Source organism: Nicotiana attenuata, unplaced genomic scaffold (genome assembly GCF_001879085.1).
Source record: "Nicotiana attenuata strain UT unplaced genomic scaffold, NIATTr2, whole genome shotgun sequence".
Lineage (NCBI taxonomy): Eukaryota > Viridiplantae > Streptophyta > Magnoliopsida > Solanales > Solanaceae > Nicotiana > Nicotiana attenuata.
Genome location: NW_017671459.1, coordinates 187,547 through 259,635, shown reverse-complemented (window position 1 = coordinate 259,635; position 72,089 = coordinate 187,547). Strand labels below are relative to the sequence as shown.

Here is a 72,089-nt window from a genome sequence, read left to right as displayed (position 1 = left end):
GTATTAAATTGCAAACCTAGCTTCAGAACTACTTTCGCATAAGTTAGATAATAATTAATTAATTTTTGTTTTTATTCACATATGAACTTAATTTTTTAAGGAGCGAAAAAAGGAGAGAAATATAAATATTATTTGGCCAAATTCAACCTAAATTGAGCGAAAGTAGAAGAGATAAATAGAGAGGAAGGAATAAAATTGAGATGAATGGGACAGTAAGAACAGGAAAGGAAGTGTAACGTGGAAGATGGTACTAAAATTTATAGGCTACAAAAAAAAATGAGAAAAAAATCAGATCACGTTGACTAAAAAATGTATAAGTGTTGATATGAAATTACTGATGTTGCTCAAAAGAGGAACGAACCCGTGCCCTTGGAGAATAAAAGTGACTCCGGAACCAATGCACCTAGCGATCGTTCATGTTAATGGGTGCTAATGTACCAATTATGTTAAATTTGTAAGGAATCTCTACATAATTATTAGAGTTTCAACTTAAGTTGGTGGGTGCTCAAGCACCCATAGTCATACACGTGGATCCGCCCATGGTCTCCTACAGATTTTAATTAGGGGCGGAGCCACAATACATGTTACGGGTTCGGCCGAATCCAGTAACTTTGATCCAAATTCTATATTTGTTTTGAGAAATCTATTAAATATGTACAAATTCTTAATTTAGAATCCAGTAACTTAACATAATAAGAATTTCGAACCCAGTAACTTTAAATGTTGGCTCCACTTAACTCAAAAATGAATACGATCAAAACAAATAAAATTATCAAAACACTAGAATTTGCACTATCTATATATATGCTTTTATTTTTACTTATAAGTTAAATAAATATTTTTAAATTATGTCTTGTGTTAAAAGTCTATTATCATCATATAAATTTGATAATTGTAGTAGGAGCTACACCTGCGAGGCACGTGACATAGAGACTAATTCTAAAATATGGGTATAGGTTGAATGGGGCGACCAAATAGGGCGCCCCGTGCAATTTTTATGTCAAATTGGGCCTTTATTTGCAACTGGACCAGTAAGTTCAGTTTATTTCAAAAAAAAAAAAAAACAAGCTAGATTTAACTTATATTCTAGAAGAAAATTGAAAGAAAAAAAAGGACTTGCAACTAGAAAATTTGCTAAAAGAAAGCTTATGTAGGCATATACATTTTATTAAAATTAAATCCATAAAATAATTTGGGCTATATTTTAAATTCAAGATATATTGGTCCAAATAAATATTATGGGCTAATATAATTGAATTAGTTATATAAGTCCAATACATATGGGTGAAATAAATAAGTCTTAATCCATTGGCTAGCCCATTTAATTGGGCTAAAGTAATGAGTCCACTTCATTAAGCCCAAGATGTCATCTTTCTAGAGGCCCAGTTTGGCGCCACATGTCAAATGACGTGGCGCGCCAAGTCAAACGGAAGAACCAATAGGATTATGCCACAAGGCATGCCAAGTCACACTAAAAGGCCAATGAAATCGCGCCACGTGTGCAAGTGAGATGTTCTGGCCAATCAAATACGGCCATGTCACACTTCAATTTGATTGGTCGGAAAGAGTTTGTTCTTATCACAACTCCTCCCTTCCACAACTATAAATAGGGGTCTTCATAACCTAGAAAAAAGACCAGAAGTTATAACAAGAAGCAAGAGAGAGCTCGTGGATCAAACGCCGCAAATTTCTCAACAAGTTTCAAACTTCAAGCAATCAAGTTCAAGTTCAAGAAATCAAGTTCAAGCTCAAGAACGAAGAACAATTCAAGTATTCAAGATCAAGAACGAAGTCAAATCAAATACAGGGCGTTCAAGATCAAGGCTACTTGTTCGTGATACAATTCGTGGCAACAATCAAAGTGTTCGCGACGGATAAATCAAATTCAAACTCAAGATCAAGCTCAAAGGCCCTTGAATTTATACTGGAAAAGTAGAATGAGAGGAATCATAGAGATTGTATACTCAAATATTCGAAATAAAATACTACGATTGTTGCGATATTTTTCGGTCTTGATTTTATTTTCTCGATGCAATTTATTGTCTACAAATTTTGGCACGCCCAGTGGGACAATCTCTACCTCTCATCTCAACTTTTCAATCACCAAGGTCCAAGAACATTGAAATGGCTTCAAAGAAAGTCAACTCCGGTTCAACTTCCACCAAGGCTGCTAACTCCAGGTTCTATGCTGGTGTGGAATGCATCCTCGATGTTACCTTTGGAAGCTTCGGACCAGTTACGAGGAGCAAAGCGAGCTCTTTAGGAAAACAAGCACTCCAAGTGCCGTCCGCATCAACCCCTATTTTCGGATCTTCATCCTCAAAAGGAGCAAGATCTTCCACAAACGCACCTGAAGGAGGAAGCGATGTTGCTGAAAAGATCAAGAAAACTCTTGCTCTGCTTGACCTCTCCGGATCCAAGCACTCCGTTATGAAGGAAGATGATGATGCTTCAAGTGATGGATCCTCCCCACTTACACCACATAGCGTGAACCAATCAAGGATCAATCTGTGTGAAAATCCATGCTACTCTCCATCATCCACAACAATCATGCAAGCCATGGTGACAAACACCTCATCTGTGGAGGAGCAGTTGGCAAACTTGACGGAAGCAATCACTGGCTTGACCAAATGCATGCAAAATCAAGACGCTAGAATTGACAAGCTAACAGACAGGGTGGGAATCTTGATGGAAGAAGAATCCACCCACGCACCTGGCAAGCTCCCAGAAGTTCCAGAGAGTGAGTCTCCCCAAAGACAAGTAGCATCCGCTAAGGCTATTCCTATCTCATTTGAAGGGATGATTCCAATCGATCAACTGAAGGAGTTCATTGAAGGAACCATTAAGAACAAGTATAAAGTCTTTGCCAAGTCCTCCCTTACATATTAAAAACCGTACACTGCAAGGGTCGATATGTTGAAGATGCCTGCTGGTTATCAACCTCCAAAGTTTCAACAGTTTGATGGTAAAGGTAACCCAAAGCAATATGTCGCACTTCGTGGAGACGTGCAACAATGTTGGGACTTATGGAGATTACCTCATCAAACAGTTTGTCCGCTCGCTAAAAGAAAATGCTTTTGACTGGTACACAGACCTCGAGGCTGGATCTATTAATAGCTGGGATCAACTAGAGCAAGAGTTCCTCAATCGCTTTTATAGCACGAGACGTACTGTGAGTAATATAGAACTTACAAATACCCGTCAACGAAAGGGTGAACCAGTTATCGACTTAATCAATCATTGGATGAATGCAAGCCTCAACTGTAAAGATAGGCTTAGTGAAGCTTCAGGCATAGAGATGTGCATCCAAGGCATGCATTGGGGATTGCGCTACATCTTGCAAGGTATCAAGCCTAGCACATTTGAAGAACTTGCAACTCGTGCCCATGACATGGAATTGAGCATGGCCTCTGCTGGAAATGAAAGGCTGCCCATCTATGAACCTCACAAAGGGAACGACAAGCAAGAAGTCAGGAAGTGGGGCAAGTTCGTACCCAAGTCTGAAAGCAAAGAAGCTATGAATGTCAACATGCCACCTATGAAGTTCATGACGAAGGTGAGCAAGAAGCAGAGTATGAAATCCACTTCTTTTCAAGATAAGCCAAGTGGAAAGTTGACTCTAAAAGAAATGCAAGAGAAAGAGTACCCATTTCTGGATTTTGATGTGCCAGCCATTTTCGAAGAACTCCTCGAGTTAAATCTCATTGAGCTTCCGGAGATGAAGCGACCAAATGAAGCTGGGAAAATGAATGACCCAAATTACTGCAAATACCATCGACTTGTGAGCCACCCTCTGGAGAAGTGCTTTGTCTTCAAGGACAAAGTCATGGACTTGGCTCGCGAAAAGAATATCGTGCTTGAAGATGAGAAAGCAAGCGCGAACCAAGTCTCTATCACCTTTGGCTCATTCAATCTAGATGAGTTATGCAGTTTAAAAGGAATAAAAAATGAAGAATCACTGGAGAACAACAAAGTTGAAGACGATCAACTGATGATGATGAAGGTTGGACGTTGGTGACTCGTTGTAGGCGCCACAAAAGGAGCCCACAAAAAGAATCAGTAGAACAACCAACAATGAAGATGATGGTAAAAAGACCAATGAAAAAGAATCCAGTTAGGCGTTTAAAGAAAGCAAAAGTGGAGATGCACCACCCTCAAAATCCACGACATACAATGACCTTGGAGGATTTCTTGCCATCTTGGTTCCGCACGAAGATTTCCCGTGATGGTATTGAGGCCTCTTGTTGCAATGCTGATAAAGGGGAAGAAAAGAGTGATGACCTACCGTTGGTACCATCTTCGAAAAAGATCATCGAGTCCACTCCTCAAGAAGCTAATGTGTGTGACGAAAAAGTCACATTAACAAATGACGATCTTCTGCTAAGTGACACTCTTCATAACCGCCCATTGTACCTGGTTGGCTATATGCGTGATGAAAGGGTAAATCGAATTTGGTTGATGGAGGATCCTCAGTGAACATTTTGCCAATTTGCACTGTGAAAGAACTTGGTATTCCTATGAACGAACTCTCGAAAGTCGTGTGATGATCCAGGGATTCAACCAAGGGGGGCAAAGAGCCATAGGCGCGATTAGGCTGGAAATCACCATTGAAGATATGCAATCAAGTGCATGGCTACATGTGATCGATGCAAAACTTCATACAACGTCTTGCTTGGAAGGCCTTGGATACATGAGAACAAAGTGGTTCCATCTACCTACTATCAATGTTTGAAATACTACGAGGGTGAAGTTGAGAAGAAGATAGTTGCTGATGATGAGCCATTCACCGAGGCAGAGTCACACTTCGCCGATGCAAAGTTCTACTTGAAGAACCGCATTATGAAGGAGATAAAAGTTGATGATGGCATGAAAAGCAAGAATGACGAGCCCACAACTAAAAGAGCCGAAGTGACTACATGGCAAGAAAGTGAGTCCTGCGCTCCAATATGTCCCTAAAAGGAAGAAAGATGAAGGTGAATCATCTAATCTCCAAACCAAGACGCTAAAGGAGTTAGCTCTTCCGGTAAAATGAATTGAGGCAGTAAAGTTGTCCTCGAAACCGCTTGCAGGGTTTGTAGCCCAAAATCATTTGCAGAATGTGGCACTCCCTACAAAGTGAACAGATGAAGGTTTTGATCCTAACGCTTACAAGCTATTTGCAAAAGCTGGATACAATCCTAATGAGCCGTCAAAGTTAGGGAAGCTACCATCAGAAGTTGCAACGATAAAACCACGTGAAGGTTTGGGATACAATCAACCGTCACCAGTGCGCATCTCCATAAGAAGGGCGAGTAGCAATTATATCACTGTAGAAGATGAATCTGCCGCTTCTAACAAGCCTTCTGTCTTTGATCGACTTGGAAAATCACATGTGAGGACCTTCGTGTTTGAAAGATTGGGTCCATTAAAGAAGGGGAACAAGTTCCAGAGAAATTTTCAAACCATAGGAACACCCGCCTCGCCCAAAATCCAGAAAATCTCTAAGGATTTCCAAAGTTTGGTTCCTTCTAGAATGAGGCGACAAACAAAACTTGTGGTTTCATGTAAATAAGTACTGAAGGTACATCCATATACTGTGGTCTACACTAAGGAGCGTGATGAAGATGAAAAAGTGCGGGTTCTTCGTATAATGTTACTGTACAAGGCGAGAATGGTGTTCCATCTTCAATGGAGGATAATGCAGAATTGGAGGATGTTTCACCATGTTATCACATATCCTTCAACGATGGGGACCCTCAAGAAGATGAAGATGCGAAAGACGCTCCACCCAAACCCTAATTCATGCCTATAAATAAGGCCACATATGTCGTTGAAATGGGATCTCAGCAATTCCATAAACTCCCGGAATATGCACAAAGAGATCAAATATGAGATCTCTAAAATTCTATGAAACTCTTGGAATATTCATTAAGAGGTCAAAGACATGTCAAATATATCTTGCTTAAAATCCTACGTTTGAGAAATACGCAGCTAGGCCCTCGAATCACGTAGAATAAACCGAAGGGAAGAATCAAGGGATAAACAGAGTTGTAACCTACAACGTTTATCAATAAAATCCTTTTTTCTTTATAGTTGTTTGTGATTGCAGTTTTATTTTTCTCTGCATAAGTTTGTCTTGAAGAAGGAGTGAAGACGACGGTTGATGCCTTAAAAGAAGTTAACCTTGGCACCGATGAGGAACCAAGACCCACCTACCTAAGTGCTTTACTGGAAGTTGATGAAGAAAGCACTTATATTGAGTTACTCAAAGAGTTCAGGTATGTCTTTGCTTGGAGTTACAAAGAGATGCCTGGATTGGACCCGAAAGTAGCAGTCCATCACCTAGCAGTCAAAAATGGTGCTCGTCCTGTTAAGCAAGCTCAAAGGCGCTTTAGGCCGGACTTGGTTCCCTGATTGAAACTGAAGTTAACAAACTCATTGAAGCTGGATTTATTCGGGAAGTTAAATACCCAACATGGGTTTCACGTATTGTCCCTGTAAGGAAGAAGAATGGCCAGATTCGAGTATGCGTTGGCTTCAGGGATCTCAATAATGCGTGTCCCAAAGATGAATTCCCGCTTCCTATTCCAGAGCTGATGATCGATGCTACTACTGGTTACGAGGCAATGTCTTTCATGGATGGTTCGTCGGGCTATAATCAAATTTGCATGGCACCAAAAGATGAAGAGCTTATTGCATTCCGTACCCCCAAGGGTATTTATTTCTACAAGGTAATGCCTTTTGTCTTGAAGAATGCTGGTGCTACTTACCAAAGGGCTATGCAGAATATTTTTGATGATCTTCTCCACAAGAATGTCGAATGCTATGTTGACAACTTGGTGGTAAAATCAAGAGAGAAGAGCGACCACTTGAAAGACTTGAGAATGGTGTTTGAGTTGCTCCGGAGGTACCAACTTAGGATGAATCCATTGAAATGCGCCTTTGGAGTTACTTCCGGGAAGTTCCTTGGTTTCATTGTTCGACATCGAGGGATTGAAATTGATCAAGCCAAAATAGATGCAATCTTGAAAATGCCTGAGCCTCGGGATATTCACGAATTGAAAAGTCTGCAAGGAAAGTTAGCATACCTTAGGAGATTCATCTCAAACCTAGTTGGGAGGTGCCAACCATTCAGTCGCCTTATGAAGAAAGGTGTCCCTTTCAAATGGGACCAAGCGTGTAGCAACGCCTTTGAGAGAATTAAATCCTACTTGATGAAGCCTCCGGTTCTGGCAGCCCCTATACTTGGAAAGTCGCTGATACTATACATTTCAGCACAAGAAAGGTCTGTTGGAGCACTATTGGCCCAAGAAAATAGTGAAGGGAAAGAAAACTCCCTCTACTACTTGAGCAGGATGATGACACCAAATGAGCTGAATTATTCGCTAATTGAAAAGTTATGTTTGGTGCTAGTCTTCTCAATTCAAAAGTTGAAGCACTACTTTCAAGCTCATGTCGTTCGTTTGGTTTCTAGAGCAAATCCCATCAAGTTCGTGATGTCAAAACATGTCCTTAGTGATCGACTAGCAAGGTGGTACCTCCAGTTTCAACAATTTGAAATCGTGTACATCCCTCAAAAGGCCATGAAAGGACAAGCGTTAGTGGACTTCTTGTCGCGCCCCCTTTTTCCCTCCGCGGAGAGGAGTCCGGATTTCGACATTCATGGAGGTGTAATGACTCATTTCCTTTTGTGAATCGGGTATTACATTTTGAAGAGTCGCCACCTAACAATTTTAAAGGTGCGTTAGGGCACCTACAGGGTTCATCTACAATTGCATTTGATAACCAGAGATAGGGTAAGGGCTTGAAATTATCCTAAGGGGAAGGTATTAGGCACCCCTCAGGATCCATTAGTATGGTTCCCGTCCAGACAACTTTTTGTGAATATGTGCAATTAGAAAGTAGATAAGTAAGGATCACATAGCAGGGGATTTAGGTAGAAATACACAAGCGTTTGAAAAACGATTAATAAAAGCAAGGTTTAGAAAAGAGTTACAATCTAAGCATGCTTATGAGTGTAGATGGGTCCTAGGTTTGTCTGTAATATGGATCACATCAGTACAATGCCCGGTAATCACTCCTTAGAAAGGGGCTACACGTGGCATTAACGCAACGGTCATCATATCCATATCTACCCATTCCCGCCCGTGAAGGTAATTAAAGCGAGGTTTGGTCTCGATTCTTATTGCATGCTGTTACCCGTCCCTTCCTATCAGTCCCGGAGGTTAGGACTCCTATCCTATAAGAAGGAGGTTCTAGGCAGACCCTCAGGTCTAAAGGCAAAATACTAAGGCGACATACAAAACAGGTAGGACTGCATTTAAAGGGGGAAGACATAGAAAACGAATAGGAGGTTCAGATATACCTCCCCAGATAATGCACATAGACAACATGACTTATACACAATTAAGGTCTGAATTTAAAATCTTAAAGCAGGGTGTTTGAGTAATAACATCAGAACCAGATTTTTCACATGACTCAGAAAAGAAGTCCGAATCATGTTTGCTTACTGATTTTAACAGTTGATAGTTAAACAAAGGCAGTTCCAGTTAAGGGTATTACCTAAGGCTTGCCTAGGCGTAAAGCAATATGCAGTAGTTATTCAGAATTGTTGAGACAGTTGGAGATTATTTTACCCTAAGAGCATGTTGTTCTAGTTGCAGAGATTGTTATAAAACATCACAGTATGAAAATCATTACTTTACTACTTTTTTCATGAGTTGATAATTAACTAGGCATTTTTAAGCAAAATGCAAACATGATCCTAGAACATGTTTTATAATATGCACATGCACATGACAGAGTTCTTAAGGCATGGTTGCTAGATGAAAGAGTTGCAGAACAACTTCATGAGTAACAGTTTTTGTTTCATTTATTCGTCCTAGAAGCAGGATTTCTACGTGATGGATACGAAGCATGGGTTAATGAATGGGATGCTGAAGCAGGAAGCATGAATCCTAAGAACATGGTTCTAATGCATTGTATGAATTCTAAACATGATTTCTATTGCACAACTTGGAATCTAAACCTGATAACATGCTTTCTACCCTTTAACAACTATAGCATGCATATTCTCCCATCCCTTTTCACTAGCCACCCCAGTACTTGTTTACAAATTATTACAGACCATGTGATTGAATTACATAAACAGAAATGAAAAATAAGAGGTTACAACTATAGGAAGCCTGATTCTGACTTCCTCTCTGAGATACGTAATAAACCACCTCAAATGCTAATATTGTTCCAGCTTTCCCTCATATCTGGGTGTGCCAGAGTTCCCTAAGGACCTCAAGGAGTCCCGGGCAGTGCTCACACCCAGATTTTATGGCTAAGACAGAGTAAATTCAGTGCGGAAAAGGCCAGCTTTCATGCATCCAAGTTCAGAGGAGCTCAAGGGTCCCAAAGCAAGGCTCACACAAAAGGGGCGACGAACTAACTAACGTAAGTAGTAGTAGAGTAAGTGTCGTCGACATAGACTCAAATGAGCAGAGTTGGAAAACAATCTTGAAAACAGCACGTTTGAAATAAGTTTGTAAAAACAGCAGAAGGATTGCTTAGTGAAAAACATTTTTTTTGAAAGAGAAAGGGGATAGGGGCAACAGCAACACATACAGAATAGGTTCAAATAGCAGTGCAGTTTCAGGAGTTTCAACCAGGGAAGTAGGGGTTGGGGACACAGAGGGTCCAAATTAAAACACATAATTAGTCATGAATCAAGTACATTAGGAGACATGCTCGTTGAAGGACATAAGCAGGAACAAGTAAACATACTAATTACATTTGAACAAAAGAGGGCAGAATTTTAAGCATGCTGAGTAAAGCAGTAAACAAAAGTGCAACAGCATGAGTCATTAAGTCATTGCAGAAAGAGACAGTGATTGACAACAAGGGAACACATAGGTTTGAGTTTCAGAATTTAAACTAGGGACACACCAGTTGAAGAAACAAAATGCAGGAAAAGAAAAGTAAAGCAATCGGAATTCCACAGTCTAGCCTTGGCTTGCAGCCGGCCAGACAAAGTAGTAGCACAAGTAGTAGAGAAAGAAAGAGAGTTTGAATGTGTAAGTGTGTGTTTTGAACTCAGTTGTTCTTGTACTTTTCTAATGAAAACATTGGGGTATTTATAGCTTTAAAAACGAGTAGAGAATACGGTAACAAGTAAGGTTTTATCATAGACATGGAAATAATCACAATCAGAATCAATCAACACAAGTACTTCCCTTTAATCAAGGGATTGCTGCTCAACCGGATACTAACAGGGTTAATTAAGGAAAGAAATCGGTTTGAGAAAGATTGATTCTTGCCATATAAGGGGGTAGTAAAAGTATAGAGTAAATAATTGAGTCTAAGTACAATATATACTTAATTTTGGGAAAGGATTCAAGGTAAATCATCACAGTAATTAAAGGAAGGGAATCAATCAATTTAAACAAATGAGTAAAATTTAGGGTTTATAAGAAAACCTTGCGATTAAACCGTCACTTAAGGAAAGCAAGAAAAATTAAGAAGTGGTCACGATTCCGCACTTCAACATATAAATAGCAAGGAATGAGCAGGCGTATTAGACATGCAGGGTCAAACATGTTGACAAAAGAAGCAACAAAAACATATAGTAGTAGCAGGAGTAGGCTATTATTCGGTAGTAAAAGAAACCTACTCAGAGCACAGTAGTTAACAAAGTCAAGTGGTCACATAGAATCGGAAATGAAGAAACCATAGTAACAGGTAAAGGAGATCAACACACAGAAATAAGAAAAGTCTTTAAACTCATAGCAATAAGTGAAGATAAACATTTATAAGGAATTAGGGTTTTGACAGAGCTGAGTTGAAAAGGTAAGAACTCAGAATCAGATAAGTCAAACAAGAAAGAAAAAAAATATTCAAACACAAAGAACTTAATCGAACCAAACATGCGTATAAAATAAACAAAGAGAGTTTCAGCAATCCAGATAGAACCAAAACACTTAGGTTTTTTAACACGATGAACCAGGTAGCAGAAAACATGGACAAACTGTTTAAACATAGTAAAATCATAAAACACACTGAAAATCGGAGAAAAGTTTAGGAAACCCTAATTTGAAAATGAAGAGTTATTTTGAAAGAAAATCGAAAAACCTTTGAGAAAACACTAAGGAGTTCATAACATGCATAGATCTAAGACAGATCTGAAAGAAAAATCGGAAAGCTCTTAAAGCTAGGGTTTTAGAGAACCCAGAAAAGTGAGAAAGACTTCGAAAGGTTTCCGATCTAGTCGGAAAAGCCATAGATCTGACTTGAACAGTCATGGGTGGCCGAAAAAGACCAGAGATAGAGGTTGAGCATGGAATGGACCGGATCTCTTCGAGATATATCCATGGAATCACGAAAATAGGTAAGCAGTAGACATAGGAGAAGAGTACAAGCCTCAAACCGCCATGGGAGTCCATGGATTAGGTGGGGATTGAAGGGAATTAGGGTAGATTTGGGTGGTGGTGGCTAGGGTTTAGGTGATGTTGTAGAGAGAGTTTGAGAGGAATGGATTCAAGGGCGGCGGGTGGTGAGAAATGATTTAGGGTAAGGGGTCGTTTAGGGGTTAAAAATGGTAAGGGCAATGGTGGATGTTGATCTGAATGATCAATGCCCTAGATTATAAGGGGTAGGTGGGGATCCGGGTTTGGGTAGGATTTAATTGGGTAAGGGTCGAGTTTAAATTAAAATTGGGCTGGGGAATTGGGGTTCAGTTTAGGCTAAAATTGAAATACAAATGGGCTGTTATTTAAATAGCCAATATTCCCCTTTTTAAATTATAAGAAATAGTAAATGGCTTTTGAAGATTAATATAAAAAAGCTAAAATGATTTATAACATATAATTAACAATTTAAAAAATACAAGACCCCATTTATATGCAATTTAGCTTTAAAAATACTATATTGCTGTTATTTTATTATGATTCTATTGATGGTACTAATATATCGTCTCTTGTTGCTTTCTTGAGCCGAGGGTCTCCTGGAAACAGCCTCTCTGCCCCTCGGGGTAGGGGTAAGGTCTGCATACATATTACCCTCCCTAGACGCCACTTGTGGGATTATACTAGGCCGTTGTTGTTGTTGTTGTTGTTTAGCTTTAAAAATGCTAAATAAAATTGTAAAAATTACCTCAGCCATATATTGGAATAAATATCAGAATCCAATATATGAATTACCAAAATAATAATTTTGGAAATAATTATTGTGGATTTTATGGATGAAAAAGGGAAATAAATAAATTTAAAAACCCTTAAAAATTATGAAAAAAATAATAAAAATGCTTGGACATGCTTATATATGCATATATATGCTATTTTGAAAGTATTTTTGCATATTGAAAATATATAGGGAAAAATTGGGTATCAACAGCTGCCCCTCTTTACCCAGGAATGATGAAAGAGTTTTCGGGTAAAAAAATGATGGCCAATTTTGACCGAGCAAAACGGTTTGAAGATATTTAGGCCGCACCCTGGCTTCTGAGCTGCCTACATATCCCTGGTTTTACAGCAATCAGGTCGTATGTAGTTTAGGACTCATCAGCGGAGTTTACCGATGAATCTATTTCAAGAACGGACGCATCATCTAGGGCTGGGTGAGCGGATGGTTTGCGGGAATGGTTAGGTTTGATATGGCTGCGGGCACTGGAGCGGAACTGCTTCCGCCGGGATGGCTGTTGCTCGCCGGTTTACCTACAAATAAACAACACAAGCATATATTGTGCGCAAATCTAAACATGATGTTGATTCCCGTTGGACCATGAATGTTGTGTTTGGACGGTTAAGAATGGCGTCCTCAGACCATGATGTCCTGGGCCATGAAGTGTATAATAAAGGATTCGCAGGCCATGAAATGATGTTCTCGGGCTCTGAGGATGGTGCCTCCGAACCATGACGCCTTTGAATAATGATATGCAAAAGTTTGAAAGAAATCTTCGGGCCATGACATGGTGTTCTCGGGCTATGAAGATGGTGCCTCCGAACGATGACGCCTTTGGATGAGTGAGCCATATTTCAGCCTATGTAGGATGCAGTAGCATGTGGCGATCTTTCAGCCGTGTAATGCAGTATGAGGAGATCTTTCAGCCGTGTAATGCAGTATGAAGCGATCTTTCAACCGTGCAGATGCAGTATGTGGCGATCTTTCAGCCGTGCAAATGTAGCCTTATGCATGTTGGAAGGCAGAATGGTAGCCTTATGCAATGCAGATGCAGATGGAGGTAGAGTTTAACCTCGGAAGGCAGAATAGTAGCCTTATGCAGATTGGAAGGCAGAATAGTAGCCTTATGCAATGCAGACGCTGTTGGAGGTAGAGCTTAACCTCGGAAGGCAAAATGGTAGCCTTATGCAAATTGGAAGGCAGAATGGTAGCCATATGCAAGAAATAAAATAATAAATGACAGTAGAGTTTTCTTAGCTGAGAGCAGATTGCAGCGTTGTGATTACTGGGAGCATTGTGACATACGGACCATTACGGGTGCGCGCTGACAGCAAATGTTGGAAAGTGCAACGGTTCGGTGAGTCGCATTCTTGAACAATGTTTGTTTCATGGGCGTACAATATGTTCAATGACTTCTTAATCCTAGTGCCTGCATCCAAAGAAAAATCGTGAGTTTTGTAAAGGGGGGAGGTTAGTTTGTATCCCCGCTGGCTTTGCTTGACTAATTCGGCATCGATCTGGTGATACCATATGTATCATTAGCGTAGCGTTGCTAAACAAAGCAGTTTCAATAATAATCATGCATGATTTTGTAAAAATATGGCATAAATTAAAAGTAGCTTTTAGATGAACCGACGACTCTGACGTAGTTCAGGTTATTGCAACCTCTCCTGCTACGGAATTTTGAGGGTCCTCCTCAAAATTCTGACCCAGTTTGATGGGTTGACGCTTCTGACTACTGCTCGTGCGGCGATCGGCTGAAACAACTTCGGAATTTTGAGGGTCCTCCTCAAAATTCTGCCCCAGTTTCCAATTTTAGGGGGAAATGAAAATTTTATTGAATTGTGACTGAACCCATAGGGCTGCCTACATATCCCTTCTTAAATGGGAATCAGGTCAGGCGTAGTTTAACGTACATCATACGAGGAAAGCATGCAGATTACACATAGTAACGCTTGACTGCATCTGAATTAATCGGCTTTGGCCAAACTTCTCCGTCCATTTCTGCAATTAGGAGGGCTCCTCCTGCCAGAACCCTATGAACCATGTATGGACCCTGACAGTTGGGAGAGAACTTCCCTTTGGCTTCATCTTGATGCGGAAAAATTTTCTTCAACACCAGTTGCCCCGGTGTGAATTGTCTTGGCTTGACTCTTTCGTTGAAGGCTCTGGACATTCTGTTCTGGTAAAGTTGGCCATGGCAGACTGCATTCATTCTCTTTCCGTCTATAAGAGCTAGTTTCTCATAACGACTCTTTACCCACTCTATGTCGTCGAGCTCAGCTTCCTGTATGATCCTTAGGGAAGGAATTTCTACCTCAGCGGGAATGACAGCCTCTGTACCATAAACCAGCATATAGGGGGTTGCCCCAGTTGATGTGCGGACTGTGGTGCGATATCCCAATAGAGCAAATGATAACTTCTCGTGCCACTATTTATGCTTTTCTATCATTTTCCTCAATATCTTCTTGATATTCTTGTTGGCGGCTTCTACGGCTCCATTCATTTGAGGCCTGTAGGCTGTGGAATTCTTGTGTTTGATTTTGAATGTTTTGCACATATCATTCATCAAGTCGCTGTTAAGGCTGGAGCCATTATCAGTAATGATTGACTCTGGAATTCCGAATCGACAAACAAGGCGGTTGTGGACAAAGTCTACCACGACTTTCTTGGTCATTGCTTTATAAGACGCCGCTTCAACCCATTTGGTGAAATAGTCGATGGCTACTAGGATGAACCTGTGTCCGTTGGAAGTGGCAGGCTCGATTGGTCCAATAACGTCCATTCCCCAAGTGGCGAACGGCCACGGTGAGCTTGTTGCATTAAGCTCGCTCGGAGGTACCTTTATCATATCTGCATGTATCTGACAACGGTGGCATTTCTGGACATACCGGATGCAGTCCGTTTCCATAGTCATCCAAAAGTAACCAGCTCGAAGTATCTTCTTTGCTAAAACAAAACCGTTCATATGTGGACCGCAAGTCCCATCATGAATTTTCTTTAGCAGCTTGGATGCTTCCTTTGTGTCAACACAACTTAATAGTCCCAAATCAGGAGTCTTCCTACACAGGATTCCCCCGCTGTGAAAGAATTTGTTGGACAATCTCCGAAGTGTGCGTTTATGAATAGGGGTAGCAAGCTCCGGGTACTCTCCTTTTGCCAAATATTCCTGGATATCATGAAACCAATGCTTTCCGTATACTTCCTCTTCAACATGGGCACAGTAAGCTGGCTGATTATGGATTTTCACTGGAATGAGATCAATGAAATTCTTGTCCGGATGCTGTATCATAGATGATAGGGTGGCCAATGCATCGGCGAACTCATTCTGGACTCTGGGAACATGCTGGAATTCCGTCTTCTTGAACCTATTTCTCAATTCTTGTACATGATGCAGATACGGGAGTATCTTGGAATTCTTGGTTTCCCATTCTCCTCGTACCTGGTGTATAAGCAAATCTGAATCTCCAATCACTAGCAACTCTTGCACGTTCATGTCAATGGCCATCTTGAGCCCTAAGATGCAGGCTTCATACTCAGCCATACTGTTGGTGCGCGGGAACCTGAGTTTGGTGGACACTGGACAATGCTGACCAGTTTATGATATTAGGACTGCTCATATGCCAACTCCTTTGAAGTTTGCCGCTCCATCGAAGAACATTCTCCAACCGTCATAGGATTCTGCAATGTCTTCTCCTATGAATGATACCTCTTCATCAGGAAAATACATTTTCAAAGGTTCGTATCCTCCGTCCGTGAGGTTTTCAGCAAGGTGGTCTGCTAGTGCCTGTCCCTTGACTGCTTTCTGAGTTATGTAAACAATGTCGAACTCACTCAACAGGAATTGCCACTTGGCTAGCTTGCCAGTGGGCATGGGCTTCTGAAAGATGTATTTCAAGGGATCCATTCTTGATATTAGATATGTAGTATAGGCACAAAAGTAATGTCTCAGCTTCTGAGCTACCCAAGTCAAAGCATAACAGGTGCATTCCAATAGAGAATATCGGGCCTCGTACGGGGTGAACTTCTTGCTGAGATAATAAATGGCTTGTTCCTTTCTCCCTGTTTTATCATGCTACTCCAGAACGCAACCGAAAGCTCCATCTAACACTACAAGGTAGTGTAATAGGGGTCTACCTAGCTCGGGAGGGACTAACACTGGTGGTGTTGACAGGTGCTCCTTGATTTTGTCGAAGGCCTTTTGGCAGTCATCAGTCCATTTGGTAGCAGCATCCTTCTTCAATATCTTAAAGATTGACTCACAGATAACTGTGGACTGTGCTATTAATCGGCTGATGTAGTTAAGCCTTCCCAAGAAACTCATCACATCTTTCTTATTCTTTGGCGGTGGTAGTTCTTGAATGGCTTTGACTTTTTATTGATCCAGTTCTATTCCTCAACGGCTCACGATAAACCCAAGCAACTTCCCAGCAGGAACCCCAAATGCACACTTTACAGGGTTTAGTTTCAGGTTGTACCTCTGCAATCTATTGAAGAACTTCCTCAGATCTTCCATGTGGTCAGTAGCCTTCTTGGACTTGATAATAACATCGTCCACATACACCTCTATCTCCTTGTGTATCATGTCATGGAAAATGGTAGTCATGGCCCTCATGTAGGTGGACCCTACATTCTTCAGGCCTAATGGCATCATCATGTAACAGTACACTCCCCACCGCGTAATGAAAGCCATTTTCTCATCATCTTCCTCATCCATCAAGATCTGACGATAACCAACGAAGCAATCTACGAATGACTATAACTCATGCTTGGCGCAATTGTCGATCAGGATGTGTATATTTGGCAAAGGGAAGTCGTCTATCGGACTGGCCCAGTTGAGATCCTGGTAGTCGACACAGACTTTGACCTTCCTATACTTCTTCGGCACTGGCACAATGTTGGCTAACCATGTCGGGTATTCCACTACCCTGAGAACCTTAGCTTTGATCTGCTAGTTGACTTCTTCCTTGATTTTCAAACTCATATCAGGCTTGAACTTTCTGAGCTTCTGCTTCACCGGTGGACACATAGGATCGGTTGGCAGTTTGTGAGCTACAATAGACGTACTCGGACCAGTCATGTCAACATACGACCAGGCGAATATGTCCTCATATTCTTTCAGAAACTCTGTATACTTTTCCTTTTCTGACAGCGATAGGTGAATGCTGATTCGTGTTTCCTTGATGTTTTCTGAATCTCCTAGGTGACAATTTCAGTCTCGTCCAGGTTGGACTTTGGTATGTTCTCAAAGTTCTTAGGTTCTTTGATAATTTCCTCCGGTATCTCATCTTCTTCTGAATCAATATCTGTTTGTTGCGTTGTCTCATTGCATGTCACAGTCATTGGTTCACCAAAATAGGTAATAGTAATGTTGTATTGGTAAAGTAAGGAGAGATAGCAATAAATATTAAATCATAAGAAAAATCAAACATGCTTTTGATAAATTGAATAATTGTTTTGAACATTGAAGGTCTTATTGCGAAGATTGAAAAATGTGAAAAGAAAATCATTTAGTAAATAAAACAGTGAATAGTGCTTGTTTTAGCCTTGCTACCCCGAGGCTCGTCGGGCTCTGGTTGTCCTGATGGTCCAGTTCTGGAGATATGCCCCTCTGCTCACAGCCTGTATGGAAGGGCCTTCCTCCCCCTCCTCATCGAGAATGACACAACAGTCCATATCATTGTCTTCTAAAAACAAGTTCTTCATTGCTACAAATGGTTCTTCTTCATCTGACTCATAAATAACGTCAGCCTGTTGGAAAGTCTGCTCTAGATGGGTATTGGCTGCTCTAGTGGATAGTAAGGACCGCGCCATGGTAGCGACCAGTTGTTGAATTCTTCCCAGGTGTAGTCATATCCCAAATCAAAGGTAGTGCCATGTTTCTTGAGTTTTATGGGTTTAGAGATTCCTTGGAGATTCTTGCCGAGCCCTTTGCCAGGTTTGTACCCACTCCAATTCAGTATACTCTCAATTTTGTTATCCCACCATTTGTCTTTGTCGACAGCATTGACCCGCTGGATGTGGTGGTACCGATTGCCGGAATGGTGTGGCGACTGTATATAGGGTTGCTACCGTTGCCGTGAATGATCACTTCCTGGTGATTCCATTCGAACTTTACTACTTGATGCAGCATTGACGCTACGGCCCCAGCAGCATGGATCCATGGTCGTCCCAGCAGCAAGTTGTAAGATGCTGGTACATCTATTACCTGGAAATCGACATCGAACCAGGTTGGTCCCATCTGTAAGCATAGAATAATCTCACCAATGGTAGACCTCTGAGAACCATCAAAGTCATTCACATTGGTTGCTCCATCTTTTATCTCCTGCAGCCCTTTACCCAACTTCTTGAGTGTTACCAGCGGACAGATGTTAAGACTGGAACCTCCATCGATTAGGATTCTAGTGATAAAATAATCTTCGCATTGCAGGGTGATGTGCAATGCCTAGTTGTGCCCCAGCCATTCAGGTGGCAGCTCGTCCTCATGGAAGGTGATTTGTGGCTTTCCAGAACTTGCCTTACCATATTAGCCATTTCCTCACCAGTGATATTACTTGGTACGTATGCTTCACTTAACACCTTTAACAGAGAATTCTTGTGTGCCTCAGAATTCTTCAGCAAAGAGAGAATGGATATTTGTGCCGGCGTCTTGTTTAACTGGTCGATGACTGAATATTCCTTGGCCTGTATCTTCCTCCAAAGGTCATCCACACCTGTCTCAATGAGGGGCAGCTTATTGGAGGCCTGCTTGCTTGATTCAGCTAGGTGTTCAGGGGTATAGACCCTACCAGTTCTTGTCATACCCTGTGCTGCGACAGTTTCTTCAATCCTGACCTTGCCTTTTCTTCTCGCCTCGGCTGTATAGTCCCAGGGTACAGCATTTGTATAGAATGGCAGCATAGTTGACATTGCCACTGGGATTGGCATGGCTATCCTCACTTCGAATGGAACATGTGCCTTGGGTGGCAAGACTGCAACCTCAAATGGTGCAGGTGTATTCGCCGGAGACGTGAATTCAACCTTAATTGGTGATGGTGTCTTTGCGGATGATGTTGCTTCAAACTCAAGTGGTACAGACATATTCACCTCAGCGTCCCCAGACGGTTGAATCTGGACTATGATTGCATTGAGAGTAATTGTTGGTTTCTTTGGGTCATCACCTTCTGTGATCAACCCGATTAATCCCTCGGGATCCCAGTCATCTCTACTTCAAACATGTGGATACCTCCACCATTATGGTCTGGAAGAGGGTTGTTGCGGATGTTTGGAGCGGGTTCCTTTGCCACAATGATCATGTTATCAATCAAAGACTGTATCTTGTCTTTCAAGGAACGACATTCATCGATGGTGTGCCCTTTCATGCCGGAGTGGTATGCACAGGACTTGTTTGGGTTAACCCGTTGAGAAGGATTCTCAGGGGTTGCAGCAGGGACGGGGGTGACATAACCAGCAGCTTTGAGTCTCTCATAGAGCTGGTCAATTGGTTCGGCGATGGTTATATACTGTTTTGGACGGCTGCGATCAAAATTTGGCCGAGGTCTAGGGAAGTTTTGGCGTGCAAGGGGGTGATTGATAATGGGATGGTTGAGCATTATAGGTTTGGTAGACATGAGCAGGTTAGGAGTATCTGGGTGAGGTAGGTTGGTATGTAGGAGGTGGAGATGACTGATAAGTTGTTGGGGGAGCTTGGTACGAGGGTGAGGGTGCTTGGAAATTTGAAGATGGCTGATATATGAGTGGAGGTGTTGGGTAAGTTTGGTATTTGAGGGGAGACATGGTCCTTTGTGCAACCATCACGGCCCCTACGTCCCTCTTCTTGGACACACCACCGGACTGTAAGGCCTTATTTGTATCTTGCAAGTCCTCGAAGTTTGTAACCATACCGCTTTTGATACCTTCTTCAATTCTTTCACCCAAATTGATAATGTCGGAGAACTTGTTGTTCTCAATCATCATCAGCTGTTCATAGTATTGTGGGTCTTGAGCCCGGACAAAGAACTTGTTCATTTGTTCCTCTTCTAAGGCAGGTCTTACCTTAGCAGCTTCGGACCTCCAGCGAGTAGCATACTCGCGAAATGTCTCCGTGGGCTTCTTCTTCAAATTCTAGATATAGAACACGCCTGGTGCGTTCTCTTTATTAAATTTGCATCAGTCGATAAAGTCAGATGCCATGCCTACCCAGCTTGACCACTTCTTGGGATCATGGCTGATGTACCAAGATAATGCATCTCCTTTCAAACTTCTCATGAACAACTTCATGCGGATTCTCTCGTCTTTCCCTACTCCAACCAACTTGTCGCAGTATGTCCTCAAATGGACCCTTGGGTCACCCGTACCATCAAACATTTCGAACTTAGGAGGTTTGTACCCCTCAGGCAGTTCGACATCATGCTGTATGCAAAGATCATCATAGTTCAGCCCTTCAATTACTTTGCTTCCCTCGACACCCTGAATCCGGCTAGTCAACTTCTCAAGCTCCTCAGCCAGTTTCCTGATTACCAGATCCTTTTCATCAGACTCAGGTGTGCTTGAGATAGGTTGGTGGAGTGTGGCATGGTCTCCACGTAGATAGGGGTGTTATGGTGACCTGGTGTATGGGTGTGGAAATGGTCGCTTGCGAAGTTTTGAGGTTCTGGGATGAGTATTGGAGGGTTGCTTGGGATACGACAGGTGTTGCATTGGTTCTTTGGTGGAGCAACGCGATAGTGAGGAGCGTGATGTTTCTGTTGTTTTGGGATGTTTTTAGGAGGTGTAGGGTTCTGAGTGTTGGGGAAGTTGACATCTGGGGTGCTGAGGGAAAATGACAGGCTTGTCAGATTCCGAACCTGTTCGAGCTCTTCCTGAAATTTCAACAGCTTCTGCTCAAGTTGTGACACATTCTTGTTAGGGACCCAAATACCATGGCCATCAGTGGCCTCAACCCGTTCAGTTGGGTTCTCCTTCTTGATGTTGTTCAAGTCTTCCATCTTGCCTTTGTTCTTGTTTTTAACGGGACTAAGAGGAGGAGTGGGTGGAGGGCCCTTGGATCTCGTGGAATAAGATGGCGATGCCAGGGTGCACGAACTAACCTTTGGGAGGGGAATAATAAAAAACGGAAATAAAAACAAAAGGTAATCAAGTCAGTGAGGATTATAAAAAAGTATTGCAATATTTAAACACATAGTGCAGGAATGTAAAACGTGTCCTAATTTGGGAGCCTCGTTGTGCCCGAGGTAGGCCTAGCGACAAATAGACTTGGAGAACTTTTAATGCCAATAAATGCTTCATTTAACGTAAAAACAGATGAATCCCAACATGATACTGAAATAAATAAAAAAAAATGAGTTACTATTGGCACTTGGCCTTATTACATATAGAAAGCGGGTAAGCCTAAATCTATTTGGTCTCAGGAGGGCCTTCCTCATGTTGAATGTTCTCGTTGATCAAATCCTCCAGCTCGCGTAGGCTCATTAGTAAGAATGCCTTTGCCAGATGTCTTTCTTCATTTCTTTCAGCGCTCTGGCAGTCGTTGACTCTTTTCCTCACTTTTCCTTCCAAATCTAACAGGTTGTATTCCAGATAATCTAGCTTTTCGATAGCCTTGACGGCCCTTTCTTTCCATTCATTGATTTGATCATCCGATGGAAGATTCTTCCACTAGTCTAGCAAGAGTGGGGGTATGTTAACTATTCTGAAGCTGGGGACCTCGTGCCTCATTTTCTGCAAGACAAAAGGGTTTGACCTCACCCCCACAAGACTCGACTACTTATACATATACGATCAGCATATCGGTATTTATTTCTCCAAATTATTGCACAGAACGTGATGATGTTTGTTTGGGTTTAGGGAAACCTAGTGGACTTTTGGACAATGCTATCTTAAAGGATTATTATGTGGACAACATAACTGACCTGGCTAGGTTTGACCATGTTGCATGCAACAACAATAACAGAGTAAGGTTTCTATGGGGTTTTAGACTGGTACCCTTGAGCGGACAACTCAAGGGGGAAGGCACGGAACTGTCGACTGCACCGCTGATCGACTAGTTTTACCGCAAATATGCCTTTCCGAATTTAGGGGGTAATGTATAGGAAGAGTGCAACCACTCATAAAGTGTTAAAATAGTATTTGTTTGGCACGAGTGGAGTATGATGTTGAGTATGATTATGCAACAATTAAAAAGCATGTTGACATGTATTTGCATGTTAAGAAAGCAATAAATACAACAATTTTTATAATTTAAAGCAGCAGCAAAGGAAGGAAACAAGAAAGATATGTCAGTTTTGCATTTTGAAGAAGAAATTAAATGCTCAAAGAAATTAAACAAGTAATTACACATAAAGGGAGGGTACAAATTCAGAAGAACAATCTGAAATGGTAAAAGCCTAAAAAAATCCCTAGCAGAGTCGCCATGCTGTCGCGCCCCCTTTTTCCCTCCGCGGAGAGGAGTCCGGGTTTCGACATTCATGGAGGTGTAATGACTCATTTCCTTTTGGGAATCAGGTATTATGTTTTGAAGAGTCGCGACCTAACAATTTTAAAGGTGCCTTGGGGCACTTACAGGGTTCATCTACAATTACATTTGATAACCTGAGATAGTGTAAGGGCTTGAAATTATCCTAAGGGGAAGGTGTTAGTCACCCCTCAGGATCCACTAGTGTGGTTCCCGGTCAGACAGTTTTTTGTGAATATGTGCAATTAAAAAGCAGATAATTAAGGATCACATAATAGGGGATATAGGTAGAAATACACAAGCGTTTGAAAAGCGATTAATAAAAGCAAGGTTTTGAAAAGAGTTATAATCTAAGCATGCTTATGAGTGTAGAGGGGTCCTAAGTTTGTCTGTAATATGGATCACATCAGTACAATGCCCGACAATCACTCCTTAGAAAGGGGCTACGCGTGGCATTAGCGCACCGGTCATCATATCCATATCTACCCTTTCCCACCCGTGAAGGTAATTAAAGCGAGGTTTGGTCTCGATTCTTATTGCATGTTGTTACAAATCCCTTCCTATCAGTCCCGGAGGTTAGGACTCCTATCCTATAAGAAGGAGGTTCTAGGCAGACCCTCAGGTTTAAAGGCAAAACACTAAGGCGACATACAAACCAGGTAGGACTGCATTTAAAGGGGGAAAAACACCGAAAACGAATAGGAGGTTCAATACAACAACACGTTTATTTACTAATAGCCAATGCATAAACCTATTGTATCACTAGTATTTAATCATGGAGACCATTGGGAGTCACCCCCACCACCATTGAATTAAAAACGAATCAAAATTATTAAAAGATACTTTCCAGAAAATAGAAAAACGTCCAAAACACAGTCCAAACGGCATCAAAATGCCGAGAAACACCATGATTCACTGCTGAAGCAGTGAGTTTTTCGCACCACGTCGTTTCCGATGGACCCATCAAATTTCAGCTCAATCGGAGTCCATCAAGTTCGCTGACCTCCGAAAATACCGGCAATTCGGTCCCAGATAATGCACATAGACAGCATGACTTATACACAACTAAGGTCTGAATTTAAAATCTTAAAGCAGGGTGTTTGCGTAAAGCAATATGCAGTAGTTATTCAGAATTGTAGAGACAGTTGGAGATTATTTTACCCTAAGAGCATGCTGTTCTAGTTGCAGAGATTGTTGTAAAACATCACAGTATGAAAATTACTACTTTGCTACCTTTTTCATGAGTTGATAATTAACTAGGCGTTTTTAAGCAAAATACAAACAGGATCCCAGAACATGTTTTATAATATGCACATTCAGATGACAAAGCTCTTAAGGCATGGTTACTAGATGAAAGAGTTGCAAAACAACTATATGAGTAACAGTTTTTGTTTCATTTATTCGTCCTAGAAGCAGGATTTCTAAGTGATGGATACGAAGCACGGGTTAATGAAAGAGATGCTGAAGCAGGAAGCATGAATCCTAAGAACATGGTTTCTAATTGTATGCTTCTAAACATGATTTCTATTGCACAACTTGGAATATAAACCTGATAACATGCTTTCTACCCTTTAACAACTATAGCATGCATATTCTCCCATCCTTTTTCACTAACCATCCCAGTACTTGTTTACAAATTATTACAGACCATGTGATTGAATTGCATAAACAGAAATGAAAAATAAGTTACAATTATAGGAAGACTGATTCTGACTTCCTCTCTGAGTTACGTAATAAAGCACCTCAAATGCTAATATTGTTCCAGCTTTCCCTCATATCTGGGTGTGCTAGAGATCCCTAAGGACCTCAAGGAGTCTCGGGTAGTGCTCAAACCCAGATTTTATGGCTAAGACAGAGTAAATGCAGTGCAGAAAAGGCCAGCTTTCATGCATCCAAGTTCAGAGGGAGCTCAAGGGTCCCAAAGCAAGGCTCACACAAAAGGGGCAGAACCTAATAACCTAAGAGTATAGTGAAAGTGCTTGACATAGACTCAAAAGGAGCAGAGTTGGAAAAAAATCTTGAAAACAGCACGTTTGAAATAAGTTTGTAAAAACAGTAGAAGGATTGCTTAGTGAAAAATAGTTTTTTGAAGAGAAAGGGGATAGGGGCAATAGTAACACATGCAGAACAGGTTCAAATATCAGTGCAGTTTCAGGAGTTTCAACCAGGGAAGTAGGGGTTGGGAACACAGAGGGGCCAAATTAAACACATAATTAGTCATGAATCAAGTGCATTAGGAGACATGCTCGTTGAAGGACATTGTCACGACCCCAAATACCTGTCGTGATGGCGCCTATCACATTACTAGGCAAGCCAGACCAAACAATCAAACCACAACCCTTTTTCATTTAATGAATCATTTGCTAACACGGTTTAGTTACCAATTATCATAATAAGTGTTCAAAAAAGCAAGTAGATATACGAAAGTCAACAAAACATGAAAGACTANAAACTAAAAACTACTAAAAGAAAATAAAAATTAAACAACTAAAAGGAATAAAAATAAAATAATTAAAAAACTACTAAAACAAAATAAAATAACAAAAAGCAAACTAAAAGGAACAAAAATAGACATAAACTAAAAACTACTAAAGAAAATAAATAAATAAGAAAAAATGAAATAGAATACAAAAGTGAATAATCTGCAAACATATCACCAATCACAGGGTACGCTCGCAAGAGCACATGATAAGCAATAGAGAAACAAGCCCGGCAAGGGCACACAATATCGATACAACAGAATAAGCTCGGCAAGGGCACACAATATTCATACAACAGAATAAGCCCGGCAAGGGCACAAGTCAAGCATTAATATATAAAAAAAGTGTACTCCCTAAAGCCACCCCCAACTAAAAACATTGCAGTCTCCTACTACACAATATCAAAATGAAATAAAAGTAGTTTAAGGGTCTCCCTGAGGTCTGCATCAGACTAGCAAACTGCGGGAGGAAGGCAGTCAATGCCATGAAGAACTTTTGGCCTCATCATCATCTGTATCATCAGCATCATCACCAGCAGCATTTGACATGAAGGAATACTCCTTGCTATCATCATCATCCCCAACTGGTATCTTCCTGTCCCGCTGCCCCCATTTGAAGGTGGCCTTAATGCCTCTCCACATCTTGATCATAAACTTGCCCTTTTTCTTATTCTTCACCTTCTCCTTTTGGAAGTCTAACTAAAGATCTGCATGTGCCTTGGCCAAGTTGCCATAGGCTGCCTCAAGTCTGTCAACAGTAGCTGCCATCTTGTCATAAGAGTCTACCTTCTTTTTCTGTGAATCTAGGTAGGCCTTCATTTCTTCCCTGGTGAAATATGCGGGTATAGGCTTGGAGGATGATGGCCCACTGGGGAGCTCTGACACTAAGTCACGAATGTATGCAAGCTGGGAGTTTAGCATCCCAAATGGTCCCTCAGGCACAACTGCTTGTGAGAATGACTCTGGTCCGAAAACAGTAGTGGTGACTTTCCTATTCTTGCTCTTTACTGCACTACCCTCACCTGTTACTCTCAACGGATGAAAGGGTTTTTCGGCGGGTAACCAATGATCGGTGCTACACACCTCAACCTCTGCCCGCCTACACAACTCTATGATCAGTGAAGGAAACTTCAACCCTGAGTTGTCATCTAGCAAATACTCTCTCAGCTCCCGTAGGATATAGTGACCAACATTCACAGGAATGCCATCTAGAAGGCATGCAATGATCAAGGCTCTGGTGTATGAGACATCTGAAATATTTCCACAGGGTGATACTCTGTTGCAGAGGATGTAGAGCCATATTTTAGCTTCTGTAGTGAAGTCGATCGACTTCAAACCCTTTCTCTTGTTGGCCTATTTTGCTCTCATACTTGCGAGATAGAGTTTAGAAACAATACATTCTCCATTGTCGCAATGATCCTTTTCGCATTGGCTCAAGTGGATGGTCAGGAAGCCCGGGAATGTCATTAATCTGTTCATCCCAAACCTCATTGTTTTGCCTCTAATGGTGAGTTGTGGGTCGGCGAAGTTTGTACGCTTAAGGTTAGCATAAAATTCACGTACCCACTCCTCATTGGCTTTGCACAGAGTAGGTAGAAGCACGACCAGTCGGAGGTTTGTAGACTGCCGTAGAATTCTGAAGCAGTTCGGCCAATTTATCCTCGGCAATCCCTTTTTCGAGCACGATCCTTTTTGTGAGAAGAATTCATAGTACCGGAGATGACAATCAGCAAACATGAAGCGTGCATTATCAAATTGTTTCTCAGCAGCCTCTTCCTCAATTTCATGATCAAGCGGAGCATTTTCGTTCATGTTCGGGTCCATTTTAGCTCAAAGTACCTTCAGAAAATCAAAATAATGTTACTCGGGCAGTAGAATCATGTTAAGCAATTCAAAGCAATAAAATTAGGCCAAAGAATCAAGTGGAACAGGCCCCAGAAGCTCCAGTTGGAAAGCTACTGGATTTGCAAAATCTGCCCAGTTTCCGCACCTGCGAAAGTTTTGTCGCAGGTGCGATCGCGCATTTGCGAGACGCAGATCGCTTCTGTAGATTTTCCCAGCTGAATAAAGGTCGTACCTGCAAAGAAGGCATTGCAGGTGCAAGGCCGCATCTGTGTCAGGTTTTCCGCTTCTGCGGTGTTCGTCATGGGTTTTAAAAACCCAGAAATTTTTTACTCTTTTCACTTCTTCAAAACTTTTTACTCTTTTCACTTCTTCAAAATTTTTTACTCTTTTCACTTCTGAATTTCCAAGTCTGCCCAAGTCTGAAGCTCGTTGACCGCACCTGGGGAAGGATCATCGCATGTGCGGCTCCGTAGATGCGGATAGCCTCAGGCAGAGCGGCCCATGATGAGAAACATTATCTCTGCAGAAGCGGGCTTACATGCGCATATGCGCGACCGGAGATGCGGGCTTAAAAAGCAGGCGCACCTCCACAGAAGTGGCTCTTCTCGTGCTGATGCGGTCCAAGGGAAGATGGCTCAATTCCACAAATGTGTACCATTTCCTCGCAGATGCGAGGTCGCAAAAGTGACCAGTGTTCCGCAGATACGGAATCACTGAAGAGTTTTGCATTGTTTCCACTCTTATTTTTGCTCAATTCTGCTTCAATTGAATTCAAATCACTTCATGGCATCATTTACCTGAAAATCTAACAATACACACCATAAACGACCTCATATTATAATTAAAGGACGCAAAATCTAAAGAAAGGAGACTAGAATGAGTGGTAAAATCACCACTCATCAACGATTTTCCCAAGAGTTTTTCTTGCCCAATTTGTTGGTAAATGATTCTAACCTACTTTCTTTCAATTACCCATTACATTTCATAAGTTTTCAACCTAAAATCTAGGATTTTCATGGTGGAAATTGGGGGTTTGAGTAGAATTAGGGACTTTTGTAAAATTGGGATTTAGACCTCAAATTGAGGTTGGATTTCAAAACAAATTACATAATCGGACTCGGGGGTGAATGGGTAAATAGATTTTTACTTCCGCACCTAGCTACTCTAGGTTGGGGGGTAGGCCCTGGGGGAGAAGTTATAGACACCTTTCCATACTTTGTATCTGGAGTACTTCATTTAATTTCTTCTGCAGTATTGGGCTTTGAGAAAGAAAGGATATAAACATAGTGGTTGTCTAACGAGATACTATGCAGAATAAGATCTTCAGGTGAGTCACATATTGCGCATTTACCGCTTTCGAATTTTTGAAATTGGATTTATGCTTTATTTAAAAGGGGGGGTGGGGGTAAGGTAAAGGGTTTCTGATATATCTGGAAAAATCGAAACCAAGACTAGGAATTTTTAACAAACAGGGTCAAGAATCATTACTCTTTCGTTTCGACACAAGAAAAAAGGATTTTTCTACACCCCTTTCTTGTGTCGAAGACTCTTGTAGCTCGGCTTCTTCCTCTTTTCAGAGTTATACCTTACATAATGTATTTGATCTCGGTTATAGGAATAATAACAGTATTATTAGGAGCTACTTTAGCTCTTGCTCAAAAAGACATTAAGAGAGGTTTAGCCTATTCCACAATGTGATCTATTTGTATCTATCATTAATATTCCCAGAATTAATACACAACTCTTTCTTGAATCAACAAACAAATTGATTGATAAATACATTTCCAAATAATGAAATAAATCAAGAAAAAAGGCGGACAATTACCTTTCTTTAACTAGGTGAAAGAGCAAATCAGACATTTCATTTCTTATTATAAGAAATTTGAGAGAGCGAATGAGATTGATCGAAAACATAGTCTGAATTGGATGTGTGAAGCATGCCGCCAGCTTTTCATCCGGGTTAACCCTAGAGATGTGATGTATTCTGAAATTAGCAAGTCCATTGCTTTGATTCATTTTCTTTTCTTTTTCCGCTCCCCCGGGAAAAGACTTGTCGGAAATCGCCGGTGGTTGGTCCGGAAAGACATGGGACTTTTTGGGCGTAAAAGTGCTTCTCTTACGATATTTCGAGTTGGCTCATTTCCTTTCTTTCTCTCGTCAACTGGGGAAAGGTTCCTCTTTGCTTTGATTCGATAGTTGGAACTCTTTGTATATAGGTTATGCCTAGGGCAAGACCCTTAGGAGAGAACTCTCACTATAGGAATATTACTTTAGAATATGCTTAGCCCTCTTACATACATAAGACTGCAACTCAGACACACCTGAATCAGATAAACTAGGAACTAAGACTCGCATCTTTGACACATGAATATGCCCTAATCTACGATGCCATAACTCGACTTCATTATAAGAAGAAGCATTCAAGGCCTGTGTGGAGGACATAGGTCCGAACCTCGGGTTTTGACCAAGCGGGCCCGAGGTTGATTTTTGACTTTTTGGGGGAAAATTAGGGAATTCTAAATTTATGCATTGTAATTGATTCCTTTAGAAATAATTGATATTATTGAGTCAATTATGGCTACATACGAGTGGTTTGGAGGCGGATTTTAGGGGAAAAGCCACGGTAGAGCTTTGAATTGACTGTGAAGTGAGGTATGTGTTGTGTCTAACCTTGACTTGAGGGAATTAGGAACCCTCGGACTATGTGCTATGTGATTCTCATGTGAGTGGCATATATGCGAGGTGACGATTGCTTAAACATCGCCGAATTATCTGTTTTCCCTTATTTTCCGCTTTCCCTTAATTATTTCCTTCCCTGTCTTAACTAGTATATGCGCTAAATGCTTTCCATGCTTAACCGCTACCTGTTAATCAATATCTTCTCCTATTAATGATAATAGCTCTTTTCATAATTTCATGATTCCCTGCTATTTGCTTAAATTGACTTACTTGCACCTTCTAGTTATAAATTACTGGAACCCTTGGACTATGTGCTATGTGATTCTCATGTGAGCGGCGTATATGCGAGGTGACGATTGCTTATATGCCGTTGAATTGTCGATTTTCCCTGATTTTCCGCTTTTCCTTAATTATTTTCTTCCTTGTCTTAACTATTATATGCTCTAAATGCTTTTCGTGCTTAACTGCTACCTGTTAATCAATATCTTCTCCTGTTAATGGTGTTAGCTCTTATCATAGTTTCATGATTCCCTACTGTTTGCTTAAATTGACTCACTTGCACCTTCTAGTTGTCAATTACTGGATTGGTCTCGCTGTGTAGTATTACTCGTGTAGATTCCTATATTGTACAAGGTTTCCTTTTTGGTTCGGTTTGGTATTTATTGGTCGTAGAGGTTTTGTGGTTTTAACTGTTGATTTGACAGTGCATATTGAGTATTTAGTACTGATATGGTGGGATAGGGCTGCACGCCGCAACAGGTGTAATAAGGGTGGATTAATATGGTGGAATAAGGGTGAATTCTTACTGTACGGTGGGATCGGGTTGCGCGACACAATATATGGAATAAGGGTGGATTGTTACGGTGAAATAAGGGTGAATTATGATACTGATATCGTTATATGGTGGGATCGGGTTGTGCGCTACAACATATCTATATACTATTTGTTGTTGTTGATGTTATTACGGTGAAATAAGGGAGGATTATGTGTTGTCCGGTGGGATCGGGTTTCGCGCCGCAACAACCTATGTGTTTCTATTTCCTCGAGCTATGTTGATTTTCGGTATTGTTATGTGAAACTCTAAAGATTGGTAATTTTGAACGACACCGGTTTATTCCTTGAGGTTATAGCTGTTATTTTTAGTTGAATGTATTATCATGTTTCGTATTTCCTTTTTTCTGCCTTTATTATATACTGCGTACAGGTTGTAGTGTAAGTGACCCGCCTTAGCCTTGTCACTACTTCGTCGAGGTTAGTATCGGCACTTACAGAGTACATGGGGTCGGTTGTACTCATACTACACTCTGCACTTCTTGTTTAGATTTTGGAGTTGGTCCCAGCGGCGGCTATTAGTGTGCTTGGATTGATCAGCTCAGCGGAGACTTGAGGTACAGCTGCTCAGCGCCTGCAGCTCCTGGAGTCCCCTTCTTTGGTTTTATTTAGCTGTGTATTTCATTCAGACAACTCTGTACTTATTTCAGACCCTTGTATGCATTATTCTACTAGCTCATGCACTTGTGACAACGGGTTCAGGGATTTGTAGCAGATGTTTGGTAGTTTTAGCTTCCGCATTTATACTTTTGATTATTTCAGTTATTTCAGCTCTTTTCTCAGTATTAAACTCAAACTGTTAAAAGGATAAGTTTTTCTAACGTTGGCTTTCCTAGCAAGTGAAAATATAGGCGCCATCACGATCCCGACGGTGGGAATTCCAGATCGTGACAACCGCTATACATTTTGTGCAGTAATTCATAACTCAAAAGTTTAAATATACAGACATCAAATTAATGGCTCAAAAACATCATTATGGCAACATAAGTTATCACGACCTAATTTCAACCATAGGCTTTCATGGCGCACAACGCTGCTATCAGGCAAGCAAATAATAAATCAAGACAATAGTCGATAGCTCATAACACTTTTTAAAATAATTACCGAGATAGATGGGCGAAAATCGTTTGAAAGTTATGGTAAAATACTAGCATTATCGTCAAGATTAAAAATATGATCGGAATATGAAGCCGAATATCATAAGAGCAATACCACAATGAAAAACAGTCTACAATCCCCAAAACTCAGCGTCACAAGTGCATGGGCATCTATTGAAATATACAATACTACGGCAACAACTGTCTGGAATAGAAAATAGGCAGAAAGCCTTGTTTAAAACTGCGGATCGTAGCATAGAAAGCTGCTCACCACAAAGTCTTCTCAGCAGCTACGCTTACGTGCCTGTATGACGTCCAGATAGACCTGTGTCAGTACTTATACAATTGTGCATAAGTGTAGTATGAGTTTGTAAATCAATGCGTACGCAGTAAGTATCTAGTGAGAGGATGACATCGACACTTACTAGTGGTCCAATAATAAAATATATATTAGAAAATAGATAGATATGAAGCATGGCAAGTAGCACCGAAACAAATAAATATATACAACATGCTTCTCAATAGAAGGATAAATAAGTGTACGGCCCGGAATCCCACCCTCGGGGTCATGATGGCACCTAACATTCACTTGCTAGGCAAGCCAACGTGAAATACTTAATTAACCAATTTTAAGAGTAAAAAATAGAATAATGATATTCAACCAGAAATAAAAGCCAAGTCTAACATAGTACTGATATAAACCACATGATAATACCTACTCCAGAAATCCGGAGTCACGAGTACAAGAGCAACTATAAGTCTGCGAAGAAGTTTTGAAATAAATACAACTGTTTCGAAATAAAAGCAGGAAATAGAAGGAGACTTCAAGGTCTGCGGACGCCAGTAGATCTACCTCGAGTCTCCATATGAAATGATTCGAGCTAATGCACCTCATGCACTGCTGTGAACCAGTATCTGCACAAGAAGTGCAGAAGTGTAGTATGAGTACAACCGATCCAATGTACTTCGCAAGTGTCGAGCCTAACCTCGACAAGGTAGTGACGAGGCTATGACAAGGCACCTACGTAAATAAACTTGTACAAGTGTATAAAACAGCAATAAATAACAAAGAATGATAACGTACTAACTGGGAGAGGACATGCGAAAATGAGAAGATATAATAAATTCAACAAGTATGAAATCACGAAATAACCAAGTAAATCACCAAAATCGGAAATCAGTCAAATCAATGATGTGAAAATGGCACGGTGTGACGAACCGGCCGGTCGTCTTAAGAATTAGCGCCCCGATCCCCTATTAACTGCTAAGTTCATTTCTGCTATTTTGGTTTGCCGGGACGTTCGGTGTTGGGTTTCGGAGAGTTTTGGGACACTTAGTCCCTAAATGAGAGCTTAAGTATTGAAAAGTGGCCCGTAGTCAGAAAAGTGTGAAGACGACCTCGGAATGGAAATCCGATGGTTCTGTTAGCTCCGTTAGGTAATTTCGGGGTTGGGAGCGTGTTCGGAATGTATTTTGAAAGTCCGTAGCTCATTTAGGCTTGAAATGCTGAAGTTTGAATTTTTAAAGTTTCCGGTCCGATAGTGAGTTTTTTATCCGAGAGTCAGATTGGAATTCCGGAAGCTGGAGTAGCTCCATCATGTCATTTGGGATGTGTGTGCAAAATTTTAGGCCATTTGGACGTGTTTTGGTTAGGTTTTTGATCGAAAGCGTATTTTGATAAAAATTAAAGTTCTTAGGCTCAAATCCTTGTTTAATTCAAGTTTTCGGCGTTGTTTTAGGTGGTTTAAGGATTGGTACAAGTTTGAATGAGGTATTAGGTGTTATTGGTGCTTTTGGTTGAGGTCCCGGGGGCCTCGGGGTGATTTCGGGTGGTTAACGGAAGAATTTTGAAGTGTTGCAGCAGCTGAAGTGTTCCTCTTCTGGTATTTTCGCATCTGCGGCTTGGGAACCGCAGAAGCGGCGCCGCAGAAGCGGCTAAGTAGACGCAGAAGCGGCTTTGCCCCTTTCCCTCAGAAACCGCAGAAGCGGTACTATTCTCGCAGAAGCGGCTCAGGCATCGCAGATGCGGGCTCCTGTATCTCCTTAGTTTCCGCAGAAGCGGATGTTCCCCCACAGATGCGGTGTCGCTCCTGCGAGCCTTTTATCGCAGATGCGGTCCCCGCCTTTTTAATGAAAACCACATAAGCGGCTCTTGCTCCGCAGAAGCGGGACCGCAGACAGATATAGAAATTTCGAGGGTTAGATTTCAATAAGTTAGAAAAATAAAATTGAGCTTGGGGAAGGGCGATTTTCAGAGGGTTTTGAAGAGAAGACTATTGGGTAACGTTTCTTTAATCCCTTCTAGTTATATTTCAATATTTTGTAGTTAAATCCATCATTAAAATTCAAATTTGGGATCAAAAATTGGAAAATTGGGTGAAAACTTCATCGTCTAAACTATTGGGTTTTGAGTGGGTGTTTGACCTCTGATTTGGGAGATTTTTATATGGTTAGACTCGTGAGAGTACGAGGGTTCTGAAAATATGAGAATTTTCCGATTCTGAGGCATTGCCTGAAGGGCATTTTGGTCATTTTACCTAATTTCACGCCGTAACTTTGAATTTAATAGTAAAACCAGTTGGTTGCGATGTTATTCACAATATGTAATTGAATTGAATAGATTTGGGCCATTTGGAGTCGGATACTCGTGGCAAAGGCGTGATTTCTAGTTGATTTTGAGCCGGTTCGAGGTAAGTGGCTTGTCTAACTTTGTGTGGGGGACCTTTCCCCTTAGGATATTGTTATTTGGTATTTTGAGTGCCTTGCACGCGAGGTGACGAGCGCGTACTTGAGCCAATTGTTGAAAATCCGGTTTTACATAAGATATTGCGATTGAGTTTCTTTCATATTTGCTTTATTCTACTTGCAACTATAACCTGTGCTAGATTAGGAAAGCATGTTTAGTTGATTTAACTTGCCTAATTGCTTAAGTTGCCTTGACTGTACTATGTGAAGCATGCTAGGCCAGTACTACCTGTTGCTTGTCTTTTGTACTTCATTTCTGTGTATCTTCTGGTTGTGATTGCGCATTTACATTGGGACTACGGATGTGGGATTCCGGTAGCTCCCCCCCTTGTTTGTTTACTTTGGGACTACGGGTTTGATTCCCGGTAGATCCCCCTGCACTTTTACTTTGGGACTGCGGGTTAGATTCCCGATAGATCCCCCTGCACATTGATAGTTAGACTACGGGACGGTATCCCGGGAGATCCTTCGGATATACATATATGATGGACTACAGGACGGTATCCCGGGAGATCCACTGGACAGTTGAGAAAAGGACTACAGGACGGTATCCTGGGAGATCCTCATTGTTACCATTGGTATTGAGCTGTACTTATTCTGTGGTTGTTCCGTTCTTTGTGTATCTGCTATTGCCTTGTTTAACCTGTCTTATCTCACTGCTATACTCACTATTACTGCTTAGTTTTCATACTGTTAATTTATTATTATATTTTAGCACAGTAGGGCCCTGACCTTCCTCGTCACTACCCAACCGAGGTTAGGTTTGGCACTTACTGAGTACCGCTGTGGTGTACTCATGCCCTTCCTGCGCATGTTTTTCATGTGCAGATCCAGGTACCTCCACTTAGGCGCACTATCCTTGAGGCGGGGAGAGCTACGGAGACATCAAGGTATATCTGCAGCGTCCGCAGACCGAAGAGTCTCCTTCCTTATTCTATCTGTAGTGTCTAGATTCTATCATACTTTTGATGTAGACATTCTGGAGATTAGAGCATTTACAGTATTTCTATTAGCCTGTGGTTCCCGTGAGTTTCCGGGTTTGGGGATTGAGTTGTAGACTTCCGTATTTCTTTTGAGTTGTATAGGCCGAGCGGCCTTATATGCAGTTACTATTTTAATATGTCTAGCTTTATTTAACCATTTTGCAAGTTAGGTTGTTATTTCCGCATTGTTAGGCTTACCTAGTTGTAGGAACTAGGTGCCATCACGACATGTTCATGGAGGGTGAACTGGGATCGTGACACATATAAATAGCAAGGAATGAACATGCGTATTAGACATGCAGGGTCAAACATGTTGACAAAAGAAGCAACACAAACATATAGTAGTAGCAGGAGTAGGTTATGATTCAGTAGTAAAAGAAACCTACTCGGAGCACAGTAGTTAACAAAGTCAAGTGGTCACATAGAATCAGAAATGAAGAAACCATAGTAACAAGTAAAGGAGATCAACACACAGAAACAAGGAAAGTCTTTAAACTCATAGCAATAAGTGAAGAAAACATTTATAAGGAATTAGGGTTTTGATAGAGCTGAGTTGAAAAGTTAAGAACTCAAAATCAGATAAGTCAAACAAGAAAGAAAAAAAAGATTCAAACACAAAGAACTTAATCGAACCAAACATGCGTATAAAATAAACAAAGAGAGAGTTTCAGAAACCCAGATAGAACCAAAACACTTAGAGTTTTTAACACGATGAACCAGGTAGAAGAAAACATGGACAAACTGTTTAAACATAGTAAAATCATAAAACACACTGAAAATCGGAGAAAAGTTTAGGAAACCCTATTTTGAAAATGAAGAGTTATTTTGAAAGAAATTGAAGAACCTTTGAGAAAACACTAAGAAGTTCATAACATTCATAGATCTAAGACAGGTCTGAAAGAAAAATCGGAAAGCTCTTAAAGCTAGGGTTTCAGAGAACCTAGAAAAGTGATAAAGACTTCGAAAGGTTACCGATCTAGCCGGAAAGCCATGGATCCGACTTGAATGGTCATGGGTGGCTGGAAAAGACCAGAGATAGAGGTTGAGCATGGACCTTCGAGATCTGTCCATGGAATCACGAAAATAGGTAACCAGTAGACATAGGAGACGAGTACACGCCTCAAACCGCCATGGGAGTCCATGGATTAGGTGGGGATTGAAGGGAATTAGGGTAGATTTGGGTGGCAGCGGCTAGGGTTTAGGTGATGTTGCAGAGAGAGTTTGAGAGGAAGGGATTCAAGGGCGGCGGGTGGTGAGAAATGATTTAGGGTAAGGGGTCGTTTAGGGGTTAAAAATGGTAAGGGTCAATGGTGGTCGTTGATCTAAATGATCAATGGCCTAGATTAAAAGGGGTAGGTGGGGATCCGAGTTTGGGTAGGATTTAATTGGGTAAGGGTCGGGTTTAGATTAAAATTGGGCTGGGGAATTGGGGTTCAATTTAGGCTAAAATTGAAATATAAATGGGCTGTTATTTAAATAGCCAATTTTCCCCCTTTTAAATTATAAGAGATAGTAAATGGCTTCTGAAGATTAATTTAAAAAAGCTAAAATGATTATAACATATAATAACAATTTAAAAATACAGGACCCCATTTTATAAATATAAAACCTAATTAAACCTTGAAAGGGCTAATATGGCAATTATGTGCAATTTAGCTTTAAAAATACTAAATAAAATTATAAAAATATGTAAAAATTACCTCAGCCATATTTTGGCATAAATATGGGAATCCAATAGATGAATTACCAAAATATTAATGTTAGAAATAATTATTGGAGATTTTATGGATGAAAAAGGGAAATAAATTAATTTAAAAACCCTTAAAAATTATGGAAAAAATAATAAAAATGCTTGGACATGCTTATATATGAAAGTATTTTTGCATATTGAAAATATATAGGGAAAAATTAGGTATCAACAGCTGCCCCTCTTTACCCGGGAAGGATGAAAGAGTTTTCGGGTAAAGAAATAATGGCCAATTTTGACCGAGCGAAACGGTTTGAAGAGGTTTAGGCCGCACCCTGGTTTCTCAGCTGCCTACATATCCCTGGTTTTACATGAATCAGGTCGTATGTAGTTCAGGACTCATCGGAGGAGTATACCGATGAAGCGATTTCAAGAACGGACGCAACATCTAGGGCTGGGTGAGCGGTCGGTTTACGAGAATAGTTAGGTTTGATATGGCTGCGGGCACTGGAGCGAAACTGCTCCCGCCGGGATGGCTGTTGCTCGTCGGTTTACCTGCAAATAAACAACACAAGCATATATTGTGCGCAAATTTAAACATGATGTCGATTCCCGTTGGACCATGAATGTTGTCTTTGGACGGTTAAGAATGGCGTCCTCAGACCATGATGTCCTGGGCCATGAAGCATATAATAAAGGATTCGCAGGCCATGAAATGATGTTCTCGGGCTATGAAGATGTGCCTCCAAACCATGACGCCTTTAAATAATGATATGCAAAAGTCTGAAAGGGATCCTCAGGCCGTGACATGGTGTTCTCGGGCTATGAAGATGGTGCCTCCGAACGATGACGCCTTTGGATGAGTTGGCAATATTTCAGCCCATGAAGGATGCAGTAGCATGTGGCGATCTTTCAGCCGTGCAATGTGGCGATCTTTCAGCCGTGTAATCCAGTATGAGGCGATCTTTCAGCCGTGCAATGCAGTATGAGGCGATCTTTCAGCCGTGCAGATGTAGTATGTGGCGATCTTTCAGCCATGCAAATGTAGTATGTGGCAATCTTTCAGCCGTGCAAATGTAGTATGTGGCGATCTTTCAGCCATGCAAATGCAGATGGAGACAACGTTTAGTCTTGGAAGGCAGAATAATAGCCTTATGCAAGTTGGAAGGCAGAATGGTAGCCTTATGCAATGCAGATGCAGATGGAGGTAGAGCTTAACCTCGAAAGGCAGAATAGTAGCCTTATGCAAGTTAGAAGGCAGAATGGTAGCCTTATGAAATGCAGATGCAGATGGAGGTAGAGCTTAACCTCCGAAGGCAGAATAGTAGCCTTATGCAAGTTGGAAGGCAGAATGGTAGCCTTATGCAATGCAGATGCAGATGGAGGTAGAGTTTAACCTCGGAAGGCAGAATAGTAGCCTTATGCAGATTGGAAGGTAGAATAGTAGCCTTATGCAATGCAGATGCAGTTGGAGGTAGAGCTTAAGCTCGGAAGGAAGAATGGTAGCCTTATGAAAGAAATAAAAGAGCAAATGACAGAAGAGTTTTCTTAGCTGACAGCAGATTGCGGCGTTGTGACTACTGGGAGCATTGTGACATACAGAGAATTAGAAGTGCGTGCTGATAGCAAATGTTGGCAAGTGCAACGGTTTGGAGAGTCGTATTCTTTTTTGAATAATGTTTGTTCCATGGGTGTATAGTATGTTTAATGATTTCGCAGTCCTAGTGCCTGCATCCAAAGAAAAATCGTGAGTTTTGTAAAGGGGGTAGGTTAGTTCGTATCCCCGCTGGCTTTGCTTGACTTGTTCGGCTTTGACCTGGTGATACCATTTGTATCATTGGGGTAGCGTCGCTAAACAAAGCAGTGTCAATAATAATCATGCATGATTTTGTAAAAATATGGCATAAATTAAAAATAGCTTTTAGATGAACCGACGATTGTGATGTAGTTCAGGACATTGCAACCTCTCCTGCTACGGAATTTTGAGGGTCCTCCTCAAAATTCTGCCCCAGTTTGATGGGTTGACGCTTCTGACTGCTGCTCGTGCGACGATCGGCTGAAATGACTTCGGAATTTTGAGGGTCCTCCTCAAAATTCTGCCCCAGTTTCCAATTTCAGGGGGAAATGAAAATTTTATTGAATTGTGACCGAACCCATAGGGCTGCCTACGTATCCCCTCTTAAACGGGAATCAGGTCAGGCGTAGTTCAACTTACATCATATGAGGTAAGCATAATGATTACACATAGTAACGCTTGACTGCATCTGAGTTAATCGGCTTTGGCCAAACTTCTCCGTCCATTTCTGCAAGTATGAGGGCTCCTCCTGTCAGAACCCTATGAACCATGTATGGACCCTGCTAGTTGGGAGAGAACTTCCCTTTGGCTTCATCTTGATGCGGAAAATTTTTCTTCAACACTAGTTGCCCCGGTGTGAATTGCCTGGGCTTGACTCTCTTGTTGAAGGCTCTGGACATTCTGTTCTGATAGAGTTGACCATGGCAAACTGCATTCATTCTCTTTCCGTCTATAAGAGCTAGTTGCTCATAACGACTCTTCACCCACTCTGCGTCGTCGAGCTCAACTTCCTGTATGATCCTTAGGGAAGGAATTTCTACCTCAGCGGAATGACAGCCTCTGTACCATAAACCAGCATATAGGGGGTTGCCCCGGTTGATGTGCGGACTGTGGTGCGATATCCCAATAGAGCAAATGATAACTTCTCATGCCACTGTTTATGCTTTTCTATCATTTTCCTCAATATCTTCTTGATATTCTTGTTGTCGGCTTCTACGGCTCCATTCATTTGAGGCCTGTAGGCTATGGAATTCTTGTGTTTGATTTTGAAAGTTTCACTCATAGCTTTCATCAAGTTGCTGTTGAGGTTGGAGCCGTTATCAGTAATGATTGACTCTGGAATCCCGAACCGACAAATAATGCGGTCGCGGACAAAGTCTGCCACGACTTTCTTAGTCACTGCTTTGTAAGGCTCTGCTTCGACCCATTTGGTGAAATAGTCGATGGCTACTAGGATGAACCTGTGTCCGTTGGAAGCGGCAGTCTCGATTGGTCCAATAACGTCCATTCCCCAGGCGGTGAATGGCCACTTTTGAGCTTGTTGCATGGAACTCGCTCGGAGGTAACTTTATCATATCTGCATGTATCTGACAGCGGTGGCATTTTTGGACGTACTGGATGCAGTCCGTTTCCATAGTCATCCAGAAGTAGCCAGTCCGGAGTATCTTCTTTGCTAAAACAAAACTGTTCATATGTGGACCGCAAGTCCCAGCATGAATTTCCTTTAGCAGCTTGGATGCTTCTTTTGCGTCAACACATCTTAATAGTCCCAAATCAGGAGTCCTCCTATATAGGATTCCCCCGCTGTGAAAGAAGTTGTTGGAAAATCTCCGAAGTGTGCGTTTCTGAGTAGGATTTGCAAGCTCTGGGTACTCTCCTTTTGCCAAATATTCCTTGATATCATGAAACCAAGGCTTTTCGTCTGCTTCTTCTTCAGCATGGGCACAGTAAGCTGTCTGATTATAGATTTTCACCAGAATGGGATCAATGAAATTCTTGTTTGAATGCTGTATCATAGATGATAGGGTAGCCAATGCATCGGCGAACTCATTCTGGATTCTGGTAACATGCTGGAATTCCGTCTTCGTGAACCTCTTTCTCAATTCTTGTACATGATGCAGATACGGGAGTATCTTGGAATTCTTGGTTGCCCATTCTCCCCGTACCTGGTGTATAAGCAAATCTGAATCTCCAATCACTAGCAGCTCTTGCACGTTCATGTCAATGGCCATCTTGAGCCCTAAGATGCAGGCTTCATACTCAGCCATATTGTTGGTGCACGGGAACCTGAGTTTGGCGGACACTGGATAATGTTGACCGATTTCTAATATTAGGACTGCTCCTATGCCAACTCCTTTGAAGTTTGCCGCTCCATCAAAGAACATTCTCCAACCGTCATTGGATTCTGCAATGTCTTCTCCTATGAATGATACCTCTTCATCAGGAAAATACGTTTTCAAAGGTTCGTATCCTCCATCCGCGGGGTTTTTAGCAAGGTGGTCTTGTTGATACCCAATTTTTCCCTGTATATTTTTAATATGCAAAATACTTTCAAAATAGCCCATATATGCATATATAAGTATATCCCAAGGTTTTATTATTTTTCCTTATTTTTTGAAAGATCTCTAAATCAATTCATTGCTCTATTTTATCAAAGAAAAATCCAATAATTGTCCCCAAAATTATCATTTCGGTGAACCATTTATTAGATTCTCACATTTTTACTAAAATATAGCTAGCATATTTTTTTTTTGCATATTCTTATAAATTTATTTAGCATTTTAAAAGCTAAATTGCGTATAATTATAATATTAGCCTCTTTTAGGGTTTAATTATGTTCGTAATTGTAAAATTGACTCCAGTAATTTTATTTTCTTAATTATATATTACTAATCATTTTAGTACCTTTTAATTTAGTTCCAGAAATCAATTTACTATTTTTTATAAAATAAATAAGGGAAAAGTGGCTATTTAAATACTAGCCCCATTTATTTCAATTGTAGCCTTAAATCAACCCCCATTTGAGCCCAATTTCAATTTCAATTATCCAGCCCAATTCCTAAAATTACCCGACCCACGACCCTTTAAAATATTCCACCCGGCCCCCTTTTAATCCCAGCCGTTGATCTAACAGATCAACGGCTCACACTCTTCCTTTCCTTTTTAATTTCACAATACTCTCCAAAATCCCAACTCATTTCTCACCGGTAGCCGCCCCTGGATTCCTCCTCTCCCAAATTCTCTCTCAGAAGCTCTAGCCGCCTCCCTCCACTTCCACCCTAGAACCACCGGAATCCATGGCTTTCAAGGCCATGGAAGTCCTATACCGGCCTCCTATAACTCCTACACGCCTGGTTACTGAAGTTTCAAGGCCTTACCACAAAGAAGCTTGGCGCTGACCTTGTTTGATTCGAGTTCTATGGCCATCTCTGGCCTTGCTCCGGCCATCTTTGGTCATTCGAGCCTGATTTCGACTTCTCCGGCTCAGATCAGTGACTATCCAAGCCTTTCTCACCATTTGGGTTCCTCTGAAACCCTAGTTTTTGAGGTTCTTCTGAGTTCTTTAGATCTGTTCTAGATCCGTATTTTCCTTAAAACTTTTATACGACTTCTTGATATTTCGTTCAAAATTATGCTTTCAAAACCTTTATGTTTCCGATCTAGGGTTTTTGAGTTATTTAGGTGTTTTCTCTAATTTTCTATTTCTCTTATGTGCTTCTTCTACTATGTTTCTTATTAAGTTTCTTCTACTGTGTTCTTATTAGTTTCTCCTACTGTGTTCTTATTAGTTCCTTCTACTAGGTTTCTTTGAGTTCTTCTACTGTGTTTCGCATGTTGTTCTTTTACTATGCCTCTCATGAGTTCTTGCTACTGAAAAAGCATGTTAAAGGTCTCAGTTCTTTTTTTAGACCCCTGAACCTGTTTCGATTAGTATCTTTTTCCTTGATTACTTGTCCTCTCATCTCTGCACTCGATTGATGATAAAAACCCTAAAATTTGGGGGGTTCATCCGAGTTTTGAGACCATTAGCTATGTGGTATGCTTGTCCTTCATCTTGAAAATTGTTTGATTTCAGAAACCCTAACTATTTCGAGTTTCTAAATTTGTTTCCTCTGTTGCTCAACTGAATCTTGAAATCTTTGTTTCAATCTCTATTTCTTTAGGCAATTCTGATTCTCTACTAAAACTCTTCTAAGGTCCTTATACTGGACCCTTTGTATGCTATTTGATACTATCTTTCTTCTACGCCGCTGACCTATGTGACTACCATCTTTGCAATGGCATGACGTTTATTTGCCCTAAATTCAGCTTAGCATGTTTGTGTGCTCTTTATATGTGCTGAACCCCCTCCTCTAAAATGGCTTTCAATTTTGATTGGTCTCAGACTTCCTTTGTGAAAATCTAATTGATCTTCTTTCCTTGTGTGCTGATTTTCCTATTGCTTGGTTTGAGTCGGAAACTTTCCTTAGCTTTTCTGACTTGGTTTATTCATGGACCAATAATTACAAGCCTCTGACTCCTTGATTTACTTTGTACTAATTGATTTTCTACCTTATTTATGTAACCGTGTATTTCAAATTTCTGCCTTTAAATAAACTCCTATGTATTTACCCCTAATTTCCTACTTTGCACAAGATGCTTGTTTGATCTCTTTCCTTAAATAATTTCCTTGCTCATTACCGTTTAAGTCTAAATTCCTTAATTAAAGGAAGTCTTGCACTGATTGATTTTAATTGATACCCAGTTCCTTAAGTATTTTCTTACCTTATTTCTGCCAGTTTTTCATACTATAAGTACACGACTCTTTCATTAACACAAGGCACCCCATCATTCCTGGTCTTTCTGAACTTATACTCACACTCAAAAAGTATTCTCTCTTATTGTTTGTACAGTGGCCTGTTTATAAGTTTTGCTGCCTGCTTTCTCTATTTGCTTCTTTGAAACTGGTATGTCCTGATTTAAGCTTTGTAGCACCACAACAATGTGTTTTTCTTACTGCTTTTGTACCCCTGTTTGCTTACTGCTTCTGCATAGTTCAACACTTAGTCTAGCATGCTGTAATTTCTTTCTGCCTATTCTAAATCTATTGTGAAAACCAAAACCCCACTGCCTATGTGTTCATGCTATGGTTTGAGGCATGGCAGTACTGCAAATTATAGTCCATGACTCAAACATGATCCCCTGGGATCCTAGCCTCTAATATGATGTGTTCTAGCAGACTTATAGGCATGCCAACATCCTCCATTGCTGGGTATGCCTAAAGCTTGCCCTAGCCTAAGCAATAGGCTCTTTGCAACTCCCCCTACTCCCTGAACCCCTTTTGTGCACCTGTTTGTGGCTATTTCCCTCTCCTTTATTCCTTAAAGTTCTGTTCTTCACTTGCACTCTCTCTTAGATTTTAAGTTCTGCCCCCCCTCTTGTGAGCCTTGCCTTGGGACCCTTTGAGCTCCCTCTAAACTTGGACACTCGAGGGCTGGCCCTTCCACACTGCACTTGTCCATATTCTGGTGATATAATTTGGGTGTGAGCATTGCCCGGAGTCCCATTGAGGCTCTTAGGGAACTTTGACACACTCAGATTAGAGAAAGGCTTTGGATTAGTAGTCTTTGAGTTGGTCTATCTCATATTTCAGACAGGAAGTCTGAATCAGGCTCTCCTTAGGTTGTACTTTTATTTTACTATTTTTTTGATGTAATTTTTATTCATTCTGGTTTGTAATAAGTTGTAATAAACGCTTGGGGCTGGCTAGTGAAAAAGGGTGGGTAACTCTGCATGCAAAGGGTAGAAATCATGTCTATAGGTCTATCATAATTTTGCATATTTCAAATACATATAGAGACCATGACTATATGACTACTATATTCCTGTCCAACTCATATAGAAACCTATAGGTATTCTGAATTCTGCATGTTCAAATAGAAATCATGCCTATGGGTCTAATCCTGCATATCCAACTTCGTATAGAAATTATGCATATAGGTTTGTCAATTCTGCATATTCAATTACATCTAGATACCATCTTTATAGGTCTTAAACAAATTCTGCATCTAGATGTCATGTTTATAGGTTTAAAACAAGCCTTATGCATTTAGATACTATGTCTATAAGGTTTCTGCATTTTTACACCATGTCTATAAAGTTTAAAATCAGCAACGCATAGGAAGCATGCCTATAGGAATTGCTAATCGAATTTGATTCGCCTCACTCAGGGTTAGATATAAAACCAGTAATAATGGATACTGACGGTTGCAGAATTTATAATCAATTCGTTAAATCCTGCCTCTCTTTTAATAATCTGATTCCTCCACTTAGCAAGTTTAACAAGTATGCATTCAAATAGTTTATTTCAAGCCTTACTATTTTCTGAATTCAGTAGATATCATGCCTATAGGACCCCGTCTTAACACTTAGGCAAGCCATAGGATAATAACTATAAACTGAATCTGTTCTATTAATTACAACCAGCAGGCAGACCTGATTCAGGCTTCTTATCTGAATTATGTAATAAATCAGTCTGCCTCAACCTTTAAGTTATCTCACGTTTAGTATTCAATCAGACCCTAAACAGTATGTATAAGTCATGCTAATTACGTGCTTCTTTGTTTAAAGGGGGTATATTTGAGCCTTTACTTGTTATGTGCTTTACCCAACTTGTTATACGTGTTTTGTATGTCACCTTAGAAATTTGCCCATTTGAAACCGCAAATAAGCCTAACATCCCTTCCCTTTAGGATTAGTAGTCCTAATACCTCCGGGACTGATAGGATTGGGACGGGTAATAGCATGCAATAGGTAAACGAGACCATTCCGCGCTTTAATACCTTAACGGGGTGGGAAGGGTAGATATGGATATGATGACCACGCGATAATGTCACGCGTAGCCCCTCATCGAGGAGTGATTACCGGGCATTGTGTGGGATGATCCATATTATTAATAAACCTAGGACCCCTCTCCTTTTATTCTTTATTTTTTAACTCTTTGTTTTAAAATCAGCTTTTCTAATTATTCTTTCAAACCTTGTTTACTTTCAAACCTTTATGTGATGAAATCCCCTCTTATTTGAGCCATATTGTTTGTATGCTAAGTGTACCCAAATTCACAATAATAGTCTGGCCGGGAACAACACTAGTGGATTCTGAGGGGTGCCTAACACCTTCCCCTTAGAATAATTTCAAGCCCTTACCCAATCTCTGGTTACTCAAATCAAATCTCCTTGGTGTCCTAATGCACCCTGATCATTAGGTGGCGACTCTTCAAATCAAACCCAATTCCCAAAAGGAATGAGTTGTCCTCCCAAATGTCATAAACCCGATTTCGCGAGAAAAAGGGGGCGCGACAGCATGGCGACTCTGCTGGGGATTTTTTTTCGGCTTTTACCATTTCAGGCTATTACTGTGAATTTATGCTTCTTTATGCGCAACTATTTGTTTATTTCTTTTAAGCATTCAATTTCCTTTTCAACTACAAAACTGACTTGTCTCTTTGTTTCTTGCCTTTACTGCTTTCCTTCATTTTCGCTTTAAATTATGAAACTGTTGTATTTACTGCTTTCTTGAACATGCAAATATGTGACAACATGCCTTTAATTGTTGCATAATCATGCTCAACATCATATTCCACTCGTGCCAAACAAATCCTATAGCAACGCTTATAATGAGTGGTTGCGCTCTTCCAATATTATCACCCCCTAAATCCGGAAAAGGCATATTTGCGGTAAAACTACTCGATCAACGGTGTAGTCGACGGTTCCGTGCCTTCCCCCCTAGAGTTGTCCGCTCAAGGGTACCAGTCTAAAACCCCATAGAAACCTTACTCTGTTTAATTGTGCATGAATCATGGTCAAACCTAGCCGAGTCAGTTATGTTGTCCGCATAATGACTCTCTAAGATAGCCTAGTCTAAAGTCCACTGGGTTTCCCTGAAACCCAAACGGACATTACCACGTTCTGTGCATTTATTTGGAGAGCTAAATGCTTTTATGCCAATTATTGATGTTAAATAGTCGAGTCCTGTGGGGGAAAGGGCCTAACCTTATTTTCTTGTAGATAATGAGGCACGAAATCCCCAGATTCGGCATGGTTACCAACATCCACCCGAGACTGCTAAGCTGGTGGAAAGATCTTCATTCTAGTGACCAGACTCTTGTCAGAAAATATCTAGGGAATCTACCCTCCCTCCTGGAAATTCAACCCAACAACAAGATCATAGAAGCCGCTACTCTATTTTGGGATTGTGAAAAGTTCATCTTCCGCTTTGGGGAAATTGAGATGACACCTTTTCTAGAAGAGATAGGAGGATTAGCCGGTTTGGTATGGGAGACTCCGGGTTTATTGATGCCTGAGAACTGCAAGGGCAGGGGTTTCCTCAAAATGATGGGTCTGAAGAAGAATCCAGAGCTGACATGCCTCAAAGAATCCTATGTCCCCTTTGAATATTTGTACGAGAGGTACGGTCACAGCAAATCCTACCGTACCTATCCTGATGAGTTTGCCATCACCTCATTGGGGCATATCCATCGAAGGGTCTTTGTATTCGTGTTCTGTTTTTTGGGGTTGATTGTGTTTCCAATGAAGAAAGCGAGAATCCACACCCGACTAGCCATGGTCACTAAAACCTAATAGAAGGAATTGGAGGGCAACCATTCAACATCATGCCCATGATCGTCGCAGAAATATACCGAGCCCTAGAAAAGTGTCAACGGGGAGCTAGTCACTTCGAAGGTTGCAATTTGCTACTTCAGTTGTGGCTCGTGGAGCATCTACAAAAGGGTGAATACCGACAAGGCATTCAACGAAGGGATTGGGATGATCATATCGCTTTCCATCACCCAAAGCGAATGAATTATATCCCTGATATGTTTGGTCAGCCAGAGGATCCCAAAGGATGAATCGAGCTATTCGGTAGTCTGACCGAGGAACAAGTACAATGGATGTTCGAATGGTTTCCGACCGAATAATTCATTGCCCGATCTCGAGACGCACCTTTTGTGATATTGATCGGTCTGAGAGGAACGTACCCTTACGTCCCTTTTCGAGTTATGAGGCAAGCTGGTAGGAAGCAGGTTGTACCCAGGGTCGACAAGATGAGCCATTTCCAGGCTGACTTCCAGGCTGATGATAGTCCTTACAAGTGCCAAGCTCAGCATATGTGGCACTGCAAGATCGTCATAGGGAAAGATACCATCGAACCAGATAGATACCACGCCGGTTGTACTCCCTACTATACCGGCTGGTTGGAGGATAATCACAATGGTCTAAGTCAACTTGGGTTTGTTCGGGGTCACAGGATCATAGATGAAAAAGCCGAGGCACAGGTCAAATGCAATCAACTACGCAAGAGAATCCGGGAGTGCGAAAGTGAGAACCGTGAGATACAAGAAGCCAATCAAAAACTAATTGAGGAATGGAAGGACATTGCCGTCAATGCCAACAAGTGACTGGGATACCTGGAGCGAGGCATAGTGGAGCTGGAAAGAAGGTTTCTCAAAAGGGTCGAAGATTGTCAGAATGCTGAGGGGAACGAAGGCAGACATCTAGCCAGAGCCTACCTGTTGCTGGGACTTCGCGAGCTGGGGAAGTTATTTGGCGAAGCCAGGGATGCCGAGTCTGAGGAGGGTCCTTCAGGGACCAAGTAGATAGGACTTTATCTTTTCACTATTTAAATGTAAAAAGGCCAATGGCCATTAGTGACTTTATTTTTCCTATTATTTAGTGTCGATTTGGAATTCGTATTATTTTCTATCAATAAAATGAGGCATTTAGCATTCCAAGTTCTCCAAATCAATCTGTCGCTAGGCCTACCCAAATTAGGACGCAATCTACATTCCCGCATTATGTGTTTAAATATTGCATCGATTTTTCATGAACCTCACTAACTTGGTTACCTTTTTGTTTATTTTTTGTTTTTGATTATTCCCCTCCCCAAAGGTTAGTTCGAGCACTCTGGCAACATCATCCTATTCCACAAGACCCAAGGGCCACTCCTCCTCTCAGCCCCGTCAAAAACAAGAACAAAGGAAAGATGGAAGATTTGAACAACGCCAGAAAGGAAGAACTTGATCAACTCCGGAATTTGGCGAAACTGTCATTTTCCCTCACTACTCCAGATATCAATTTCCCAAATGCTCAGAACCCCACACCTCCACAGAGTCTCCCAAAGCAACAGAATCACACCGCTCCTCACCACCACTGCAACACCTGCTATACTTCCAACAATACCCCACTGCTCATCCCAGAACCACAAAACTCCACAAATGATCACTGCCACACCCACCATAATACCCCCATCTACGTGGAGACTATGCCGCACTCCACCCAGCCCATCTCAAGCACACCCGAGTCCGATGATAAAGACGTGCTCATCAAAAACCTGGCTGAAGAACTTAAGAAATTGACTAGCAGAATTCAAGGCGTTGAAGGTAGTAAGGGAATTGAAGGGCTAAACTACGAAGATCTTTGCATACAGCCCGTTGTCGAACTGCCCGAGGGGTATAAACCTCTTAAGTTCGAGATGTTTGATGGTACAGTAGATCCAAGGGTCCATTTGAGAACATACTGTGACAAGCTGGTTGGAGTAGGAAAAGACGAGAAAATCCGCATGAAGCTTTTCATGAGGAGCTTGAAGGGAGATGCTTTATCTTGGTACATTAGCCAAGATCCAAAGAAGTGGCCGAACTGGGTAAGTATGGCGTCCGACTTTATGGACAGGTGCAGGTTCAACACGGAGAATGCGCCGGATGTGTTCTATATTTAAAATCTAAAGAAGAAGCCCACAGAAACATTCCGCGAGTATGCTACTCGCTGAAGGTCCGAAGCTGCTAAGGTTAGAACTGCCTTAGAGGAAGAATAAATGAACAAATTCTTCGTCCGGGCCCAAGACCCACAGTATTACGAAAGGCTGATGATGATCGAAGGCCACAAATTTTCTGACATAATCAAGCTGGGAGAAAGGATCCAAGAGGGCATCAAAAGCGGTAATTTCGAGGCTTTACAAGCTACAAACAAGGCCTTACAGTCAGGCGGTGTGTCCAAAAAGAGAGACGTAGGAGCTGTGATGGTTGCACAAAGAACCAAATCTCCCATCAAATATCAAACCTACCCAATGTCTCCACTCACATATCAGCCTACTCCAAACTACCAAGCACCCTCACTCTCTTACCAAACTCCACCACCCACTTATCAATCACCTCCAACCACCCACATATCAGCCTACTTCACCCAAATATTCCCAACCCACACATGTTTACCAAGCCTACAATACTCAACCAGCCCACTATCAATCCCAACCTGCACGCCAAAACTTCCCTAGACCTCGACCAAACTTCGACTGAAGACCTCCAAAATAATATACGGCTATTGCCGAACCTATCGACCAGTTGTATGAATGACTCAAAGTTGCTGGTTATGTCACCCTTATCCCTGCTGCAACAACCCCTGAGAACCCTTCTCAGTGGGTTAATCCAAATAAATCATGTGCATACCATTCTGGCATGAAAGGACACACCATTGACGAATGTCGTTCTCTGAAAGATAAGATCCAGGCTCTTATTGATAACAAGATCATTGTGGCAAAGGAGCCTGCTCCGAATGTCCGCAATAACCCTTTGCCAGATCACAAGGGTGGAGGCATTCACATGATTGAAATAGAGGATGATTGGGACCCCAAGGGATCGATCGATTTGATCACAGAAGGTGACGACCCAAAGAAACCAATAGTCACCCTTAATCCGATCGTGGTCCAGATTCAGCCCTCTGGGGACGCCGAGGTAAATATGTCCATGCCACTTGAGTTTGAAGCACCACCATCTGCAAAGACGCCAGCACCAATTGAGGTTGAATTTGTGTCTCTAGCAAAGGCACCTACACCATTCGGGGTTGTAGTTTTACCGCCCAAGGTGCAGGCTCCGTTCGGAGTAAGATACCCACTCCAATTCCAGTGACAATGTCAGCCATAACACCATTCCATACAAAGGCTATACCATGGGACTACATAGCCGAGGCAAGAAGATAAGGGAAGGTCAAGTTCGGGGAAGCTGTTGCGGCACAGGGTATGACGAGAACCGGTAGGGTTTATACCCCGGAACATTTGGCTGAGTCAAGAAAGCAGGCCTCTAGCCGGCCAACCATCACTGAAATCGGGACCGACGATCTCTAGAGAAAGATACAAGACAAGGAATACTCGATCATTGATCAGCTGAACAAAACACCAGCGCAAATTTCTATCCTCGCATTGCTACAGAGCTCCGATGCGCACAAGAATGCCCTGTTAAAGGTGCTAAGTGAGGCGTATGTACCGAGCAACATCACCGGCGGGGAGATGGCTAACATGGTAGGCCGGGTATTGGAAAGTCACAAGATCACTTCTCATAAAGATGAGCTACCACCAGAGGGGTTGAGTCATAACAAGGCTTTGCACATCACCGTACAATGCGAAGATTATTTTATCACCAGAATCCTGATTGATGGAGGGTCCAGCCTCAACATTTGTCCGTTGGTAACACTCAGGACATTGGGAAAGGGACTGTATGAGATCAAGGACGGGGCCATCAACGTCAAAACTTTCGACGATTCCCAAAGTTCCACCATTGGGGAAATTAGCCTGTGTTGGCAAATGGGACCTACTTGGTTTGATCTTGACTTTCAAGTAATAGATGTGCCGGCATCTTACAATCTATTGTTGGGAAGACCATGGATTCATGCCGTTGGGGCCGTAGCTTCAACACTACATCAGGCAGTGAAGTTTGAGTGGAATCACCAAGAGGTGATCATTCACGGCGACGGTAGTAATCCCATATACAATTGCCAAACCATCCCGGCAATAGGAGGCAGAAGAAAGATAGGCGGGGAGACTTATCACCTTATCGAGCGGGTCAACGCCGTTGATAAAGACAAATGGTGGGACAACAAAATTGAAAGCATATTGAACTAGAGCGGATACGAACCTGGCAAAGGACTTGGCAAGAACCTCCAAGGAATCGCTATGCCTATCAAACTCAAGAAACATGGCACCACCTTCGGATTGGGATATGAGTATACTTGGGAGGAATTCTACCACTGGTCTCCACCGTGGCGCGGCCCTTACTATCCATTGGAGCAGCCAATACCACGCTTGGAACAGACTTTCCAACCGGCCTATGGGTCAAAAGAAGAGGAAGCACTGGCAGCAGTGAGGAATTTGTTCTTGGAAGACGTTGATATGGATTGTTGTGTCATTTTCGAGGAGGAGGGGGAGGAAGGCCCTTCCATACAGGCTGTGAGCAGAGGAGCATGCCTAAATAACTGGACCATCAGGACCACCAGAGCCCGGCGAGCCTCGGGGTAGCAAGGCTGAACAAGCATCATGCACTATCTTTTAATTTTATTAGTTTTTCTTTCGCATTTTACGTTTCCGCAATAAGATCTTCAATGTTCAAAACAGTTATGGAATTTATCAAAGCATTTCGATTTTCCCTATAAATCAACACTCTTATTATTTTCTCTCATTACTTTACTTATACAGCATTACTATTACTTGTCTTGATGAACCAATGACTGTGACATGCAATGAGACAACGCAACAAACAGACATGGATTCAGAGGAAGATGACATACTGGAAGAGATTGTTAAGGAAGTCGAGAATTTTGAAAACAGGCCGAAGTCTAACCTGGACGAGACTGAGATTGTTAATCTGGGGAATGAAGAGAATGTCAAAGAAACACGAATCAGCGTCCATTTATCGCCATCAGAAAAGAAGGAATACACAGAATTTCAAATGGAACATGAAGACATATTTGCCTGGTCATATGATGACATGACTGGTCTGAGTACGTCTATTGTGGCTCGCAAACTGCCAACTGATCCAACATGTCCGCCGGTAAAGCAAAAGCTCAGAAAGTTCAAACCTGATATGAGTTTGAAAATCAAGGAAGAAGTCACTAAGCAAGTCAAAGCCAAGGTCCTCAGGGTAGTAGAATACCCGACATGGTTAGCCAATATTATGCCAGTACCAAAGAAGGACGGGAAGGTCAGAGTCTGTGTCGACTACCGGGATCTCAACCGGGCCAGTCCGAAAGATGACTTCCCTTTACCAAACATACACATCCTGATCGACAATTGTGCCAAGCACGAATTGCAATCGTTTGTGGATTGTTTCGCTGGTTACCATCAGATTTGGATGGATGAAGAAAATGCTGAGAAAACGGCTTTCATTATGCCGTGGGGAATGTACTGCTACAAGATGATGCCGTTTGCGTTAAAGAATGCAGGGGCCACCTACATGAGGGCTATGACTACCATTTTTCATGATATGATACACAAGGAGATCGAGGTATATGTAGACGACGTTATCATCAAGTCTAAGAAGGCCACCGATCACATGGAAGATTTGAGGAAGTTCTTCAACAGATTGCGGAGATACAACCTAAAGCTGAATCCCGCAAAGTGTGCATTTGGGGTTCTTGCTGGAAAACTACTTGGGTTCATTGTGAGTCGCCGGGGAATAGAACTGGATCCATCAAAAGTCAAAGCCATTTAAGAACTACCACCGCCAAAGAACAAGAAGGACGTGATGAGTTTCTTGGGGAGACTCAACTACATCAGTCGGTTCATAGCACAATCAACAGTTATCTGTGAGCCAATCTTTAAGATGTTAAAGAAGGACGCCGCTACCAAATGGATCGATGACTGCTAAAAGGCCTTCGACAGAATCAAGGAGTACCTATCAACACCACCAGTCTTAGTCCCTCCTGAGCCAGGTAGACCCTTACTACTCTACCTTGCCGTGTTGGGTGGAGCTTTCGGCTGCATTCTGGGGCAGCATGATGAAACAGGGAGGAAAGAGCAGGCCATCTATTATCTCAGCAAGAAGTTTACCCCGTACGAGGCCCGACATTCTCTATTAGAGCGCACCTGTTGTGCTCTGACTTGGGTGACCCAGAAGCTGAGGCATTACTTCTGTGCCTATACTACATATCTCATATCAAGAATGGACCCGCTAAAGTACATCTTTCAGAAGCCCATGCCCACCCGCAAGCTCGCCAAGTGGCAAATCCTGTTGAGTGAATTCGACATTGTCTATGTAACTCAGAAGGCAATCAAGGGACAGGCACTAGCAGATCACCTTGCTGAAAATCCCATAGATGGAGAATACGAACCCCTGAAAATGTATTTTCCTGATGAAGAGGTATCATTCATAGGAGAAGACATTGAGAAATCCTATGATGGTTGGAGAATGTTCTTCGATGGAGCAACAAATTTCAAAGGAGTTGGCATAGGAGCAGTCCTTGTATCAGAAACCGGTCAGCATTATCCGGTGTCTACCAAACTCAGGTTCCCATGCACCAACAATATGGCCGAGTACGAAGCCTGCATCTTAGGGCTTAAGATGGCTATTGACATGAACATTCAAGAGCTGCTAGTAATTGGAGATTCAGACTTACTCATACATCAGGTACGAGGAGAATGGGCAACCAAGAACTCTAAGATACTCCCGTATCTGCATTACGTGCAAGAACTGAGGAAGAGGTTCACAAAGACGGAATTCCAACATGTTCCCAGAATCCAGAATGAGTTCGCCGATGCATTGGCTACCCTGTCATCCATGATACAACATCCAGACTAAAACTTCATTGATCCCATTCCAGTAAAGATCCATGATCAGCCAGCCTATTGTGCCCACGTTAAAGAAGAGGCGGACGGAAAGCCTTGGTTTCATGATATCAAGGAATATTTAGCAAAGGGAGAATATCCAGGGCTTGCAAATCCTATTCAGAAGCGCATACTTCAGAGGTTATCCAACAACTTCTTTCACAACGGAGGAATCCTATATAGGAGGACTCCCGATTTAGATTATTAAGGTGTGTCGACGCAAAGGAAGCATCTAAGTTACTAGAGGAAATCCACGCAGGGACCTGTGGTCCACATATGAACGGTTTTGTCTTAGCAAAGAAGATCCTCCGAGCTGGTTACTTTTGGATGACTATGGAAATGGACTGCATTCAGTATGTTCGGAAATGCCACCGCTGCCAGATACATGCAGACATGATAAAGGTGCCACCAAATGAGCTTAATGCAACAAGCTCACCATGGCCTTTCGCCGCTTGGGGAATGGATGTTATTGGACCAATCGAGCCGGCCGCTTCCAACGGGCACATGTTCATCTTAGTAGCAATTGACTATTTCACCAAATGGGTCGAAGTAGCATCTCACAAAGCAGTGACTAAGAAAGTCGTGGCAGACTTTGTCCGCGATCGCATTGTTTGTCGATTCGGGATTCCAGAGTCAATCATTACTGATAACGGTTCCAACCTCAACAGCGACTTGATGATAACCATGTATGAAACCTTCAGGATCAGACACAAGAATTCTACACCCTACAGGCCTCAAATGAATGGAGTTGTGGAAGCCGGTAACAAAAACATCAAGAAGATACTGAGGAAAATGATAGAGAAGCATAAGCAATGGCACGAAAAGTTTCATTTTCTCTGTTGGGGTATCGCACCACTGTCCGCACGTCAACTGGGGCAACCCCCTATATGCTGGTTTATGGTACAGAAGCATTCATTCCCGCCGAAGTAGAAATTCCTTCCTTAAGGATCATACAAGAAGCTGAGCTCGACGATGCAGAATGGGTGAAGAGTCGTTACGAACAGCTAGCTCTTATAGATGGAAAAAGAATGAATGCAGTTTGACATGGTCAACTTTATCAGAACAGAATGTCCAGAGCCTTCAACAAGAGAGTCAAGCCGAGACAGTTCACGCCAGGGCAGCTGGTGTTAAAGAAAATTTTCCCGCATCAAGAGGAAGCCAAAGGGAAGTTTTCCCCCAACTGACAGGGTCCATACATGGTTCACCGGGTTCTGACAGGAGGAGCCCTCATACTTGCAGAAATGGACGGAGAAGTTTGGCCAAAATCGATTAATTCAGATGCAGTCAAGCGCTATTATGCGTAATCTTTGTGCTTTCCTATATGATGTAATTGAACTATGCCTGACCTGATTCCCGTTTAAGAGGGGATACGTAGGCAGCCCTATCGGTTTGGTCACAATTCAATAAAAATTTCATCCCCCCCTCCCCCGCAACTGGAAACTGGGGCAGAATTTTGAGGAGGACCCTCAAAATTCCGAAGTGATTTCAATCAGTCATCGCAAGTAGCCGACAGAAGCATCAACCCATTAAACTGGGGCAGAATTTTGGGGAGGACCCTCAAAATTCCATAGCAAAGAGAGGTTGCAATGTCTTGAGCCACGTCACAGTCGTCGGTTCATCTAAAAGTTATTTCTTAAATATATACTTATGTCATATTTTTACAAATTCGTGCCGTTTATTATCGAAGTCGCTTTGTTCAGCAACTGTCACACCTCCTTTTTTACAGACCACCCCGAAGGATAGTATATAAGGGAGTTTTTCCAATTTAAGTAAAATATTCGAAATGGGATTATTTATTTATCAGAGTCGCCACTTGGGATTGGTTGTTTTCTGGCATCCCAAGTCACCGGTTTATTTTAAATCCCAAATCGAGGAAGATTTCGACTTTCCATTTGAAGTCTGCGAACCAAAAATTCTGAATAAGGAATTCTGTTAACCCGGGGGAAGGTGTTAGGAACCCTCGGATTCCGTGGTTCTTGCACGGTCGCTTAGACTATCATAATTGGCCTATTATCTGATATTAATACATGTTTTAGCCTATGGTACAATTTTTAATAAATTTACCACTTTTAATTAATTTTAAGAAAAATTGAACGTCGTTTAAAATGTGTCTTTGGATCGCGTCACATGAAATACACCCGCAATCTAAAACACATTTTATTCAACGTTTTAGGATTTGGATTTGGGTCACATGAAATACACACCCGAGTTTAAGAAGGTAAAATTATTAAATAACGCGCCTAAAGCAACTAACGCATAGTTAACTTTGCGGGAGGCCATGAAAATTCGCTAAATGGCACCTCCCGGGTTCTAAGGATTTTAAAGATATAATTAAAGAGGGCCACGCAATTTGTGATTTTATTTGGCGCGGCGCACCTCGATTCCATTTTTAAAGGTTGTTCTAAAATTCAAGAGGGCCATAGCTATTACTATCTAATACGGCTCACCTCCAATCTAATTATTGGGCTTAATCAACTTGAACTAAATGTGATTCGAGGTTTTCATCCAATTAATTGAAGAAACACATGAGGGGAATTACTCATTTTGAACGTAGGATCAGTCCAGTATAAATGGTCCAAGGGCCCAACTAATAAAAGATGCAATCAAACACAGTCGCAGGATCAAATGTATGAAGAACTGGGCTCCAGATGAAGCCAGGCCCCATGGTGTGTTCACAAAAAGGCAATGATTAGAACTGGGCCCTTGTTAGTCCTGTTTCTTGTGACCTGATCGGCCCATGCCCAAGACACAATAATATAGGCATAATTGACATTAATCACATAAACATGACATCTAATTAACAGATTTAAGTTATGATTCAAATCCTTTGACATAAATTAACTGAAACTTCAAATCAATTCCATCTTTAAAAAATGCCTAGGCTGAAAATGAATCCAGATTCGAACAAGGAGAGCTTCCCATAGGGGACAGCATCCTTAGCTCGAATCTGCGATTCAAATCACAGGCCAACTCTTTTAGCTTCACTTTTCAATTGCAAATAAATGGACAAACTACAATAATTAATACGTTCAAATTAAAGAAGATGCATAAATTATTGGATGCAGATTTCGAAAACTCTAGTCAAATGATCTCAAAGCTAAAACTATGGAAATTAAACACTGATATATAGAACTGTTTCAAACATCTATTAGGCATAGAATTAACACAAGTATCAGCACACACATATTAGTCCTAGAATCATTTTTCGGCCCACACAATATTCCAAATTTAACATTTAAACTAACATGATAGCGAACCTTGAAAAAAAACTTAACATGGATTACTAAAATTAAACTATACTAAAGCTAAGACTACCAAATAGGATATACACGAGTCCAACAGTCCATATACGTCATCCCTCAAGTATTCGACCAAACTAACAAGCTACGAGTTTCCAACAGAATGGAAGAGCAACATGAATTCCAACAATACTACTACTATGAATGAGCTAAGCTACATACCATTACACTACACTACTAACTTCAGGAATTTTTAAGCAGATGATTGATATTGACAATTAAAAGGGAAACAACCATTCATTCATGTATCTTCAAACAATTACAACTTTCCTATTTTTCATCTCATCCCTTAGAGAATCAAGGAATACATGGAGATTGGACAAAGAAAATGAGCAGAAGTGAGACAACAAGCAGAAATCAGCAGCAATCAACAGTAGGAAATATCCCAGCAAACCAGTTTTAAAACCAAAATAGTGTTCAACCAGTCTACCCAAAAACAATTTCACTTGAATGCAAACCTAAAACATCAAAATCAGACCTTGGAGCCAAATTCAATCCATTTTCTAAGCCTTAAATGAACCAAACAAAATGCTCCAGAATTAGAGAAGCTTCAAGAAATCAGAGCAGAAGCAATGGAACAGTATTTTCTAGAAATTTTAGCCGCCTAGAACTTTTTCAGGATTTTCAGCACTTGGAATTCTGAATTGAGCCTCAAGTAACAATGTCTTTATAGGTAAGTTACTAGGGCAGCCTTTGGGGTTCAGTTATTTCTTTTTAGTCCCTCTCGAATTTTCCTTTTTGCTACTTAGCCCTTCATTTTTTGACTTGTTATTCAAGTTAAATCTGAAATTTACTAGCAGACCCCTACTAGAAACTTCTGAAAACTGTTACCAAAAAGATTCCCTAGGTGTGTTGCCCCAATTACCCCTTAAGACCCCTGTATTTTACTTCAGCAGACCAAATAGGAATGGGTCAATTTGACCCAATGGTCCAATTCACTGCTGGGCCATGCCCTTCTTTTCTTAAACTGGCCCAGAAACAAACCAAGGTTCAAACAACCATTAATGGAAACAATTTCAGCATTTCAACTCTTAGATTAATCAAACAAGAAAACTGAAGCTATTAAAGTAATGGACTAAATTGCTGATGCAAGATTAACACGTATGAACATATAATTATTTACAAAACTAAACATACAAACAAGTTTTGACAAACTTTTCTGGAAATTAAAATGATCTAAAACAAAACTAATAGGGGATAATTAACCTAAACTATAACAATCACAAGCAGAAAGGTGACACCCAAAGAGAAAAGAAGAAAAAGAAAAAAAAGAAAAAATAAAATAAAAGGACCCGGAGAATGAGACGTACCTCCCCAAATATACTCTTTGAAACTGACCCTCGACGAACCCACGATTTTGAGGCTGGAATAAACTTCAATCATGTGTTCTTAAATGAGAGCACATGACTGAACTCGATTCCAAACTCAGAATTTCACAATCCCACTGATTCGAACTTTTTTTTTGGAATTTAGGGTTTTTCTTTGATTCAAGATTCGAAAGGTTTGGCGTACATTTGGGGAAAACCAATTGGATAACAATAACGGGGAGACAATGGGGAGTTCAAGGTGTAATTTTGGGGATTTTTGGGTGAGTTAGGGTTTTGGCCGCCTCTCTTCGATTCCAGATTTCGAGAGGGTTTGGCGTAGGATTCGAGGAAAATTAGTTAGATATTTGGAAAGAGGAGGTTGAAAGAGGAGGTAGGAGTCTAAGGTGTAAAAAATGGGTTGATTGGCCACCGGCCGCCGCCGTAGGCGATTTCGGCGGGCGGCGGAGGCCGTGGAGGAAAAAGGGCGGCTAGGTTTGGTCTCTATGGTTGTAAGGGAGACGAAGAAGGGGTAGGGGGGTCTGTTTGGACATTAATATATTAATGGACCCTAGCTTCCCAGCCGTTAGATCATCAAACCTCGACGGCTGGGATTAATTCTAAATCAAACGGGGTCGTTTTGGGGGTAGGCGGCTAGACCGGGTATGGGCTGGATCCAGGGGTGATTTGGGCGGGTTACAGGGGTAATTTGACTGGGCTGGAGTGAGTTTGGCCCAAATTTGGGTCTTTAATAAAGAAGACCCAATTTTTAAAAACTTTTCTTTTATTTCCCTTTTTTAATTATTAAAACAAAACTAAAATTAAACCTAAAAAATTAAATTAATCTACCTAATTATATTAAGCTATAATTAATAATCGAAACTATTAATAAAATACCAATTTAAAGGAAACTAATAAAATTCAAAGCTAAAATTTAAACCAAGCAAAACGAATCAAATTTTTTTTTTGTTGTGATTTTTTGCATTTTTGTAAAACCCTAATTACTAATTAATCTAAAAATGTAAAATTAAATCCTAAATGCAGATGCAATGCATATTTTTGTATTTTTTTTATGAATTATGTTAAATTAAAAATGCACACAGAAAAATGCAAATAAACACGAAAATTATGCAATTAATTCCTAAAAATCAAATAATTAAAAGGAAAATCCTAATTTTAGGAATTCTGTTGGAGTAAATAATGCGAGGCAAAAATCACGTGCTCACAGCTGCCCCTCTTTGCTCGGAGACACGAAGGGTTTTCGGGCAAAGATAAATGAGCAATTATGAGGGATTTTTGCCCGCTTGGCACTCCATGAGAAGCATTTTTGAAAAAGGTCTGACCGAACCTTGATTCAGAGGTTGCCTACATATCCTTGGCTATAAAGGAATCAGGTCAGTGTAGTTCTGGAAGTTTTGGTAGCTGGGACTACCGGGAGCTGTGATTTCACTGCTGATACTGCTGCTACTGCTTGCTGACCTCCTTATTACACCAAAAGAAAATCAAAGCTAAGCTAGCTATGCCTATCAACTACGAGTTACAAGATTCCTATCTATAAATCTCTTGAAGCTTGATCTTGATTCTTTGCTGATTTTACTGTGGACCTCGATTTGAATCTCGATGCTCGCAAGCTGTAGGTGCTGGTTCTTTCTTCAGCATTGGATCAAAGCGGGACATCCGAAGCTTGTGACTTCGATCAAATTTTGAACAGTCCGCGTCCTTCTCCATTTCAAGTTCACTTCTTTTTTGTTCTTTTCTTCTTTTCCTTTATTCTGGATTGAGACTCATTCTTTCGGTCATCTCGAATCTTGTGCCTTGAGGTAAAACCTGTTCGGACACCAAAAACAAACAAACGAAAGAAATTTTTCTGCCCCAGTTTTTACTAGGAAAACTTCGTGAGTTATTTGCAACACAAATCTAAACTACTTTTCATTGAAAGCAATAAAAATCAGGATTGTGTATCCTTGGGAATGCAGCCTTAAATTGGGAGGATTACCAGGTTATGCTGGAAAATGACCGGGTTATGTCGGAAAAGAAGGAGGTCCTCGGGTTATGCCGGGATTGAAAGAAAAAAGGCTCCTTGGGTTATGCCAGGGAGGTCCACGGGTTATGCCGGGATTGAAAGAAAAAGAAAGGCTCCTTGGGTTATGCCAGAGAGGTCCACGGGTTATGCCGGGATAAAAAAAAAACTCATTGGGTTATGCCAGGGAGGTCCACGGGTTATGCGGGATTGAAAGAAAAAGAAAGGCTCCTTGGGTTGTGCCAGGGAGGTCCACGGGTTATGCCGGGATTGAAAGAAAAAAGCTCCTTGGGTTATGCCAGGGAGGTCCACGGGTTATGCCGGGATTGAAAGAAAAAAGCTCCTTGGGTTATGCCAGGGAGGTCCACGGGTTATGCCGGGATTGAAAGAAAAAGGCTCCTTGGGTTATGCCAGGGAGATCCGCGGGTTATGCCGGGATTGAAAGAAAAAAGGCTCATTGGGTTATGCCAGAAAGGCTCCTTGGGTTATGCCAGGGAGATCCGCGGGTTATGCCGGGATAAGAAAGAAAAAAGGCTCCTTGTGTTATGCCAGAGAGATCCGCGGGTTATGCCGGGATAAGAAAGAAAAAAGGGTCCTTGGGTTATGCCAGGGAGATCCGTGGGTTATGCCGGGATAAGAAAAGAAAAAAAAAGGCTCCTTGGGTTATGCCGGGATTGAAAGAAAATAGGCTCCTTGGGTTACGCCAGGGAGATCCGCGGGTTATGCCGGGATTGAAAGAAAAAAGGCTCCGTGGGTTATGCCAGGGAGATCCGCGGGTTATGCCGGGATATCTAGGGAATGGGGCCCTATGCTACCATGATTTTGGATTTTATTTTTTTTATTTTTTTTATTATTTTAAAGGCATAAAATGCAAGAAAGAATTTCGGGAAAACTTCCCTTTTTGGTCTGTTCCTTGCTGCAAAGTTGTTTCACCGCTTGCGCATTTCTTGTCCTTTTTGGTTGCACCTGCTTTTTGCACGGTTGCTTGGATTGCACCTGTTTCAAATTTCCAAACAAAGAACAATTGTTAGTTTGAAACGGTGGTTGGTTTTGTGGCCCTGATCGTCTCAATTGCTTGACCTCGGCCCAGCTTCTATTGAGAACCTCTGCTGCTTTCTGGTTTTGAAGATTAATCTCTCTCGCAAATCGAAGAGCTCAACTTTTAAATTTTCATGACAACTCGCCCGCGCGGGGCTTTGACCCTTTCACTTTATTCTGCCTTTGGACCTTTGTCCTTGACTTTCTTTTCCTTTTCAATAGCTTTGATTTCAGAGCATCAACCATCATGGCCAGCCGGGATTGGCCTGACGCACCCGCTGAGGTTGGGTACTTTTCTTTAGCTTTTGCTAGGCAGAGCCCTGTAACACCAATCTTGCCACCTTTTCTTTGTATTCGTTTCGGGAACAGAGTTAGACCGAAAGGGATTCAAGGAAAAGTAAACAAATGGCAAGAAAATAAATTTAAAGAGAAGTGTCCCTTTCGAGAGGAAGGAAGGACTTATCTGGGGTGCATGCAGGCTTCAAATAGACATGTCATGCTTCTTGGACTGGATGCCCGACCCGCACAAACTTTCCCAACTTCTCATAGACTCATTGACCCACGTTTCAAAACCACGGAATCTTGCCAGGACTCTTTTAGTGGTGGGAGATGTCTTCTCTTCGGCCAACGGCGCCCTTTGCGGGTTTTCGCCGATCGACCTCTCTCATTTCTCTTCTCACCGTCGCCCTATAGTGCTCTTTACAAGTTTTCACTAAACGTACTCTCTCATTTTCAATTTCTCTACTCACCGTCGCCTTATGGTGCCCGTAGGTTTTCACCGATAAGACTCTCTCATTTTATTTCTCTCAGCTTGATTGTATCAGATTCCAACAATAGTGTTTTCCGATTCCAATGCCTTTGCCAATTGATCAGAAGGACTTGGACAAGGTTTGGGTAAAAAGAATCTGGATGGAATTACAACTTTGGAACCGTTCTGGTGGGCTCATTGCTGAGCCATTATATCATCTGCCCCAGTTTCACTTTTGGGGGAATTGGGATTTTTGTTTTGGTGTGACTGAATCCCAGAGAGAGGCTGCCTACGTATCCTTTCGGAATCAAGTCAGACGTAGTTCAGGGAAACTTTGTTTTTTGATTTTCTTTTGTTTTTCTGTTTTGCTTTATTTTCTCTTTCTTTTCCCTTTCCTTTTGTCCTCTCTCTTTTTTGTTTTTTTTTCATTTTCACTTCAATTTCTTTTTTTATTTTTTTATTTTTTATATTTCTCTTTTTTCTTCTCTCTTTTTTTTTCATTTCATTTTTCAATAACACTTCCAGGTTCCAAAGAGGGTAATCAAAGAATGGGAGCCGGCTCAAAGGGTTCGCAAAGGGTTGGTAGTGTTTTGGTAGCGAGAATAAAAGCCTTCGTCATCCCATTTGAACAAAGTCATTGTTGCAGAAATCCTAAACATAGTACCTTTTTACTGCATCCGCATTCACAGCTGCTTCGGGATCATTTCCTTCGATGTGTCCCAAGTACAACACACTCTTTTGGCAGTACTCTTGTTGCAATGTATGGAACTTTCCACTCTGGAAGCAATTTTCCTTCAGTTGTTCCAACTCTTTGTTTCATTTCCTCAAACTTATCTTCTTTGCATTTCGACTCTTGATTCATTATTTCGAAGTCTGACAGCGTTTTGGGATCTGGGCATGAAGTCCGCAAGCATGTCATGTTATTTAAAGCCGCATTATTAGAACTGAAAGAAGAAATAAAAGAGAAAAATAACAAAATCAGAAAGAATAAAGAAAGATGAGCGATGAAATATTGATTTCATTTCTTGGAATTTGAAGATAACAGGGTTTACATTTGGAAAATAAAAGACAAGAAACTAAAGAAAACACCCGAGTTACACCCTGGAATAACTCGCGATGCAGAAAAAGTAGCAGGACAGGTCTACCGGGACTCCCGCCTGATTGGGAATGGCGTAGCCTTCCAATTCTGCAGCTTGGCATTTGGTCCCATATACAGCACCTCAGCGGTGCTTGAGCCCTCTCCTGGCTGGATCATGTGGGTTTCATATAGTATCTTTCTCATTGCCCCACATATCTCTTCAATCTCTTTGGCCGTAAAGGCCTCATCCTCTTCTTCTTCATTGTATTTTGGCTTGACAAAGGTCTCGTACAGATGTGGCAGGGGCTGAGGTAGAACCCATCCATCATTCTTTCTCTCGTCTGCCCACTTTATATCATCCGGGGTAGGGTGGAAACCTATCCCGAAGAATTTCTTAGTGGTAGGCAGGGTAACCGGTTCAGCTATTCCTTGCAGGGATTTTCCAAGTCCCTTCCCTGGTTTGAAGCCATGTCGGATCATTTCTGTGGCCACCATAATCGAGGCATTGGAAAGGAAGGGTTGGGGGCAAGGGTTTCCCTCTTCGTACTGGTCTGCCACCACAACTTCAAAGGCCTGGTAAACTATGTGCTCGCTGCCTTCTCTCCCTTCAAGGCATGGGACTGAAGGGTCTCGATAAATTGATTGCTCGTCCTCCCCATGGACCACGATTTCTTGATCATCATGCTCAAATTTTACCATCTGATGAAGAGTGGAAGGTACAGCCCCTACTGTGTGGATCCATGGCCTCCCTAAGATAAAGTTGTAGGATGTGTCCATGTCTAGAACTTGGAAAGTCACCTCAAAGTCCACCGGGCCAATGGTCAGAGTTAGATCAATCTCTCTAATCGTATCCCTTTTGATACCATCGAAGGCTCGTACGCAAACATTGTTGGGACGAATCCTTTCAGTCCCAATTTCCATGCGCTGTAGTGTTGAGAGCGGGCAGATGTCCACCCCAGAGCCTCCGTCCACCATAACCCTTTTCACGTAGTACCCTTCACATTTGACAGTTAAGTGCAGTGCTTTGTTATGTGCAGCCCCTTCCGGTGGCAAGTCATTTTTGCTGAATGAAATCTGGTTGATAGCGAAAATCTTTCCGCCATTCTTTCTAATTGCTCCACAGAAGTCTCAGCTGGCACGTATGCCTCATTGAGGGTCTTGATTAGTACCTTCTGGTGTTCGGGGGATTTCATCAACAAAGATAGCAAGAAGACTTGTTCAGGAAACTTTCGAAGCTGGTCAACCACTTCATAATCCGCCATCTTCATTTTTTGAAAGAAAGCTTCCGCCTCTTCGGCACTCACGGGTTTTTCAACTGGGAAACGCTTCTTGGTGGCGTTGTTCACTTCTTCCAAATTGGAGTACTTTTCCACAGGGTAATTTTCTTGAACCTCTCCTGAGATTTCCTTGCCCTTATACGTCACCACGGTTTTATGGTAGTTCCAAGGCACCACGGAAGGATCTGTCATGGGCCTCTGTGGCGCGCGGCCAATAACCACGGGCTCACTCAGCCTTGGTGGATTAATTGGCCCCCACACCACATAAGCTCCCTTGGGCACGTACATTTGGGTCATTCAGCTCAAATATCCTGGGGGGACTCAATGTCATCTGCTTTTCCTTGCGACCCCGAGGGACATAGAGAACAACATCTTTGGTGGGTGCTGCCCCAGTTCCTGCTTCAATTTTTCTTCTCTGATTTTGGATGGGTGGTTTTGTTCTTTTTCTCCCCTTTGTCTTGCTTCGGGGTAGCTTTTGGTCAGCAATGGCGATTATGGCCTTCAATGTCGGGTCAAATTCCTTATCCTCACAAATCATGCCGATTACCGGCCCGTTGTTGTGGGCTGGCAGTGGGTTATTAGTCACATTGGGGACATCCTCATCCCTTAGCACTATCTTCCCCTGTTCTATCAAGTTCTCCACTGCTCTCTTCAAGGTCCAGCAATCATCCGTGTCGTTCCCTTCCACCCCTGAGTGATAGGCACATCAGGCACCAGCTCTGTAAGCGGGTGATGCTGGGTTTTGCCTTGTTTGAGGAACTGGCTGTAGCAGACCCATTTGGACAAGCTTTGGAAACAGACTGGAGTAGGATTCACCGATTGGTGTAAAAGTTGGCCTTCTGGGTGGTTCACGAGGGGGAAAATTGTTTTGTGGAGGACGGGGGTTGTAGTGGTTTTGGTGAGGAGGCTGGTTTCTAGGAAATGGAGCTTGGTTCCGGTTGGCTTGCTGCTGAGGCCGGACATAAGGTTGAGCATTCATGACTGTATATGGCTGAGGAGCATAGGCCAGGTCCTGGTGAGGGTAATAGTGCTGCGGGGTCCTTTCTGGGAAAAGGGATCTGGGAGTACGGTGTTTTCTTGCACCCGACACTGCCATGGATGCTTCTTCTTTTTTCTTGCCCTTCGCTACTCCTCCAGACCCGCCCTGAATGGATTGGGAGGTTGCTCTGATAGCGGATTGGCTTAGAATTCGACCTGTTTTCAATCCATTTTCCACCATTTCACCGATTTTGATGGCTTCTGCGAACGGTTTACCCATAGCTGACATCATATTTTGGAAGTAGTCGGCTTCCTGAGCTTGGAGGAACACTGTGACCATTTCGACCTCGTCCATCGGAGGCTTTACTCTAGATGCTTGCTCACGCCATTTGATTGCATACTCTCGGAAGCTCTCCGAGGACTTCTTTTTCAAGTTTGCCAGTGAGTTTCTGTCTGGAGCAATGTCTATATTGTACTGGAATTGTCTGACAAAGTCTCTAGCGAGGTCATCCCAGATGTGCCAACGAGATATATCTTGATCCATATACCACTCGGAGGCAATACCAACCAGATTTTCTCCAAAATAAGCCATGAGTAATTCTTCCCTTCCTCCGGCTCCTCGCAATTGATTGCAGTATTTCTTAAGATGAGCAATAGGATCACCATGTCCATCGTACTTTTCAAACTTTGGAGTTTTGAATCCCAGAGGCAAGTGCACGTGAGGGAACATGCATAGATCAGCATAGGACACACTTTTCTGACCACTCAGACCCTGTATGTTCTTGAGGCTCTGCTCCAAGCTTCTCATCCTCTTTGTCATTTCTTCCTGTTAGGGATTTTTGGGAGCCTTTTCTTGTCCCGCAATGAAATCAAATTGAGGCGGCTGAGGATAAGTATAAGTGGGGAACTGAGGGGGCTCCATTTGGAAAGTGGGTGTTTGGAATGTAAAGGTTGAAGGATCAAAAGTGGGCCTAGGCAGTGCGGGCTGTGTTCTGGCTGAGCATGGGGGAGCGGTGAAGATATTGGAGGCCGCACCAAACATGAACACCTGGGGGCGAACCTCAGAAGGTGTTCCCACGAAATAAGCTTATATGGTGGGCTGACCCAGTGGAGTGTTTGGATGATTGATTAGAACATTAGAAGTACCCCCTGATCTAGGAAACAGTTCGGGGAATCCCGGGATAGCACTTGGTGGCTCTCTTCCATTTGCCCAAGCATCCCACATTTTCATGACTCGAAGACGTAAGACCCTGTTCTCTTCAACCGCTGCAGATTCGGAGGTCGGGATGCCCGAGATTGGGCTATCATCTGCGATGGGAATCGTTGGCAAGGTCATTTCTGAAGACATACCGATACTCCCCTTTGATCTAGTAAAGTATGGATGTGAAGCCAGGTTACCACGAAAAACCAACCACCGTTTCTATAAAACCTGGACTGGGTGACAACAGCAAACGGTTAGTTTGAGACAAATAATAGATAGGTAATCCCACGTTGGGGTGTGATGCACCTATACAGTTAAATGGATTTCTACATGTTTTGCAACAGTTGCATGCGTCATCCCGGCTTTTCCTTATTCTTTTCCATTTTCTTCTTTTGATTTCCACTCTCTCTTTTCTTGCTTTTCCTTTCTTTTGCTCTTTTTCTCTCATTTTTCTCATTTTTCTTTCTCTCTGTTTTTTTTCTTTTTTCGATTTCCTTTCTTATTGGAGCTATTTACAAAATATGACCGGATCCGATGAGGATTGCCTACATATCACGACGCCGCATGAATCAGATCATTACGTAGTTCAAGAGAAGTAAGGAAAAAAAATTGGATTTTTTTTTTCTTTTATCAAAAACTTTTATTTTAAAAACAAAACCCCGGCTTTGCAGATACGACCTTTTAGCACTTCGGGGAAGAAGATTTTAAGGCTGTGCCCGCTAACCGTTGAAAGTGACCCAAGGTGGCTGTTCTTGCAAAAACAGCCTTCCGGCGCCCTTTTGGGGACATTCGGCTTATTTTAAACAAGAATGGCATCACCCGACTTATTTATGACAGAAACTAAAATTTTTGTTGTTTTTGGGCTATTTTTGTAAAAGAGAAGTTGGACCCGATGAGGGCTGCCTACGTATCCCACATCCGGTGAGAATCAAACTGGCGTAGTTCGGGCAGATTTGACAAAACCAACTATTTTTGAAAACAAAAACTTTCTTTTTCTTTTATTTTCTCAAAAATCCGACAGAGTTTCAGTACTATTTGCGTATTGGTTTTTCAAAACTGGTGATTACCCTGACATTACTATTCTCTTTTCAACTCTCTCCCATTATTTACAAGACGGTCAACATGCAGATCCGAAGCAAATAAATGCACAAGTAGCAAGTAAGATGCATCAGGATGGTCTTTTCATTTAAGTTCACCTGTCCTAGACGGACCCAACCCCTTTGTTGAGTCCCCTAAGTAAATGCACGTGATGCAAACAAACGTTCCTACTAGGGATCCGGCATTAGGCTTTGTTATACTAGGTTTAAAACCTGGGTTATTGTGCTACACCTGGCTTACCCGAGCGGACAACTCGAGCCCGGGGGGGGGGCAGCGTACCGGGAATACAGAAGCTTCGCCGGCTTAGCAACTTGTCCGAACCTCGTTCTAAATGGGATAAGACTCTAAACAGAAGAGAAGTCACACGAAGTGCACCCTTCTCCATGATGTAGAAGACTCAGAGAGAAGAAGGGTTTCGTAGCAGTTTATATATACAATTCAACAAATATCAAAGCGGTAAAGCACTTAGCACATTTAGCATGAAACATGTAGGAAAATCAGATAATAAATAAATCCAATCATAACAGCTATTCTAAGCTCGAATTCTTGAACCCTAAACCGAAATTCTGGGTTCGTGTCCCCAGCGGAGTCGCCAGAGCTGTCACACCTCCTTTTTTACAGACCACCCCGAAGGATAGTATATAAGGGAGTTTTTCCAATTTAAGTGACAATATTCGAAATGGGATTATTTATTTATCAGAGTCGCCACTTGGGATAGGTTGTTTTCTGGCGTCCCAAGTCACCAGTTTATTTTAAATCCCAAATCGAGGAAGATTTCGACTTTCCATTTGAAGTCTGCGAACCAGAAATTCTGAATAAGGAATTCTGTTAACCCGGGGGAAGGTGTTAGGCAGCCCCGGATTCCGTGGTTCTAGCACGGTCGCTTAAACTATCATAATTGGCCTATTATCTGATTTTAATACATGTTTTAGCCTATGGAACAATTTTTAAAAAATTTACCGCTTTTAATTAATTTTAAGAAAAATTGAACGTCGTTTAAAACGTGTCTTTGGATCGCGTCACATGAAATGCACCCGCAATCTAAAACACATTTTATTCAACATTTTAGGATTTGGATTTGGGTCACATGAAATGCACACCCGAGTTTAAGAAGGTAAAATTATTAAATAACGCGCCTAAAGCAACTAACGCGTTGTTAACTTTGCGGGAGACCATGAAAATTTGCTAAATGGCACGTCCCGGGTTCTAAGGATTTTAAAGATATAATTAAAGAGGGCCACGCAATTTGTGATTTTATTTGGCGCGGCGCACCTCGATTCCATTTTTAAAGGTTGTTCTAAAATTCAAGAGGGCCATAGCTATTACTATCTAATATGGCTCACCTCCAATCTAATTAGTGGGCTTAATCAAGTAGAACTAAATGTGATTTGAGGTTTCCATCCAATTAATTAAAGAAACACATGAGGGGAATTATTCATTTTGAACGTAGGATCAGCCCAGTATAAATAGTCCAAGGGCCTAACTAATAAAAGATGCAATCAAACACAGCCGCAGGATCTAATGTATGAAGAATTGGCTCCAGATGAAGCCAGGCCCCATGGTGTGTTAACAAAAAGGCAATGATTAGAACTGGGCCCTTGTTAGGCCTGTTTCTTGTGACCTGATCGGCCCATGCCCAAGACACAATAATATAGGCATAATTGACATTAATCACATAAACATGACATCTAATTAACAGATTTAAGTTATGATTCAAATCCTTTGACATAAATTAACTGAAACTTCAAATCAAATCCATCTTTAAAAAATGCCTGGGCTGAAAATGAATCCAGATTTGAACAAGGAGAGCTTCCCATAGGGAACAACATCCTTAGCTCGAATCTGCGATTCAAATCACAGGCCAGCTCTTTTAGCTTCACTTTTCAATTGCAAATAAATGGACAAACTACAATAATTAATACGTTCAAATTAAAGAAGATGCATAAATTATTGGATGCAGATTTCGAAAACTCTAGTCAAATGATCCCAAAGCTAAAACTATGGAAATTAAACACTGAAATATAGAACTGTTTCAAACATCTATTAGGCATAGAATTAACACTGGTATCAGCACACACATATTAGTCCTAGAATCATTTTCCGGCTCACACAATATTCTAAATTTAACATTTAAACTAACATGATAGCGAACCTTGAAAAAAAACTTAACATGGATTACTAAAATTAAACTATACTAAAGCTAACACTACCAAATAGGATATACACGAGTCCAACAGTCCATATACATAATCCCTCAAGTATTCGACCAAACTAACAAGCTACGAGTTTCCAACAGAATGGAAGAGCAACATGAATTCCAATAATACTACTACTATGAATGAGCTAAGCTACATACCATTACACTACACTACTAACTTCAGGAATTTTTAAGCAGATGATTGATATTGACAATTAAAAGGGAAACAGCCATTCATTCATGTATCTTCAAACAATTACAGCTTTCTTATTTTTCATCTCATCCCTTAGAGAATCAAGGAATACCTGGAGATTGGACAAAGAAAATGAGCAGAAGTGAGACAACAAGCAGAAATCAGCAGCAATCAACAGCAGAAAATATCCCAGCTAACCAGTTTTAAAACTAAAACAGTGTTCAACCAGTCTACCCAAAAACAATTTCACTTGAATGCAAACCCAAAACTTCAAAATCAGACCTTGGAGCCAAATTCAATCCATTTTCTAAGCCTTAAATGAACCAAAAAAATGCTCCAGAATTAGAGAAGCTTAAAGAAATTAGAGCAGAAGCAATGGAACAGTATTTTCTAGAAATTTTAGCCACCTAGAACTTTTTCAGGATTTTCAGCACTTGAAATTCTTAATTGAGCCTCAAGTAACAATGCCTTTATAGGCAAGTTACTAGGGTAGCCTTAGGGGTTCAGTTATTTCTTTTGTCCCTCTCGAATTTTCTTTTTTGCTACTTAGTCCTTCATTTTTTGACTTGTTATTCAAGTTAAATCTGAAATTTACTAGCAGACCCCTACTAGAAACTTCTGAAAACTGTTACCAAAAAGATTCCCTAGGTGTGTTGCCCCAATTACCCCTTAAGACCCCTGTATTTTACTTCAGCAGACCAAATGGGCATGGGTCAATTTGACCCAATGGTCCAATTCACTACTGGGCCATGCCCTTCTTTTCTTAAACTGGCCCAGAAACAAACCAAGGTTCAAACAACCATTAATGGAAACAATTTCAGCATTTTAACTCTTAGATTAATCAAACTAGAAAACTGAAGCTATTAAAGTAATGGACTAAATTGCTGATGCAAGATTAACACGTATGAACATATAATTATTTACAAAACTAAACATACAAACAAGTTTTGACAAACTTTTCTGGAAATTAAAATGATCTAAAACAAAACTAATAGGGGATAATTAACCTAAACTATAACAATCACAAGCAGAAAGGTGACACCCAAAGAGAAAAGAAGAAAAAGAAAAAAAAGAAAAAATAAAATAAAAGGACCCGGAGAATGAGACGTACCTCCCCAAATATACTCTTTGAAACTGACCCTCGACGAACCCACGATTATGAGGTCGGAATAAACTTCAATCATGTGTTCTTAAATGAGAGCACATGACTGAACTCGATTCCAAACTCAGAATTTCACAATCCCACTGATTCGAACTTTTTTTTTGGAATTTAGGGTTTTTCTTTGATTCAAGATTCGAAAGGTTTGGCGTACATTTGGGGAAAACCAATTGGATAACAATAACGGGGAGACAATGGGGAGTTCAAGGTGTAATTTTGGGGATTTTTGGGTGAGTTAGGGTTTTGGCCGCCTCTCTTCGATTCCAGATTCGAGAGGTTTGGCGAGGATTCGAGGAAAATTAGTTAGATATTTGGAAAGAGGAGGTGAAGGAGAGTCTAAGGTGTAAAAATGGGGTTGATTGGCCACCGGCCGCCGCCGT

At 41.5% G+C, this 72,089-nt stretch overlaps 1 protein-coding gene across 1 annotated transcript; it reads right to left on the bottom strand.

The window, feature by feature from the left end:
• Positions 1–26,957: 26,957 nt before the first annotated feature.
• LOC109208430 lies at positions 26,958–65,421 on the bottom strand. Its single transcript, XM_019371534.1, has 4 exons — positions 65,170–65,421; positions 64,776–65,018; positions 64,154–64,680; positions 26,958–27,129 (listed from the first exon to the last, which is right to left on the bottom strand). Exons 1-4 carry the CDS (start codon positions 65,419–65,421, stop codon positions 26,958–26,960), a joined length of 1,194 nt encoding a protein of 397 aa, XP_019227079.1.
• Between the last annotated feature and the right edge of the window lie 6,668 nt (positions 65,422–72,089).

Bases quoted from the DNA above. Each gene is read 5' to 3' on its own strand.
- LOC109208430 (XM_019371534.1), bottom strand. From the start codon at position 65,421: ATGATTTGTGAGGATAAGGAATTTGACCCGACATTGAAGGCCATAATC. The intron at 64,681-64,775 runs GTACTAATCAAG...GCTATCAACCAG, and splicing joins AATCCCCCGAACACCAGAAG to ATTTCATTCAGCAAAAATGA. The intron at 27,130-64,153 runs GTACGAAGAGGG...CCTTCTTTGCAG, and splicing joins GAAGTTGTGGTGGCAGACCA to GTACGACCTTTATTCAGCTG.